This window comes from Myxocyprinus asiaticus, chromosome 6 (assembly GCF_019703515.2).
Source record: "Myxocyprinus asiaticus isolate MX2 ecotype Aquarium Trade chromosome 6, UBuf_Myxa_2, whole genome shotgun sequence".
Classification (NCBI taxonomy): Eukaryota; Metazoa; Chordata; class Actinopteri; order Cypriniformes; family Catostomidae; genus Myxocyprinus; species Myxocyprinus asiaticus.
Genome location: NC_059349.1, coordinates 26,565,398 through 26,637,486, shown reverse-complemented (window position 1 = coordinate 26,637,486; position 72,089 = coordinate 26,565,398). Strand labels below are relative to the sequence as shown.

At 38.1% G+C, this 72,089-nt stretch overlaps 2 protein-coding genes across 5 annotated transcripts; both read right to left on the bottom strand.

Moving 5' to 3' along the window:
- Positions 1 to 15,160: 15,160 nt before the first annotated feature.
- Positions 15,161 to 17,934, bottom strand: LOC127442601 (gamma-interferon-inducible lysosomal thiol reductase-like). Its single transcript, XM_051700755.1, has 7 exons — positions 17,694 to 17,934; positions 17,232 to 17,414; positions 17,077 to 17,151; positions 16,870 to 16,959; positions 16,595 to 16,747; positions 16,447 to 16,515; positions 15,161 to 15,591 (listed from the first exon to the last, which is right to left on the bottom strand). Exons 1-7 carry the CDS (start codon positions 17,829 to 17,831, stop codon positions 15,526 to 15,528), a joined length of 774 nt encoding a protein of 257 aa, XP_051556715.1. The 5' UTR covers positions 17,832 to 17,934; the 3' UTR covers positions 15,161 to 15,525.
- A 1,872-nt stretch (positions 17,935 to 19,806) lies between these two features.
- LOC127442587 (phosphatidylinositol 3-kinase regulatory subunit beta-like) lies at positions 19,807 to 66,086 on the bottom strand. 4 transcript variants are annotated; one of them, XM_051700734.1, is made up of 18 exons: positions 62,037 to 62,092; positions 60,914 to 60,993; positions 60,477 to 60,524; positions 57,335 to 58,056; positions 44,635 to 44,727; positions 43,996 to 44,067; positions 42,856 to 42,996; positions 41,458 to 41,653; positions 41,250 to 41,335; positions 37,005 to 37,110; positions 36,824 to 36,922; positions 35,975 to 36,155; positions 35,708 to 35,833; positions 34,998 to 35,140; positions 28,304 to 28,480; positions 28,148 to 28,219; positions 27,803 to 27,976; positions 19,807 to 24,555 (listed from the first exon to the last, which is right to left on the bottom strand). In XM_051700734.1, the coding sequence occupies exons 4-18, from the start codon at positions 57,657 to 57,659 to the stop codon at positions 24,366 to 24,368; spliced, it is 2,181 nt and encodes a 726-aa protein (XP_051556694.1). In that variant the 5' UTR covers positions 57,660 to 58,056; positions 60,477 to 60,524; positions 60,914 to 60,993; positions 62,037 to 62,092; the 3' UTR covers positions 19,807 to 24,365. The 4 variants fall into 4 exon arrangements, with proteins under 4 accessions (XP_051556694.1, XP_051556693.1, XP_051556695.1 ...); XM_051700733.1 differs by lacking the exons at positions 60,477 to 60,524; positions 60,914 to 60,993; positions 62,037 to 62,092 and adding an exon at positions 65,897 to 66,086; XM_051700735.1 differs by lacking the exons at positions 60,477 to 60,524; positions 60,914 to 60,993 and having other exon boundaries at positions 62,037 to 62,173.
- Between the last annotated feature and the right edge of the window lie 6,003 nt (positions 66,087 to 72,089).

The window sequence follows — 72,089 nt, the reverse complement described above, 5'->3', positions numbered from 1 at the left end:
ACCATTTCCTCAGAATTTCTTCCTTCAAGACAGAGATCATCTCTTGTCTAGAAACCCTCTAACTTCGCCATCGATATACACGAGTCAGCAGGCGGAATCTTCGCGGAAAGACTTTCTGCTCCCCTGCAGTGCTCCGGCGAACATCACAATGCCTCACCGATTGACGCTTCGCTGGTGAACAGGCCTCAGCATCTTGATTCCCTGCAGCGCTTCGGCAGGGTTTGTGTATCCTTACAAAGCAATTGTATATTATGTATTGTATATTGTATGATATAAATATAAATATATATTAATTTATATATTTATATATCTAAAAGAGTCACTTACGTGTTTGTGTCTTTTTAAAGATGTCGTTCCGTAATTGTTCCTTGTGAGAGAGGCACATCCCGCCGTCAGATCAGCATGAGAGCTGCGTTTACTGTCTGGGCCACGCCCACGCAGAGTCAGCTCTCATGGAGACAGTCTGCCCTCACTGCCAGGGCATGAGTCTCAAGACGCTTTGCTCATGAATCACCCTCGTTCTGAAGGATGATTCAGCCTCACGCACCCTCCCACCCGCCTCTTCTGTGATACCCAAGGATTCACACGAGGAGGCACGGCGGGGCCACGAGGTCGAGCAGGATGACTTTGAGGTAGACCTCATGGCGGCACATGCCCCGCGAGCCCCTCAATCTCTCCGAAGCACATGTTTTCTGATACCCTGTGTGAGAGGAGCTCCGACCTTCTGAAAGAGCGGGCGGCCTCTTCTTGTGCAGCGGTTCTGACGCTGGGGATGATAATGATGATGTCATGTCTCTCTGCATCAGGCGAGTGGTCAGTGGTTGATGCTGCCGCCCCTCCCCCCAGCGAGAGAGAGGAATTTGCATGTGCCACTGATGGGGAGATGCTCCGCTTCCTTACAAGGGCGGTTGAAGAGCTTCACCTTGAGTGGTCTCCCCCAGAGGAACCTGAACAGTCTCACCTCGATGAATGGTTCCTGCAGTCCGGACACCGTCAAACGGCAGCATCCCGCAAATCTGCCCCATTCTCCTCCGAAGTTCATAACGAACTATCTAAGTCCTGGCGCGCGTCCTTCTCGGTGCGCTCGTGCAGTGATGCCATCCTCTTTAATGTGGATCATGGAGAAGAAAACAGTTATGCCTAATTACCCCCTGTGGAGGAGGCGGTAGCAGCACACCTCTGCCCAGCGAGTAACAGGCCATGGAAATCACGGCCCTTACATCTTTCCAAACCATGTCGACAAATGTCCGCACTGGTGGGAAAAGCTTACTCGGCGGCAGGATAAGCTAGATCAGCACTCCACGCAATGGTGGTGCTCCAGGTATTCCAAGCCAAGCTCCTCAGGCAAATGGACGAGCACGGCTTCGATCCAGAGACATTCAAAGAGCTCCGCACTGCTACAGACTTAGCGCTGCATGCCACGAAAGTCACTGCACAGGCCGTCGGCAAGTCCATGGGCAACCTGGCAGTTCTGGATCGACATATATGGCTGACCCTCACAGAAATTAGTGTTAAGGAAAAAGCCACTCTGTTGGATGCTCCAGTGTCTACAGCCGGCACAAAGGGTCACTCCTCTGTGAATAAGTTTGCCAAGCGTTACGTCGCAACTCAGCAGCAGTCACAGGCTATGAGACACTTTATGCCCAAACGGAGTATATCACAGCCAGTTCACCCTCGCTCTGTTTTGAGCCAAAGCCCGACTAAAAACCCCATACCTGCTGCCTCACTGGCACCTGTGTATCAGAACGTGCAGCAAAAGCACTCCTGACGGGCACAACCCTTTGAAGCGGAAAGCAGAGCCTGCGGTTTCCTCCGTGTCTGCTCTAAAAAAGGCTCGATTGGAGACAAAAAACACTGTTTCCCATCTTCCCACTACTGTTTGCCTGAAAAGGAATATTGTTGTTCACAATATTGTTCAAAATGTTGTTTCTGTGACTTGCACTCAAATAAATGTAATGAAAAATGCAATACGTGCATAAAAGAATACAGCATTCGTTGCAAATGCACGAGATGCTCACACATTCTCAAAAAAGAGCCCTTTTCCTCTTCAAAGCACACACATTATGCGCAACCACTTCCCTATAGTGAGCGTTGCATCATATCATACAGTGAGCAAACCAAATTGCCCCCTTATTTCAGAAAGGGTGCAAAAAACGATCGAACATGGTTATACGATCCAATTTTCATGCCGGCCACCCCGTTTCAAGGGCGTTCTGTCTTCCACGGTTTCACCCGAGGATGCGCCAATTTTACAAGCCAAAAATACACAATCTCATCATGAAAATCGCAATAGAGATTGTGCCAAATTGTCAAGCACAAAAAGGGTTTTACAGCCGTATATATTATATGCTATGGAGGACACACAAAAGGAATGTCCGTCTCCAAGTAAAGTCTGTCTCACTGGATTGTCGATGCAGTTGCCCTGGCTTATGAGTTGCAGGGTAAGATTTGCCCAATTGGTGTTAAAGCACACTCAACTAGAGGCATGGCCTCCTCATGGGCATGGACGAATGGTGTGTCCTTACAAGACATATGTTTTGCAGCAGGATGGTCCTCTCAAAAACAAATTTGAGATGTAACGTCCATTTCTTCACAAGTCCTCTCTGTTTAGAGCACTTGCTATTCATTGGCCAAATATATATACTTATGCCCTTCCCTCTAAGTACGGGCTCCCCATCATTTACACAACCACCTGCATTCAGGCCGTTATAATTGACCATAAAGTCACAAGCACTTTCATTATAAATAACTCCCTTCCCGACTGGGTTCATAAGGAGTTAATTCATACTATATGACTATAGTTCATATATTTGTTATGAGTGCACCCCTCCTGACCAACGAGGATCACTCACTGCAGCATTCTCATGTTGGTCGCCGTCCCACAAGACTGCAGCACCATGTTTCCTCTCTGGGATGTTATGTCGTGTAGTGCGGCATGATGGGATTCTGTTCCCCATATGCGTTACTTCGCAATGTCGAGTGAACTTACTCGTAAGGGAATGTCTCATTTACGTACGGTTCCCTGAGACGAAGGGAACGAGACATTGCGAATGCTAGCCGCACTACAAGACTCTGAGTTCTTGAGGCACGAGTGATTTGCTCCTTGTTCTCAGTCAGAAATTCTGAGGAAATGGTGTTTGTGCACCTGTTTTTATAGTGGACAGATTCGTGCCAAAACAGGCAAAACACCATAGCCAATATTAGAATACTGGCATTATTGTAGAGAGGTTTCAACTAGGTTGTGTAAGAAGGCACTCCCCATATGCGTTACTACACAATATCTCGTTCCCTTCATCTCAGGGAACCGAGGTTACGTATGTAACCGAGATTATATTCGAACTCAACTGCCAAAACAAACACACCCCTCTTTTCAGTGCTCCTTTGGAAGCTCAACCCCCCCAATTCATGCATGCGAGACGGTTTTACACACACCAGCTTCAGACACTCACAATTCTCCTGCTACTAAATCTTAACATCACAACAACAGCATAAATGGGTTCTGTGAAACATAGCAAAATTTATGTTACCCACCTATTGCGAAGAAATACAGCAATTTATGCATCCGTCTTCAAGCCCTTTACCTCTCGGAGGTCTCTCCACTGCTGAAAAGCCTTGCCGATGTTGACACGGCTCCTAGCTCTCGACTTATAATCCTTTTTTTTTTTTTTTTTATATTCGTCTGACCTTTTTCTCTTGGTCTGTTTCTCAGCCATATGTCCTCCTTGAGTTTAGAAAGTTCACATCAGCCAGATTTGCCTTTGCTCTTCTAATGAATTTCCCTCTCGCTCTGCCCTCACCCCCATCCTGTGCACGCGCAAGAACCACCACATGTTGCTGATTGGCTGGAGTAGTGTTGTGTGGATTGTTCTGTTCCACTTTGTTTTTGTCCCAGGGCTGTGTACAAATACTAGATTTTTTTCAGCCCACACACAGAACGGCAGCTAGCAGACTGTGAGGAGATATTTGCAGAATTGTACAAAAAATTTGTTGGATTAGAATTACTGAGTGCACCTTTTGTGATTTAATTTTTTTTTATTGATTCATACATTAAACAAAGAACAGCAAAACATATATACACAGAATCAAAATTTAACCCCCACTATTACCCCTCACAATCCCTAACCCCACCCTGACCCTCAACAAACATTACTGTGGTCACATATGAGTATATACACACACACAAAATGTATATATATATATATATATATATATATATAATCACACACATTAACAACTATACCTCTCTCTCCACTGCCCCTCCCTGAGAGCCCTCCAAGAACGCCAAATATTTTCCCCATTTCCCCACAAACGAGTCCAAAATCCCCAGTCTTCTAGATGACCCTTCTTCGAAAGCCGCCACCCTCCCCATCTCCGAGCACCACTCCTGAAATGGGGGTGCTCCAGCCGACTTCCATTCCCTTAAAACAATTTGTCTGGCGATCATGACACTGGTTAGGACCCAATTTTTTATGTGTTTATTCCCTATATTGATGACCGCCCTATTGCCCAAAATACAGAGTCTGGGGCAAAATGAAACCTGAGTGCCCAATACGTCGCACATAAAACTCTGAACCTTCAACCAAAATTCCTGGATCTTAACACATCATCAAAAAACATGGGTTGTGTCTCCATCTTCTGATTGGCATTGCCAGCAGGTGGGTGTGTCTTTAAGACCAAGATTATACAAACTAGAGTGGGTCCAGTAGAATCTATGTAAAGTCTTGAATTGCATAAGGTGCACCCTTGCATCTCTAGATGCAGACTTGACGTTTTTTAGAATCCTAGCCCACACTCCCTCCTCCAATATCAAGTTTAAATCTTTCTCCCATAATCTCTTGATAGAAGTTAAAGCTCTGTCCCCCAGACTCTGAATTAGCAGGGAGTAATATACTGATGCCTCATGACCTTTTCCAAAAGCAATAATCACCACCCCGAGTATCTGCCACTTTAGGGTGGTGTATGCTACACCCAAAAATAGTACAGAGCAGGTGGCGCATCTGTAAATACCTAAAGAAATGAGATCTGGCAATCCCAAAATGTTGAACAAAATTTTCAAAGGATCTCAACACTCCACTCTCATATAGGTCACCAAGTGTAGTAACCTCCCTCACAATCCACTCTGACCAGCAGAAAGGGGACTTATTAATACATAATTTTGGGTTCAGCCATATGCTTGAGGCAACATTTAAATAAATGTCCGAATTAAACACTCTGGACACTTTTGTCCATACCGAATGCAAATGTGAGATAACGGGGTGTAACTTAACTTCTCCGATTATTTTGATAGAGAGGCTTTGCAATGGCGAAATAGGGGCAAGAACTTCCTGTTCAATACAAAACCAGGGAGGGGCTCTTTAGGTGGAAGTGACCAATGAGCCAAATGTCTGAGACCAAATGCATAATAATAAAACAAAATCTTGGGTAGGCCTAGCCCACCTTTGTCAATCGGCCTATGCAGCTTACTGAAATGCTATCAAATTGCTTGAAATAAGAGAGGGGGACGTCTATAGGGAGAGATTGTAGCAGGTAGATTAATTTTGGCATACAATTCATTTTAATAACATTAACCTTCCCAATCATAGATAAATGTAATGAAGCCCACCTGCCCACATTGCTCAAAAACTTTTTTATTAAAGGGTCAAAATTAACACTAACTAAATCACACAAATTTGCTGGGAATTAAATACCCAAATATTTAATGTCCTGATTGGGCCACTGGAAGGCGCCTGGCTGAAAATCCGTTACCGGACAGTACGCTGTCAGAGCCAAAGCTTTGGATTTAGACCAGTTAACTCTGTATCCCGAGAACTTAGAAAAGGAATGAATAATTCTATGGAGGCAAGGCATAGATCTAGTGGGGTCAGATACGAATAATAAAATATGATCTGCGAAAGCAAAAGCTTATGCGCCACCCCTCCCGGAACTACCCCTGGAAAATCCTCCTCCTTTCTTATCACGGCTGCTAATGGTTCCAGGGCAAGACAGAACAATAATGGGGAAAGAGGGCAACCCTGCCGGGTGCCCCTATCCAGAGTAAAATAATCTGAAATGTATCCATTCGTTTGTACCGCCGCTACCAGGCGTCTATAAAGTAACTTAATTCAACCAATAAAAGTATTCCCGAACCCGTACATTTTCAAAATCTTTAAAAGATAATCCCATTCTACCATATCAAACGCTTTTTCAGCGTCAAGTGAGATGGAAGTGACCGGAGTCTGATCATTTGCCACTGACCACATGATATTGATGAAACGCCTAATGTTATCAGAAGAGCTATGGCCCTGAATAAACCCCACCTGATCTATATGTATAAGAGATGTCATAACTTAATCGGTTAGCCAATATTTTTGACAATATTTTAACGTCTAGCTGGCTCAGGGAAATTGGATGGTAACTCATACACTTGCTTGGATCTTTGTCCTTTTTAAGAATCAGACTGATCCGGGCTTGCGTAATGGTTGGCGGAAGCTTTCCATTCTTTAATGATTCCGTATAAACTTCTAGCAAAAGTGGAGCCAGTACTGTAGCATAAGATCTAAAAAACTCAGCGGCAAAGCCATCTGGACACAGAGCCTTGCCTGTTACCTCGCCAAGCTCCTCCAAGGTTATCTCAGAATCAAGAGAATTTTTTTGCTCAGCCGTCAGTTTAGGAAGTTCTAATGGTTCCACAAAGTTTCTAATATCCTCATCAGTAGATGAAAACATGGAACTATAGAGATCAATATATAATTCTTTAAAAGCATTATTAATATCAATGGCTGAGGTAAATGTTTCACCACCAACAGATTTCACTGCGGGAGTGGTAGAAAAAGACTCTCTCTGTTTTATATATCTAGCCAGAAGTTTTCCTGCCTTGTCCCCTGACTCAAAGTATGACTGTCTTGCCCTGAATAGCCAAAACTCCACCTTCCGTGACAAAATAGTATTATATCTGTATTTCAGTCGGGTCAATTCTCTGAGGCCATCAGACGACATTCGGCGCTTCAGCTCTGCCTTGGCACTTTTAATATTCCCTTCCAACTCCACGAGTTCACATGCTTCTGATTTTTTGGTAAATGAGGCATACTGTATGATCCGGCCCCTAAGAACAGCCATAAGTGCCTCCCAAGCCACGCCACAGAGGATAATGAGGACCAGTTGGTCACCATATGAACATTGATTTCAGCCTTTAACATTTGTTGGAACTCAGGATTTTGCAAAAGGTATACAAACGCCAACTATATGATTTCCTTTTTTCCATATGTGGCAACAACTCTAAACTCACCAGGGTGTGATCTGAGACTAAAATGTTTCCAATTGAGCAATCAACAACAGATGAAATGAGGGACTTAGATATATATATATATATAAAAAATCTATTCTAGAATAAATCTTATGGACTGATGAAAAAAATTTATAGTCCTTACCAGATGGGTTCAAAAGTCTCCAAATATCTGTAAGACCAAGATTTTACACATCCTGTGAAGCGTCAATCAAAAGATTAAAGTCTCCTCCCGATATTATATCAGGAGGAGTGCCAGCAGCTTGCAACATCCCTTCAATATCTATAAAAAAGCCCTGATCATCAACGTTAGGTGTGTAAATATTAGCCAAAAAAGACTTTGCCCCTGAATTTCAGCTAAAACTTCCTAATTTATCTTTAATCTATTTGAGACATTTGAATTGTAGATGCTTATTTATCAGTGTAATGACTCCCTTGCTCTTACTTGAGCCAGCACTAAAGATACGTCCACCCCATATCTTCTCAAATTTTTCAGCTTCCTGCGGGGAAAGATGCGTTTCTTGAAGAAACACTATATCATATTTCTTACACTTAAGAAGAGAAATAACCTTCCTTATTTTTATGGGGTGCCCCAACCCATTCACATTCCACGTGGAGAGAGACAATCCACTCATATTAACATTTGACATTTTGACATATGAGAAAAATAGATTGTGTGTCAACATTTTGTTGGGTGTGGTCCAACAAAATGTTGGACCACATTCCAACATTAGTGCAACAATCAAACCCCGAACTTCCCCCAGAACTAAACAAAAAAGAAAAGAAAAACGCATTAACACCCATGACAGCGCCAACTGGCATCCATCCCTGTAAACACATAGGGTCCTGGGTAGCTCAGCGAGTAAAAACTCTGACTACCACCCCTGGAGTCGCAAGTTCAAATCCAGGGCGTGCTGAGTGACTCCAGCCAGGTCTCCTAAGCAACCAAATTGGCTCAGTTGCTAGGGAGGGTAGAGTCGCATGGGGTAACCTCCTCGTGGTCGCTATAATGTCTTTGCGGCAACGCGCTCAACAAGCCACGTGATAAGATGCACGGATTGACAGTCTCAGACGCAGAGGCAACTGAGATTTGTCCTCCGCTACCCGGATTGAGGCGAGTCACTATGCCACCACAAGGACTTAGAGCGCATTGGGAATTGGTCATTCCAAATTGGGGAGAAAAAGAGGAGAAAAAAAACAGTCCATGCATGCCTACAAGAGGTGTTTACATGTCGCTTGCTGGGGACATGTAAATGTTTTACTGCCATCCTTAGCATCTATTCTCAATTTGGCTGGAAACATCAGTGCAAAAGCGACCTTCCATTGATGTAAGAGTTTCTTGCATTCCTTGAATCAATCACGTTTCACTCTTGTTGACTTCGCAAAGTCTGGGAACAAGAAAATGCTGTGGTTCTTCTAAAAAAACCTTCTTTTAGTCCTCGCCTCAAGCAACACAAGAGCTTTATCAGATGATCTCAGAAATTTGGCCAAGATTGATCGGGCCTGTCTCCCTCAGCGGATCGCCGAGCCAGAATCCTGTGAGCTTGCTCGATTTCAGTTTATGGCCTGTTATGTCAAGCAGATTCAGAAAGAACCCATCCAGGAATTTCACCATATCCTGACCCTCTTCAGCTTTAGGAATTCCAACGATTCAGATGTTATTCAGCTGACTACGGTTCTCCATCTCCAATTTCTCCCAGATGCGCTCCAAATCCACCTTGGTCACTAGCAGATTAGCAGCTAATTCCCTCTCCGATGACTCCAGATAATCGATCCGTTTCTTGACATCCCCCACTCTTGTAACCACCTCAGAAAACTTCATCTCCATGGCAGTGATCAATCAACGTATTACAGCAAGATCTTCAAAGTCAGCAACGACCTTTGTCAGCATTGCCGACATGTTCAACATTTCGCGCCGAATTTCCCGCCTTCTCAGGGGTATCAGCTTGAGCACATAAGTGTCTTTTAATGTCTCCAGAGCCAGAGGATTTTGAAATCTTTGACATATTGTCCTCCTAGAACAGTTATGGAACAGAGTGTATCGAATCTCACTGGTTTATACTGTATCATTAATAGTGTTAAAACTAGCAAAGTGTCAGAGCTCGCCGTTCACATGTCCAAACTTCGTATGGTGTCACGTGACTCCCTGAGTGCACTTTTAAGTATTTTTGTTATATTCTTCTGTTTTCCCTTGTGAAGCTTTAAAACGGTGTCATAGGATAATTTGTCATAAATGTATCTGTGGTGGCATAATAAAGTTTATTTTGTGATTATTTTGTGCCTTTCCTTAATCTCTTGCTCATTTGGTAAGTAACTTAAACAGGCTTTGATGCATTTATTCTTATTTTTATTATTCTTATTTATTTATTATTCTTATTTTTTTTTTTTTTTTTTTTTTGGCATTGCTTTGGTACTACTTTCAGAAGTAAGTGGTAAATTTTCTAAACTTTTAATACAAAACTACAAATTGATCACACTTCTTGATCACACAGCTAGTCATTCTTTTAAAACCTGTGTAGCACGGAGGAGGGAGAGGCCGGGCCGGAATGACGCACACCCGGACCAATCAGCCTGATGAGGCGAGCGAGGAATAAAAGCAACCGGAGACAGTAGTTCGAGAGCGAGAGAGAGAGAGAACTATGGGCAGCTGCCCTGTATGTGTTTGTTTGTGTGTTTTTGTTTATCATTAAACTATTTATATTGTCAAGCCGGTTCTCGCCTCCTCCTTTGACTTATAACCCCTTTACAACCTGATCTCATGCTTTCATCACAGTTATGTTTTCTTTCTACATAATCATTGTTTCAAAACACAAGACACTGTAACGTAATGAGCACATTTGTTGTAATCACGAAAACACAACAGTATGATCTTTTTTCAATTTAGTACTTTAAACAATCAGTTAATTAAACAGCAAACAATGCAAGATACATGTTTCAAATATGGGAACTATGGGAATTATGTTGTGACTAAACAAAATCCAAAATAAATCAAAACTGTGTTATATTTTAGCATCTTCAAAGTAGTCACCCTTTGCCTAGAATTTGCAGACATGTACTCTTGACATTTCTCAACCAACTTCTTGAGGTATCACCCTGGGATGCTTTTAAACAGTATTGAAGGAGTTCCCATCTATGTTGGGCACTTATTGGCCTTTTCTTTATTATTTGGTCATCAATTTAAAAAAAAAAATTTTTTTTAAATACATTTTAGTTTTGTAATGAAATAAATTAATATGGTGGCACAATTATATTTTTGTCTACAAAACTAATTTCAAACATTTAAGCATACGCCTTTAGATCAAAAGATTTTTAAGATCATGAGAAACATTTCAGTCAAGTGTTTCAAAACTTTTGACTGGTAGTGTATATATATACAGTATATACAGTTGAAGTCAGAAGTTTACATACACTTACACTGGCGGCAAAAAGTTTGGAATAATGTACAGATTTTGCTGTTTTGGAAGGAAATTGGTACTTTAATTCACCAAAGTGGAATTCAACTGATCACAGAGTATAGTCAGGACATTACTGATGTAAAAAACTGCACCATCACAATTTGAAAAAAGTAATTTTTGATCAAAATCTAGACAGGCCCCATTTCCACTAGCCATCACTCCAACACCTTATCCTTGAGTAATCATGCTAAATTGCTAATTTGGTACTAGAAAATCATTTGCCATTATATCAAACACAGTTGAAAGCTATTTGGTTCGTTAAATTAAGCTTAACATTGTCTTTGTGTTTGTTTTTGAGTTGCCACAGTATGCAATAGACTGGCATGTCTTAAGGTCAATATTAGGTCAAAAATGGCAAAAAAGAAACAAAAAAAAAAGAAACAGCTTTCTCTAGAGACTCGTCAGTCAATCATTGTTTTGAGGAATGAACGCTATACAATGCTTGAAACTGACAATAAATGGAAGATTTCATACAAAGATGTACACTACAGTCTTCAAAGTCAAAGGACAACTGGCTCTTACAAGGACAGAAAGAGATGTGGAAGGCCAGATGTACAACTAAACAAGAGGATAAGTACATAAGAGTCTCTAATTTAAGAAATAGATGCCTCACTTGTCCTCAGCTGACAGCTTCATTGAATTCTACCTGCTCAACACCAGTTTAATGTACAACAGTAAAGAGAAGACTCAGGGGTGCAGGTCTTATGGGAAGAATTGCAAAGAAAAAGCCACTTTTGAAACAGAAAAACAAAAAGAAAAGGTTAGAGTGGGCAAAGAAACACAGACATTGGACAACAGATAATTGGAAAAGAGTGTTATGGATCTTAACCCCATTGAGTTTTGTGGGATCAGCTAGACTGTAAGGTGCATGAGAAGTGCCCAACAAGACAGCCACATCTATGGCAAGTGCTACAGGAAGTGTGGGGTGAAATGTCACCTGAGTATCTGGACAAACTGACAGCAAAGCTGTCATCGCTGCACGTGGAGGATTTTTTGATGAGAATTCTTTGAAGTAGTTTAAGAAGTTCTGAACATTTTTTTCAAATTGTAATAGTAATTTTTCACATTATTAATGTCCTGACTATACATTGTGATCAGGTGATTGCCACTTTGGTGAATAAAAGTACCAATTTCTTTCCATAAGATGTACAAAATCTGTACATTGTTCCAAACTTCTGGCTGCCAGTATATATATATATATATATATATATATATATATATATATATATATATATATATATATATATATATATATTTTTTTTACAGCAATACTGTGGTTGCATTGTGAAACAATAGAAATAAATGTAAACTTATAAAATTTGAAATAAGGTCAGATAGTAAGGCCTCTGTTACTGTAACCACATGGTCAACAATGATGGCCCAGACCTCATTCGAACTGCCAGTATGCTGCCTCCATCCCTCTGATGTTCACCTCCTTGAGGAGGCCCTCTTTGGCGGGGTCTATGTCTGCCTCTTTGACCCCTCTGCAGGTTTCCTCTCTCCTGCAGTCTATCTTGCTCCCTGTTTGCACATTGCAAATGCTCTCACACAGTTTTACATACTGTATATGGTAACCAATTGTGATTTGCAGGTGAAAGAAATGAGTAAACATTGTGATTTATTATGTTTGGTTTATTCTAAATGAAAGCTCTTACAGAAATTACAGTACCTTACCAACATACAATAATCAGACCAGTTGAAAATCTATAGAAATACTAAATGATTAATTGATTAACCATTAAGATCCATTGGATTAAATGATAGACACATGTATTAAGCTGAAAGAGAACAGATGCAAATGAAGTGTAAGTAGTGAAAAATTACTTTGTGATTTTATGTATTGTACTAAAACAATTGAAAATATGCTGAAATGTTTGGGGTGAAAAGTACATTTTTGATGATCAGTTGTGAGATTAATACTTAGTTTTGAAAATTTACCACTTTCTTTTGAAAATTGTACCAAAGCTTTTTTTTTTAAAGAAAAAAAAAAAAGAAAAAACTGTAAATCACAACTGGACATCTTAATGTTTTGTTTTTTTTCATGTCTTTCTACGGTGGCTCTGAACCGCACGGTTTTTTTTTTTTTTGAAGAGAGAGAAAAAAAAATGTTTTTGAAGAGAGAATTTTATTATTATTTATTTATATATTTATTTATTGAAGAGAGAAAAAAACATTTTTTGAAGAGAGAAAAAAATTTAAGACTTAGGCTCAGGAAGGAACTGAGACACCTTTTTTTTTTTTTTTTCACCGTGCGGTTCAGAGCCTCCATATCTTTCAATATAAACATTTGTGAATAACATTTTACCACCGAATCAGTTGCTCTCTTTATTCTCATCAGCAAAAGGCAACTACTCCCATGAGTAACTTTATTTTTCACATTTACAGTAAATGTGAATATGAATATATGGTCTTTTAATATTATCTTAGCCACTTGTCATTTAAAATGTAATATAATTTTTATGTTATGGTAAACGTGTAGAATAGAACTATTACATTTCATTGTCAAAGTACTGCAGAGCTGCACATTTCACAAGTTGACCAACATGCGTTTAATAGTTCTATCACCATTTTGTCAAACTGATTTTCATCCTGATTGACAGTGTGTGTGTGTGTGTGTGTGTGTGTGTTGTTGGGGACCATACACTTTATTATGCCACCACAGATACATTTGTGACAAATTATCTAACGACACAGTTTTAAAGCTTCACAAAGTATAACAGAAGAATAACAAAAGCATATTTAATGGCTGTTAGTTCATTTATTTACTTGGAGCGGTATCCTTACGACCCCTTAGCAAATCAATGGTTGTAATCATTAAATCAAACATAACATACGACAAAATCTATAAATTGCTGTGCACAGATTAACATTAATAGTATAAACTTTACTTCGTTCGATGATGAAACGTTATTTCCTTTCCTGTGATCGCGGAAGCAGGCACTAATATTTGCATTGTCGCTTAAACACGCAACAGGAAACTAGAAATTAATATTCATGTATACTCCTCCCAGTGCAAGAACACCCATAGAGGTGTATCTATATATTTTTTTGAGAACGCCGGTCACGAATCACATGAGTAATGGAGTTGCGTTCACAAGCATCAAGATTGCGTCAACTTGCGCAGGGCGCAGCTGCATCAGCGTGACCCTTATTAGTCTCCTCGCCCCGTTTTGCATAGTAGCCATCGGCTGATGTCTTCATCTTGGGTTTATTATTTTTATTTTTTTTTATTTTAGCAATACATGTTTTGTTTGAAACCCAAAGTATTGTCAATTTCTAAGCACAACATGGCTATTGTGGACATTTCCCAGACAGCACACGTACATCTGAGAGATGTCTGTTTTAGATCTTTTCATCTGGAAAGCATCACATTATAATTAACACTGTTAATTAGACTAACATTGGATATCTCGACACGCGGACACCACAAAACTAATGCACTTAATATGAATTCAACAGAGAATCATCTCATTTAAATCTCTGAGAAAGAAGTAAAACCTCTCAAACTGATAGACAGCCCCAACATTATATCCAGCACTGATAAAGTAAAGAGACAACACCATGCATCAACATAAATTATAAGGCTTTTTAAAATGCACGTCATCCCCGTTACTAAAATCATGATGAGGAATCATCCATTGTGGTTATGGCCCTATTATTAGGCTATCAGTGCCAATTAAACAGTGGACGAACTATGACAGGCTAAACATTCATAAGGGCAAGGACAAATTGTAGAATGAAGGGGTTTAAAATCTCCATGAATTTTCGGCAAATTATACAAAAAGTTTTCCTCCTGTTCTAACAAACTGGCCCTGTTTACCTTTAGATATTTCAAGATATGATTTACTATAAATTATTAAGAGCCTGATGAAAGGAAAAACCCTGGTTGTGCCATAGTGTATGGGTGTTTTTAAATTGTGAATGGTAGGTAAATTGGCGTGAGTGAGCCCAAAATTATTATTATTATTATTATTTTTAAATGGCCTTATAGGGTTGGATGAGGTCTTGTTTTGGTGTTAGGATTTAAAGATAGAAGGCCTACTAGTATCAAGTACGCACACTATATGTCCAGGGACACATAAAGGTGCCACGGGCACAGGACCCCTGGGCTTCAACAATGATTTGCCTGTTCATTAATGTGGCGCTGGCATCAAAATCTCACTCCAGCCTGGTATTAACATCTGCTAAAAATCTTAAAAAGATCAGATTTACGAATATTCTAAATCATAAACGTCTCAAAGACATCTTCTGGATGTCTTATTGATATCCGAGACATACTTATTGACACATCTTTGATGAGCAAACAACCTAAAAACTACAACTTCCAGATGTAAACACATCAAATAGATGTCTGGGTGATGTACGTGTGCTGTCAGGGTTTAGACCCTATTAGTTAATGATAGGTAAAAATGTAGACAAGCAAGAATTTCAAAACACTGAGGAATGGTTTCTCTTGACTAAAGTCTACTTTATCAAAATACCTTTTCCAAAGATCATTAACATACAAGCAACTGTAATTAAGTACAAATTTTCTTACATTTATTACATTTTGTCCATAATAGAAAAGGTATAAAATGACATATCATAATTTAAAAAGTTCACACACAAAAAGTCGTGTTATCAAGTCTATCTGACTGTATTCTACCAAAATGGTTCCAAATTGGGTATTCATATAGCCTACACACAGACCAAAAAAAAAAAAAACACACAACAACAACAGTACATTTCAGATTGTTTCACATCAAAAGTGTTTCATACATTCACTCAATTCCTGACATGAGTAGTGCTTAAATCAGATTTAAGGACTGATTAGTTCAGACAGTAACTGCTGGTTTTCCTTTTCAGCCCAAGATTACAAGCTGCTGTTTTTTCACCCTGCAATATAAACACAAAGAACACATCATGTGATAGTCAAATCCTCAATGATATGATAAAACATTGAAAATAAATGATATCAGTCATTGGAAGTAGCTTTACAGGGATAGTTCACCCAAAACTGAAAATTCTTTAATTATCTACTCACCCTCATGTCATCTAAGATATGTATGACTTTCTTCTGCTGAACACAAATGAAGATTTGAAGAATATCTCAGCTCTGTAGGTCCATACACTACAAGTGAATGATGGTCAGGCCTTTGAAGCTTCAAAAAAGTGATAAAGTCAGCATAAACATAATCCATACGACTATAGTAGTTGACTCCATGTCTGATGAAGTGATCCAGTGGGTTTTGGGTGAGAACAGACCAAAATATAACTCCTTTTTCACTGTACACCATTGCATTGCAGTCTCTAGGCATGATTTCAAGCTCGATTACACTTCCTAGTGCTTGAGGCATGCGCAGAGCACTAGATGGTGCTGTAGGAAGTGTAATCGAGCTTGAAATCATGATCGCCAAGGAGACTACTGTCAAGATGTACAGTGAAAAAGGAGTTATATTTTGGATTGTTCTCACTTAAAACTAACTGGATCGCTGTAGATGAAATGGATTAAAACACTGGCGTCATATGGATTACTTTTATGCTGACTTTATCTGCTTTTTGGAGCTTCAAAAGGCCTGATCACCATTCACTTGCATTATATGGGCAAAAGGAGCTGATATATTCTTTTAAAACATTTGTTTGTGTTCTGCAGAAGAAAGTAAGTCATCTGGGATGGCATGAGGTTGAGTAAATAATGAGAGAATTTGGCGAACTATTCCTTTAAACTTCCCAAGTTTTATTGTAACAAACCTTATACAAGCTGCACACAAGACTGAAGAGAGAATTCATCGCTTTATCCTGAAGATCGTCAGTGTGTTCCTGCAAGAACAATATTGAGCCATACTAGAAAACACTAATAAAAGCATTTTACTTGTAAAGAGTAAATAAGCTTCCTTACCCCGTTAATGGTTATCCAAGGCACATACTGATGAGGGGGTTTCAGTGCATCTGTTTTCATTGCATTTTCGTGCATTAACTTATTGCCCAGATCTCCCTTCACACACTCCATGATTGAGTCCCATGTTATATCAGGGTTATAGATTCCAAGACACTGAGATTCACGGGAAAAGATTAGCATTGCACTAGGATTCACATTTGTCAATTTGGCATTTATGATAAGAGAAATAGTAAAAGCGTAAAAAAGAAGGAGGGTAAATGGAGATGACCACTCACAGGCTGGGCTGCTTTCAGCACATCTGCTCCTGACTCCATGCAGAAAATTACTGGAATAGCATCAATGCCTAATTTATTCAGCAGACAGGTCTGTTTGGAAAGATAACAAATATTAGCACAAACTTTAGCCTTTATCGCCTCTATTCAAGATCCTTCCACTTCTGCTTTTTAAATGGTCGAGTAGTGAAATAAATGGCAAAATCTTACCTCAATCATGTTACCCAGACATTCACCTTCTCCATGCTGACATATAAAGGTGTACTTGCCCTTTTCTGATTTCTCCTACAACAGAAACACACACATGAAGAGCAAAAACGTTTTGACATTAATTTAACGTACATGAATGTGAGCCATTATTTTACCTGTGCATTTCCATATGGAACCAGCTCAATGTTCATGATGTCTTGCAACATAATGAAAGTTGGGACGAGCTGTTTTACTACAAATTGTCTGCATCCAGGGCACAGTGATTCATAGTACAGGCTCACATTCAGCAGGTCAGCATTGGGCTTTGTCACATTGAACTTCACGCATTGTTCTAGCACCTGAGAAAGAGAATAAAGAGCAACTTCATTATAGTATCCACTTCTGCATTCTGATGCCCAAGTTGCCAACTGGGGTTTTGAATAAAGGGATTTTTCCAAATCAGTGATGCGATGCAAGGGAATTTGCATACATGTATCCGGTTTACTTTCAAATGCAGTTTCCCTGTCTCGCGACAGTAAAAGTACTGACAAAATTATGAAAAACAAAACCTTTCCATCACGAGAACTGATTTATTTCTGTGTCAAAGAGCAAGTTTTGACTTGATAATAACTACTTACCCCACACTCAGCCGCAATCTCCTCAGTGTCGCACCACTTTTTAGGTGGATATTTACAGGAGAATACAAATCTGCCGTGCGCTTGATGCAGCAAAGTAACGAAGGCGAAGAACATTGCAAAAACCTTGTAACCGAACATGACTTCTGGTGAACTGCTTGCCCTTCGCTACGAATGGAAATGAGTCAGTCCTACATCTTAAACTTTCTTCCGCCTACGGATTTTGAAGTTGCGACATTGTGATTGGTGTAGGTCACAGGACGTCATTAAAATCTGGCAAAACTCGGAAAGCTAGTCAGCACTAGAGCTGTTCGATTCCAGGAATTTGGGAATCGACTCGGATTCGATTCGTGATTTCGGACTTGATTCCAAGAGTCGATTCCAGACTCATTGTCTAGATTATTTTTCGATTCCCTAAAAAAACGTGAGGTGAATTTAAATCTCATAAAAAACGCAATATAAAGCGTTCTCTATTTATGATACTATGAATGACAATTTCTATTAATAGGTCTATTCTAAAAATAAAGATGTGCCTAGCCTATATGCACATCCCAATGCGCGATCCTTCAATCCCATAGGATAAATTAAAGAGAAGGTTGGCTGAGCAGATGCGCCTGTATTTTAAAGAACTATCACAAAAAAAAAAAATAAATAAATAAATAAATAATAATAATAATAATAATAATAATAATACACTATATCGGTCTGGCCCAGCAAACACAGAACATTGCCCTAACGTTGGCATTTGGTTTGGTTATATTTTTGTGAACCAATTCCTAACGTTCTAAAAACGTTCTCTTTGGGTTCTATTTTCTTGCAACCAAAAACTCCGTAACGTTCAGGGAACCGAAAATTGTTAGCTGGGTGGACAGCAGCTGTTTGATGTGCTGTGCGATTGCTTCATACAGATGAAGAAACGGAGCAGATTTATTGATGTAGCCTGACGTACTCAAAAGAGTCGAGAAATGTTGATCGTTTTGCTGCAGTTATTTAATAATCTGTAATTTGAATTAGTGCTGCTAAGGCTTCAGTAGTAGTAGTTAGTACAGTTAGTGTAGTAGTTTAGTGGTCGAGGACGTAAACACAGTCCGAACATATCACCCCCTGAGAGGAGTCGGTTCCCCGAGTGGAGTCGATTCCGAGATTTGGAGTCGATTCTCAAAGCGTCTAGGCAATACTAGCAGTCCACTGTAAATGCAGAGGGGATTGATCTATTACGGGTTTGGACAATTATTCCCTAATTACGAGGACAGCACTGAAAACAAAGACTATTGACCGTAAAACTGCAAAATAACCGATTAAACGCATCAAATAGCTCTCTGCCTATTTCATTTTTTCATTAAAGGATATGCGAGTGAGAGCTATACTTCAGTACAACCCCTTCATAAAAGTTTCTTACATATTATTATTATTATTTATAATTTTTGGCATGACCCATTTAGGATTGATTTTACAAAATAAATAAGGACATACTGTAGACTTCTATTTCTTTCATATAAAGGTAATTATAATTACTATAGACTAACCCTAAAATAAAACTTTTTGCATTTCTTAAAAACATTAATTTATGGATCGTTTTTTAAACCGAGGACACCCACAAATGTCCCTAACGTGCGATTGTGTCAAATTTAGCTCACTTTTGTCCCCAAACTTCACACACACACACACACACACACACACTTAAATTCAAAGATACAGGTTTACACCACCTTACCAGAATTGCAAGATTTCTGTTCTTTCATGTTCTGACATAATATGGAACTGTCACATGACATTTGCACACCTTTATCATAAGTCATCTGACACTTAAGTCAGAAAACATCTAAACAGTTTTCTTATGTAAATCAATACAAAAGTGTTCTGTAGGTCATCCAGATGTTGACCTCGAAATGCTCTCCAGATTGTCACTACAGTATATTTGCACCCGTTTTCCCGCTCTGAGGTAAATGGCACATGCCAAAGCAGACTTGTCTTTATCAAGAGACAACACAACATACTTAAACTGGGCTGCAGTCTTTCTGTTGTTTCAGCATGACTCTCCCTACTGCAATAGCAATAGTTGTTCATAGACAGATCATGCATCACAAGACCAAACTGATGACAACAGACAAGAAGGTGCAATAGACTCAATATCTTTTTATTGTCTTAAAAATAATTTCATCTACCTATTAAAGAGCCGTACATCCATAATGATTGTGTACCTGTTGGAGAGACAAACAACACTGATGCAAACTGTACACTGAAAAATCTGTACTCAAAAACAGATTGGTGAGAAAAGAAAGTAGTAAAGGAAATAGAAGTATGTACATAAAGATTGTGTGCACACACACGTCCAGTAAAATAGTACTGGGCAAAAAAAATAAAAAATAAAAAATAAAAACAGCGCTCCCTCTCCTCTGTGTCCAATGGCACTTTGGTGGGGATTAGCTTCAACAGGCTACTTCATGCACAAGGGAAACAAGATATTGAGGTATCATTTTGAATGACCATGTGAAAACAGAGCAAGGGTAAAATGATACTCAATAGAATATCAAAGAAATTATATTGAATGTCTTACAAAAATTACTAGAGGCATATAGATCAGGCTGTTGCTGTAGTTATGCATAAAAATAAAATCAGAAAGCATGTTCAACATTCTTATGCAATCTATTTTTAACACTGAAGAAATAAGATATTGTGTCACAACCACTATAGATGGAAATGATACTCTGCAGTTTAAAACAAAGCAAAACTTCGCAGCTATTAATATCTGGCCATCAGTTTAAGGAAGGAGAAAAAAAGGAGTCAAATTTAACCAAATGCTTATTCTAACCATTTCTGCAAGTACAGAGGGACGTTAGATAGAAACCAGTCAGTCTATCATTTTTATTTCCTTCTGTATTCTTGTTACTCGACATAACGTGTAACTTAGCCAAAAGCAGAGTATGTCTACTATAAGTATAAATTAACTGTCTGCAAAACTTGCTCTGGGTCACATTTAACAAATGCATTTTAAAGTCAATGTAAAAGACTGTTTGAAACTTCCTTTTTCCTTTCGGAAGGAAAGACATTCTGAGGTGAGGGAGCACAGTTTGAATAAGACAGAAAACAAAATCTTCAAGTTTAAAACAACAGAGGCACACAAAAAAGGACAATAAGCCCAGTCTGTTCAGATTCAGACAAGAATAGGTCTGAAAATACATCTTCTATTTGGTTAATTATATACTGTAAACATTTGTAACTGTACTGAATGGAAGAGAGATATTCAAGCTAGCTTATCTTTGAATCTGTAAGGTCATTACTTACAATGAGAAACATAAAACATTGACATACAATTATAGTTATAGAAAAAAAGAACAGACCAACTTAGCACTACCATAACACATTATGAAACTAACATTGTTTCATTTCAGGCCTGTAACTAAAATGTTTACCTAAACTAATCTGTTGCTCATAAAGGCTGTCAAGCTTCATTAATTGTCACCAACAACACATCATAACATGCTCGTATAGTGCATTAGAGGATTCCACTCCATTGCTTTATCTCACACACACAAACTCTTCATATCCAGCACTCTGGCTCATTCTCTGTGCTTGTAATGACCCGCATCAGTCAGTCAGAACATTCAAGGAATCATAACCAGTGTCTCTGTGCACCATACCATCTCTGCAAAACAACATGATCTCATAGATAGGACAAAATCAAACCAAAGATTATAGCGACAGACACACTTGTGAAACGTTAAAAGATTGGCCCATTTTTGAAAGTGGCAGATTCATAAAAAAGTGTCAATCTCAGAGGAGGATGCCAAGAGCTAACAATCAATATACTAAATTCAGACCAGTTTTTCAGAGTCATTTTCACAAGGTTGTAATGAAGTCTTAATTTCAACTTGCCTTAAATCAAATGGACTATTACACTGCATCAGCCTTTGCAAGCTAGACAGCCTATTTTTATTGGTTAAAATACAATCAGAATAACACTAACCTTGTAAAGTGATTTAAAATGGGTAAAATGACTCTTTTAATGAACTGACACCCTCAAAAGTGCATATCAGTTGTTGAAAACCAAATCTCATTAAAACGCTTATATGCCAATGTTTAACTTTACAAATAAGGGGTCCTTACATCTATCATACAGTCTGTTAAATTTCACGGTGTTCTTCTCGAACTCGATACTCCCAATTTCAAAAGGTTTACTGAGAGGTTCCTCTTTTTTATATATATATATATATATATATATATATATATATATATATATATATATATATATATATATATATATATATATAAACAACAACATATAATTGTGCTTTGAGATCATTCCATACAATTTTGAACTTGCTTGGAATACCAATTCAAACCTATGTGATTATCTGATTAATAAAATCTATAGAAGTGAAGCATTCTGTGCTGCCCCAATCACAAGAAAGCTCCTCCTGGACACATGGGCAGAAGGCACTTTTAAACCAAAGTCAATTAAATCACTAAACTTTCATGCATTTCCATGCATTGCAGTTTTCAGGCAACTCCTGACCAAGAGCTGTGCAAAACTCATTCTTATTATGCCAACGTAATATTTGCTTCTGCTTAATACAAAGGATACGATCACTCTCTAAAAATCTGCTTAATTATTTGTATGATGTACAGACCAGTGTATCGCTTAGCTCTTAACATGTCTAACCACAACGTGGAGCGCAGTTACAAAATCGCAAACAATCCATAGGCCTTCTTTAACAAATATTTGTCCAATTCCCCCTTGATTGAAAGTTTTTTTTTTGAGCGGTCTGTTCTGCATTTTTTGCTTGTGCCTTTTGAATAACCGGCATTTTCCAACAAAATCTTTCAATGCGAGGGGAGCTTAAGAGTAAGTTACTGTGCGTGTCTTTGCTTTGGGATCACTATTGCCGGTATCACACTGTCTCTGTTCTGAAGATTAAAGGTTTTGTATATAGCTATGCATCATTCTCACATCACAAAAGTAAACAAAACAAACAACAAAAAAAAAAAGCACCAGGAAGCACCAACATCTGCTACAATACCAGTTCACAGAAACCATTTAAGGCCCCATGAAATCAATATTGAAGTTTTGATCTCTAGAATGAGTATGTCCCTCCCTCAATGCCACATGCAACTGATTAGCAAGTATCAAATCATGGTTGAAGGCTGTGATGAAGACTTAAAGTGATAGTTCACCCAAAAATGAAAAATCTCTCATCATTTACTCTCACTCATGCCATCCCAGATGTGTGTCTTTCTTTCTTCTGCTGAACACACATTAATTTTTTTAGAAGAATTTCTCAGCTCAAGTGAAGGGATACCAAAACCTTTAAGGTCAAAAAGCATATAAAGGCAGCATAAAACTAAACCATAAAACTTAAGTGGTTAAATCTATATCTTCAGAAGAAATAAATGTGGGTGAGAAACAGATCAATATTAAATTCCTTTTTTTACTCTGAACCTCCACTTTCATTTTCTTTTTTGTTTTGTTTTTGGTGATTCAAATTCTTTGTGCATATCACCACCTACTGGGCAGGAAGGAGAATTTAAAGTTAAAAAAAGACTATTTTATTAACATATTATAACAATGGAGTCTTCTGGAATACTTTTATGCTGCGTTTGTGCTTTTTGGAGCTTCAAAGTTTTGGAACCCATTCACTTGCATTGTGAGGACCTATAAAGCTGAAATGTTCTTCTAAAGATCTGTGTTCAGCAGAAGAAAAAAATATCATACACATCTGGGATGTAATGAGGGTGAGTAAATGATGAGAGAATTTTCATCTTTGGCTGAACTATTATTTTAAGTCTATTGGTTAAAAAAAAAAAAAAAAAGAAGGGACAAGGCCTTCAATATGTACCGCCCAAACTTCCTGTTTCAAAATATAGGAAATATCAACACAGGAAAGAAAACTGTCAAGGGATGTCATGGGGTCTTTATGATCTCAGACTCCAGGTCTGTGGTATTTAAAATAAAAGAATAAAACAGTTAACAGCTATTTGCTGTGACAATGATAACTAGCTTTAAAGAAAGAGGCAGATTTGAAGCTAACAGGACTGAAGTGTCCATCCACCACTTTTGATTTAAAAAAAAAAAAAAAAAAGAAAAAGAAAAAAAAAGTTTCACTTATTTGTTTCACATCTTCTATAGGACAACTCACATAAAAAAGGAATCTATTCATACAATTGGCAGAAGCAAACTACCAAACATAATACACATAGGATGATAACCCACAGCAGTGACATAATGGCTAAAAGATTTATTTTTAACAGCTGCAACTTTCAGTTCATTCCTCATTTCATCCCTGGCCTGTGTCCTAATCTAAAATAGGTGAGAAGTTCCCTCGGTCATATCAGAACTACGGCTCTAGTTCAAGCTTTCTTGGAATCATTGGACACTTTCCTCTCTAAGAGACAGGATCTGTGGGCCCTAATCACTGCAATGTATGCAATGTCTTTGAGACACATGTTTGTTTTTGGAACAACTTATACAGAGAGCTGAAGCTGTGATCTTACCATTTGACTGATACGGAAAACTATGGGCTTACAAAAAATCCATACATTTACTTGAGATAATATACTGTGCTATATCTGTTTTCTACAATAAACATAAACGTTCGGTGTTAGTATATTTTGCTCTGTATAATGTGCTTAGTCATGCTTTATATGCATCTTCTCAGCCTTCTTGTGTCATGGTGCTCATCTAGGCTGCTGTGCGAGGACCGGGTGGGCCAGAGTTACATTCAGTGAGTCGTTGTGCTGGACCAGGGAGGTGTGTTTGTAGTGCAGGACCAAGTCTGTCAAGGTACCGTAAAGGTTGTAAGGCTCAGCAAATCCAAAACCTGTGGCCGTTTTGTAAATGACACAATGCTTGATCTCTCCATCCACACTATTGAAAATAAAGACAAAATAAAAAGGCAAGGGCGTGTTATGTGAAGAGGAAGATGTAGACAGGGATACTACAATTTCCAGGACTTTTCTATGACCTTTGCGGTTGTTTATGATTACTGGATTAGGATTTCTTAGAAATGGTTTTAACCCTTTAAGCTCTGAAGGTGTTTTTAAAGATTTCCTGTTTCAGTGCCATGCCCCAAACTAGAGGCTTATAACTCACAAAAAAACCAAAGAGGGTCAATTGTTTGGTATAATTTTAAGAAAACTTTTCAAATTTTTAATGATATAGATTATGATAAATTATGAAACTCTCAACCTTCAAAACTGCAGGAACAGTTTTTTTTTTTTTTTTTTTTTTTCAGTTCTTATTTTTCTGATTTGACATTATATATCTCAGGGTGTAAATAAGGTAGCTCCGAAAAACGTTAGTTTTGTTCCAAATCAGGTCAACAGTAAAAACAGTTGTAACAGTAAAATTTTGTGTTGATACGACATAGCAATCAAAAGTTGAAGCATTACAAAAATAATTTATTATAGTGTCAAAAAATTTCTCCAAACAAATAAAACAATAATTGTTCACCATTCAGTTTAATCATTCAGTTCCATTCTCTGTCATTTGAGCCATCATTGAGTCCGTGTCATGTACTTGGGACATATATAATTAGAGTGAACGATCCTCTCTGCCCATATTTGGATGGCTTCCACCTCTGGTTGCAGCGATCTGAATCCTAATATGATTGGTTTAGTGTACATAATTTCCAATGAATTCATCTGATCCAGGAAAGCTAACATGTTTTTAGCCAGATAGCACATTGTCTGACTAATGTGTGTACATTGTGCTTTGTGTGGATTATCTAATGATCTATGCATCAGATTATGTTGTGTTTGGGGGAAATCTAATTTTAATGGGAATCACCTCCTCTAAGTAATGGTATGTATTTTTCATAAAGTTATAAGAGAAAATGCGGCTTATAAGCAACACCTGTTTACATGTTACATGTATGTCAAAAGACATGTACTAAGCTATTACTCGCTATATTTTATCTGTGGGTAAATAAATAGGCTGGTTGTATTTACTCTTTGAGAGCTTTCCAACCACGTATGACACATGGCTATTTGATCAGTTTAATGTTTTTACCGATTACAACTAAATTTACAGTGCTAAATTATTAATAAATTATCAATATGGAATATTTCTGATTTGTCTGCAAATTTCAAAGCACTTGATCAGTTGTGGTCATAATGTCTTGGCTTGTACTGTAAAGTGTTGTGTTGCTCAAGACTGTAGTTATTAATATTTTGATAATTCTCGGCAGGCCCGCCGGGCCAATGTGAGCTTAAAGGGTTAATAGATATGGCAGGGCAGACTTTCATTTGTATGTCAGTTACCAACTGATTTAATGCATTTCAAAAACTGTACTTAGTGTTCAAATCTCCAAAACGTCCCTTACCCAGGGTTGCTGCAGAGTTTTTAAGATCAAATGTAAGACTTTTTAAGACCTTTTTCAAGACCTGAATAAATAAAATTAACATCGTATCCCTATACCAAAACAAACCTACACAATTTGAAAGTAAATCAAGCATCACAGACTCTCACTTAAATAGGCAGGGGCATACATTCAACATGGCCTTAACACTGCTTATCAGTAAAACAGGGTAGGCTATATGCAAGTTTGAAATACTCAAGACATGCTTTCCACATATATCACATTAAAATTGGTTTATGTACCATTATATAAATAAGTACAAATTAGAGGTCGACCAATATTGGCTTTTGCTGATATGATTATGTGTTGAAAGAAAGAATAGTTTTTAAAATTGTTAGCCTATATTAAAGGTGCTATATGTAATATTTTTACTATACTAAATCATAAAATGACCATAATATGTCATTAGAGAATTAGGAAACATGCTAAGTTGAAATACTGGCTTCTCCGATAACAATGCTACAACCAGTATATTCTACTTTGAAGTTTCCATTCCGGGCTGGAATTTCTGTTTATGTTCTGGCCTGTGTGATCCCACCCACTGCCCACTCACCAATAGTATTCTGACACCGCTGGGTTGCCAATTTTGCAGGCAAACAACACTGCAAGCTGCATCCATGGAATCCAGCAAACGAACTGGATCAGAGATAAAAGATTCCACCCGACCTAAAAAGCCCCACCACCCGTCTAAAAACCACCATGACCAGAGGTGTAGTAAAACAAGGATAAATATATAGATGCCTTTGGAAGATGGAGATAGCTTAATGCCCAGAAATCCTTTAAAACGGATGCTGAGTTGGCTAATTTGCGTGTCAACATTCTGGCAACCCGCATGAGCTTCGAGTCTGGGGTGGGGCAGACAAATCTCCAATATTTTGACTGCAGTACCCATTTCAAATGCTTGTTGTCAATCTTACATATAGCACCTTTAAATGTTCTTAGTCCTTCCTTCCTGTGATGCTGAGGGCCAGACAGTGGGTACAAGAGTCCATATTGAATTAAATTCCAGATACAAGAAAAAAAGATTTGATTCATAGAGCGGAACTTCTAACTTTAAAAGCTAAAATACACCGATGACTCTTATTTTGAAATTTTGCACTTCACTTCACTTCCAGCTGCTCGACAATATAAACAATTAAAAGTAAACATTGTCATATTTCCTTAACACTATATCATCATCTTCAACAGTTGATCATTAGTGATCGCTTTTCATAAATTTCCGACATGGCCTAATGATTGCGAACTGCTCTGTAACAACTGAAAACACTCACAAGCCCCTGCGTGCTTGGAGAAAATACAAAAGTGCCGCGTTTTCACTTTGAAGGACGCAGCACATGCATTTCTTTAATTAGATCGTATTCTTTTGAAGTTTGATAATCACATTAGGTCATATCACAATTCCTGTCTTTCTGTCTTTAAATGATGATTAAGAATTTTTATGACCTTAAATTTTGGAAAACTGAATGTAAAACTTTTTAAGGATCCATGGGAGCCCTGTTACTGGACAGACTGATGTTACCATGCTGGCTTGAGGACAAGTTTTACTCTGTACAAAGAGCAATATGTACCCAATGAAAACATTTATAGCAAAGCAAAACTGTCTTTTACAGGCCTAGAAATCTCAGTTTTCAAATTCACACAATATTTCAAGGTTAACCATGACTGTGGAAACCTTGTGTAAAGGAAGTGTAGGCTGCAGACAAATATGATGTTGAATGTTGTGATTGTGAATGTGACAGTGTTTCAGTAACTCACACAACAGAGCATGCGAAGGAGCCCTTCTGGGTCTGACTCTCTCTGATGAGAAAGGTTCCGTCTCGTTTGCCTCTCAGGAGATCCTCTGCCTGTGTGCGCTTAATGTCACCAACATACCAAGAGCAATCGTCGTGATGCGCTTGATCATCATCATCATCCAACAGAGAGTAGAAGCTGAAAGGTCATAAGTGGAATAATAACAGTGTTGTTTCTACATCCGATTTATTTGACCATGATTAAAAACGATAGGGTTTCATTTAATTAATGTGAAATAAAACATTTAAGGTAATTTTCCAGCTTGTTGTCTACATTTGTAGATTTAAATACAGGGTGAATGGAACTTACTCCTCTGATTCATTCCTTATACCAAGCCATTCGTTGATCCTCCTTTGCCTGGTGCCTTTCTGAGTCAGCCATCTGCAAAAATGGAATGCCATTTTTATCAGCAGTGATAGTCTGTGAATAAATGTTTTCTATACACCACATTTATCTTGGCCTTACACAAGGTATTGGTCCCTGATCTTCCTCAGTTGTATGAGGTCTGGTTTCAAGCTGTTCATCCTCTTGTCTATCTCTCGATTGTCTGTGGCTTGCCGCTTCAAGTCTAGTTCCAACTTCCTCTTGCTGTCATGAATCTCTGTCACTCTGGATTTCAGCTTCTCAGAGTTGCTCTGAATTCTGAATAGACAGATAAATGTTTTCCACATACATACATATATATATATATATATATATATACACACACACACACACACACACACACACACATACATATACACACACACACACATATATACACACACAGTTGAAGTCAAAAGTTTACGTGCACTTAGGTTGAAGTCATTAAAACTAATTTTTTAGCCACTCCGCAGATTTCATATTAGCAAACTATAATTTTGGCATGTCATTTAGGACATCTACTTTGTGCATGACACAACAATTGTTTACTGACAGGTTGTTTCACTTTTAATTGACTATATCACAATTCCAGTGGGTCAGAAGACTACATACACTAAGTTAACTGTGCCTTTAGGCAGCTTTGAAAATTCCAGAAGCCTTTCGACAATTAGCTTCTGATAGGAGGTGTACTGAATTGGAGGTGTACCTGTGGATGTATTTAAGGCCTACCTTCAAACTCAGTGCCTCTTTGCTTGACATCATAGGAAAATCAAAAGAAATCAGCCAAAACCTCAGGGAAAAAAAACAAAAAAAAACAATTGTGGACCTCCACTAGTCTGGTTCATCATTGGGAGCAATTTCCAAACACCTGAAGGTACCACATTCATCTGTACAAACAATAGTACACAAGAATAAACACCATGGGACCACGCAGCCATCATACCGCTCAGGAAGGAGACGCATTCTGTCTCTAGAGACGAACGTAGTTTGGTGCAAAAAGTGCAAATCAATCCCAGAACAACAGCAAAGGACCATGTGAAGATGCTGGAGGACACAAGTATACAAGTATCTACAGGTGCATCTCAATAAATTAGAATGTCATGGAAAAGTTCATTTATTTCAGTAATTCAACTCAAATTCTGAAACTCGTGCATTAAATAAATTCAGTACACACAGACTGAAGTAGTTTAAGTCTTTGGTTCTTTTAATTGTGATGATTTCGGCTCACATTTAACAAAAACCCACCAATTCACTATCTCAACAAATTAGAATACATCATAAGACCAATAAAAAAACATTTTTAGTGAATTGTTGGCCTTCTGGAAAGTATGTTCATTTACTGTATATGTACTCAGTACTTGGTAGGGGCTCCTTTTCTTTAATTACTGCCTCAATTCGGCGTGGCATGGAGGTGATCAGTTTGTGGCACTGCTGAGGTGGTATGGAAGCCCAGGTTTCTTTGACAGTGGCCTTCAGCTCATCTGCATTTTTTGGTCTCTTGTTTCTCATTTTCCTCTTGACAATACCCCATAGATTCTCTATGGGGTTCAGGTCTGGTGAGTTTGCTGGCCAGTCAAGCACACCAACACCATGGTCATTTAACCAACTTTTGGTGCTTTTGGCAGTGTGGGCAGGTGCCAAATCCTGCTGGAAAATGAAATCAGCATCTTTAAAAAGCTGGTCAGCAGAAGGAAGCATGAAGTGCTCCAAATGTTCTTGGTAAACGGGTGCAGTGACTTTGGTTTTCAAAAAACACAACGGACCAACACCAGCAGATGACATTGCACCCCAAATCATCACAGACTGTGGAAACTTAACACTGGACTTCTAGCAACTAGGGCTATGAGCTTCTCCACCCTTCCTCCAGACTCTAGGACCTTGGTTTCCAAATGAAATACAAAACTTGCTCTCATCTGAAAAGAGGACTTTGGAACACTGGGCAACAGTCCAGTTCTTCTTCTCCTTAGCCCAGGTAAGACACCTCTGACATTGTCTGTGGTTCAGGAGTGGCTTAACAAGAGGAATATGACAACTGTAGCCAAATTCCTTGACACGTCTGTGTGTGGTGGCTCTTGATGCCTTGACCCCAGCCTCAGTCCATTCCTTGTGAAGTTCACCCAAATTCTTGAATCGATTTTGCTTGACAATCCTCATAAGGCTGCGGTTCTCTCGGTTGGTTGTGCATCTTTTTCTTCCACACTTTTTCCTTCCACTCAACTTCCTGTTAACATGCTTGGATACAGCACTCTGTGAACAGCCAGCTTCTTTGGCAATGAATGTTTGTGGCTTACCCTCATTGTGAAGGGTGTCAAAGATTGTCTTCTGGACAACTGTCAGATCAGCAGTCTTCCCCATGATTGTGTAGCCTAGTGAACCAAACTGAGAGACCATTTTGAAGGCTCAGGAAACCTTTGCAGGTGTTTTGAGTTGATTAGCTGATTGGCATGTCACCATATTCTAATTTGTTGAGATAGTGAATTGGTGGGTTTTTGTTAAATGTGAGCCAAAATCATCACAATTAAAAGAACCAATGACTTAAACTACTTCAGTCTGTGTGCATTGAATTTATTTAATACATGAGTTTCACAATTTGAGTTGAATTACTGAAATAAATGAACTTTTCCATGACATTCTAATTTATTGAGATGCACCTGTATATCCACAGTAAAACTAGTCCTAAACTCAGCAAAAAAAGAAAAGTCCCTTTTTCAGGACACTGTATTTTAAAGATAATTTTGTAAAAATCCAAATAACAGATCTTTATTTTAAAGGGTTTAAACAATGTTTTTCATGCTTGTTCAATGAACCATAAAGAATTAATGAACATGCACCTGTGGAATGGTCGTTAAGACACTAACAGCTTACAGACAGTAGGCAATTAAGGTCACAGTTATAAAAACTTAGGACACTAATGAGACCTTTCTACTGACTCTGAAAAACACCAAAAGAACAGGGTCCCTGCTCATCTGCGTGAACATGCCTTAGGCATGCTGCATGGAGGCATAAGGACTGCAGATGTGGCCAGGGCAATAAATTGCAATGTCCGTACTGAGAGACGCCTAAGACAGTGCTACAGGGAGATAGGAAGGACAGCTGACCGTCCTTGCAGTGGCAGACCACGTGTAACAACACCTGCACAGGATCGGTACATCCGAATATCACACCTGCGGGACAGGTACAGGATGGCAACGCCTGCCCGAGTTACACCAGGGACGCACAATCCCTCCATCAGTGCTCAGACTGTCTGCAATAGGCTGAGAGAGGCTGGACTGAGGGCTTGTAGGCCTGTTGTAAACAGGTCCTTACCAGACATCACCGGCAACAACGTTGCCTATGGGCACAATCCCACCTTCGCTAGACCAGACAGGACTGGCAAATGTGCTCTTCACTGATGAGTCGCGGTTTTGTCTCACCAGGGGTGATGGTCGGACTCGCGTTTATCGTCGAAGGAATGAGCGTTACACTGAGGCCTGTACTCTGGAGCGGGATCGATTTGGAGGTGGAGGGTCCATCATGGTCTGGGGCGGTATGTCACAGCATCATCGGACTGAGCTTTTGTCATTGCAGGCAATCTCAATGCTGTGCGTTACAGGGAAGACATCCTCCTCCCTCATGTGGTACCCTTCCTACAGGCTCATCCTGACATAACCCTTCAGCATAACAATGCCACCAGCCTCTGCCATACTGCTCGTTCTGTGCGTGATTTCCTGCAAGACAGGAATGTCAGTGTTCTGCCATGGCCAGTGAAGAGCCCGGATCTCAATCCCATTGAGCACGTCTGGGACCTGTTGGATCAGAGGGTGAGGGCTAGGGCCATTCCCCCCAGAAATGTCCCTAGTGCCTTGGTGGAAGAGTGGGGTAACATCTCACAGCAAGAACTGTCAAATCTGGTGCAGTCCATGAGGAGGAGATGCACTGCAGTAATTAATGGAGCTGGTGGCCACACCAAATACTGACTGTTACTTTTGATTTTGACCTCCCCCCCTTTGTTCAGGAACACATTATTCCATTTCTGTTAGTCACATGTCTGTGAAACTTGTTCAGTTTAAGTCTTAGCTGTTGAATCTTTTTATGTTCATACAAATATTTACACATTAATTTTGCTGAAAATAAAAGCAGTTGAAAGTGAGAGGACAGTTCTTTTTTTTGTTGAGTTTATATTGACATAACCTGAAAGGCTGCTCAGCCACTGCTCCAAAACTGCCATAAAAAAGCCAGACTACAGTTTGCAAGTACACATGGGGACAAAGATCTTACTTTTTGGGGAAATGTCCTCTGGTCTGATGAAACAAAATGGCCATAATGACCACTGTTATGTTTGAAGGAAAAAGGGTGAGGCTTGTAAGCTGAAAAACATCATCCCAACTGTGAAGCATGGGGGTGGCAGCATCATATTGTGGGGGTACTTTGCTGCAGGAGGGACTGGTGCACTTCACAAAATAAATGGCATCATGAGGAAGGAAAATTATGTGGATATATTGAAGCAACATCTCAAGACATCAGCCAGGAAGTTAAAGCTCGGTCGCAAATGGGTCTTCCGAATGGACAATGACCCCAAGCATACCTCCAAAGCTGTGGCAAAATGGCTTAAGGACAACAAAGTCAAGGTATTGGAGTGGCCATCACAAAGCCCTGACCTCAATCCTATAGAACATTTGTGGGCAGAACTGAAAAAGCATGTGTGAGTAATGAGGCCTACAAACCTGACTCCATTACACCAGTTCTGTCTGGAGGAATGGGCCAAAATTCCAGGAACTTATTGTGAGAAGCTTGTGGAAGGCTGCCCAAAACATTTGACCCAAGTTAAACAATTTAAAGGCAATGCTACCAAATACTAACAAAGTGTATGTAAACTTCTGACCCACTGGGAATGTGATGAAAGAAATAAAAGCTGAAATAAATAATTCTCTCTTCTATTATTCTGACATTTCACATTCTTAAAATTAAGTAGTGATCCTAACTGACCTAAAACAGGGAATGTTTTCTAAGATTAAATGTCAGGAATTGTGAAAAACTGGGTTTAAATGTATTTGGCTATGGTGTATGTAAACTTCTGACATCAGCTGTAACATACACACACACTCACACACTCACCATTAAAACCACCTGCCTAATATTGTGTAGGTCCCTTTCGTGCCATCAAAAGAGTGCCAACCCGCATCTCAGTATAGCATGATATTTTTCTCACCACAATTGTACAGAGCGGTTATCTGAGTTAACGTAGACTTTGTCAGTTCGAACCAATCTGGCCATTCTCTGTTGACCTCTCTCATCAACAAGGCATTTCCGTCCACAGAACTGCCACTCACTGGATGTTCTGAGTAAATTCTAGAGACTGATGTGTGTGAAAATCCCAGGAGATCAGCAGTAACAGAAATACTCAAACCAGCCCGTCTGGAACCAACAATCATTCCACAGTCCAAATCACTGAAATTAAATTTTTTCCCCATTCTGCTCCTGACCCGCATCTGCTTGATTTTATGCACTGCAGCCACACGATTGGCTGATTAGATAATCGTATGGATGTTTGTTGGTGCCAGATGGGCTGGTTTGAGTATTTCTGTAACTGCTGATGTCCTGGGATTTTCACACACAACAGTCCCTAGAATTTACTCCGAATGGTGCCAAAAACAAAAAATATCCAATGAGCGGCAGTTCTGTGGATGGAAACGCCTTGCTAATGACAGAAGTCTACAGAGAATGGCCAGACTGGTTTGAACTGACAAAGTCTATGGTAACTCAGATAACCGCTCTGTCCAATTGTGGTGAGAAGAATAGCATCTCAGAATGCTATTCTGAGATGTGGGTTGGTGCTGTTTTGGCAGCACGAGGGGGACCTACACAATATTAGGCAGGTGATATTAATGTTGTGCCAGTGTGTGTGTAATATATATATCTCACACACACACACACCTACACACACACGCATTAAAATAAACATTAATAAAATTGAGAATCATTGGACACATACAGTATGATAAAGTGGATGTGTATATAATCCTCGGAGACCTACTATGGCAAAATTGCAACACGTTTAAAGCAATTAAATCACACATATTTTCACTAAAAATGGGATAAAACCAGAGGTTATACAACAGTTAATTTAATATATATTTAATTTAATAATAATTTTAGCAGGTGTATATTATTCATTTGTATCTCCCAGCATTCCAGTCACTCAACATATTCACAGACTGTTTTAGGTCCAAGCAAGTATTTGACGTCAGGGCTCAACAATAAGGATGGCACACTGGAACGGGGCAAGTGTGAGAGTTTTGAGCCAGTTGACGGACCTACCACTTGCCCCATCGGGCCAGTGCTGCGTTTGTCAGGGGTTTGTTTACACTTGGTCACTGCACGCGTTTTTACGGATAGATATCCGATCATGAAAAGACCAAATGTAAATGCACCCCAAGAAGGAATCGAGACAGATATAAAGAAGCATTCCATTCAAAACTCGGTCAAGTGTAAATGCATTTGGCTGTTCAAGTCCCGAGGGGAAAACACACAATGTGCACACACAGATACCCACGCGCGGGGCAAAGTCATTTGGAATCAAATAATACATCACATATTTTAAATTCGCTGCCCAACATTAGCATAATCACGGAACTGAACTGTGGTGGAGACACACTGATGTGGCCAAATGTAAATGGAATGTGCTTATTCAATCGGATAACAATCCGATCAGTAAAAACGCATGAAGTGACCAAGTGTAAATATTTTAAAGGGGGAAAAAAGATAACACATCATCAATATCAACGTCTGGGTCACTGAGGATTCAAAACCAGACTACCTCTCAATCTCCTTGTCATTGCCTTCTTTGCGAAACTTCTCAATGCTCTCTCTACTGAGGCGCTCCTGGGTCTCACACTGCTCCTCAAAGATCTTTATGGTCTCATTAAAGGCCTCTATGGCTGTTCGTTTCATCTGCAGCTCCTGAGAGAGATTGTACACACCATCTCCATTAGTGACTCTGTTAATTAAATCCCAATGCATTTTGTGACAAGGAGGGCGTGGCCTGTCCAAGAAGATGCACGCCCGGTGCAGAGTTGCCCAATCAGTGGGAGAGGGATAAAGGAGGAGCCGGGGATGCCAAAGAGAGAGAGAGAAAAAAAGGCTCTTCTTCGGCTCCTGCGGGCACGCCGCCCACCCGGTCCTCAGCTGCTCCTCTGCCCCCCGGCAGATGGCAGCGGCGAGTTCTCCCGGACAGCGTGCTAGGCACCAACGTACCAAGGTTCGGGAAAGGAGAGAGCGGGAGCTGAATCCACATTCAACAAACTTTAATAAGACACCAACATAAAACTGAAACATAACGACACACACACACACACACACACACACACACACACACCGCATAGATCTCTCTCTCTGGCATCCCCGGCTCCTCATTTATCCCACTCCTGCTGACTGGGCAACTCAGTGCCGGGCGTGCATCCTCTTGGCCCGGCCACACCCTCCTCCTCATCACACATTTGAAAAAGCTAGAGATAAAATGTGACTTACTTGTGATGTGCGTGTGTATTCTTCGTACAGTACATCATATTCGCGATTCTTCTCCTGATACTGCTCATGATAGACCTTCAGCTGTTCACCTACTGCCTCAATACTGTCCTCTTTCACCACCTGATCCTGCATAGCACAGGGAGATGCGTTCAAAAGCCTTGCATAATAGGTGGAGATACTGATACATAGAATTCCATTAACATGAAGACTGTGTGGAAAAGTAAACATCAGTTTTGTCATTTTCTGTAAAGTGTGGAGGCGTCACACCTGCTGATATTTAGACACGGGAAAGAGCAGGCGAGAGTCCAGTTTGGCATTGTACTGGGCCAGAGATTCATGCCGGTAGTGGTTGATGAGCTCCACCACAGAAAGGAAAGTTAGAGGTTCTGAGAAGCCATACTTTCCCCCGCGGTGAAAAATCTTGATCAGTTTGTTATTTCCTCCTTTCCTGGAATAAACAATGCAAGGCTTTGATGGTGTTGTGTCCCCTGTTTTAATTTCCTCTTGGTAAATATGCAAATAAAAACAAATAATGCACTAACACACCTACGCAACATATTTATCTCTTATAGACACACTACATGGCCAAATGTACGTGGAAACACCCTTCTAACTAATGGGTTTGATTAAACCCTTTAATTCAAGTGAAGACAAATTGTATGCTATGCCATTCAATGATATTCTAGATAATTGTGTGCTTCAAATATTGTTGCAATAGTTTAGGAAGGGTCCTTTTCTGTTCCATCATGACAATGCCCCGGAACACAAAATGAGATCCATAAAGAAATGGTTTACTGAGCTGCACTAAGTCCAGACCTAAACCCCATTGAAAACTTTTGGGATGAATCGGAAAGCTGACTGTAAGCCAGACCCCATCACCAACATCACTGCCTTACTTTACTGATGCTCTTGTGTCTGAATGGAAGAAATTCTCTGCATCAATGTTCCAGACTTCCCAGAAGAGTGGAAGCTGTTAGGGAGGACCATCTCCCCAATTATGCAAATGGGTTTGAAATGAAATACTCAAGCACATATGGGTGTGGTGTTTGGGTATCCACATGCTTTCGGACACATAGTCCTATCACACAAAACAATTTTACCTAAGGGGTTACTCACCTGAGGGTCAAGGTGTACTCTCCCTGCACTTTGCTTGACGCATCCCGCACCAAGAACGTACCATCAGGAGTGTCTCTCATTTTCTCATTCACCTCCTCTCTAAAACATAAAATCAAGCCAATGACATAAGATGGAGATCTGCCTCTTTTAAAAATGTATGATATTCATGGCAATGATTTACCTGGAAATGTCTCCCCAGTACCATTCCGCTTCACTCAGTAAGCTGTTGTTTCCATTGGTTACAGATGAGGCCATGGCTTTGGTTTTGGGTGGTTTAGGAGGGAGAGCTGAACAAATGATTAAAATAAACAGAATTGTTATTCATCACAACATGAACGGAGCCGATGGAATTTGTTGCCATGACATTCATATGATATCCCCATAGAACCGCACCATAAAAAATAAAAAAAAGCAGTAGCAATCTCCTTGGAGAAACCTGCTTTGCTCAAGGGCACAAGTGATAGCTCAGGGATTGCCCCTTGAGAGGTTGCGACCTTTCAATTACCACTTCTCTTCTCTAATTAGGACTGGGTAAAAATAATGATTTTCCGATACATCGCGATCTTTGATTGAAAGACATCATATCGATTCTTAAATCCCAAGATCGATCCGTTACTCTATGAGCAAATCTCTACAATGAGAGGAAATCACTCACATATGCGACCAAATTTTGCTCTATGTGACAAACTATCTGTGATTAGCCTCTGGCTGATAAATGTTCAGATTTCACTCATCAGTGATTGAGTAGTACAGTGGTGAAGAAGTTCAGCAGCGAGATCTTTTCACTGAGTGTTGAGAGTAAAAGTTTGGTTTAACTCGTTCTGTGTCCAAAGCCTAAATCCATGTCACTAAATAACTTCTCTTTTAATACCATTTTTGTTCTTTACAGCCAGTTGTTGATTAAAAAAAAATAAAATAAAAATAAACATTTAATTCTAATCACACATAGCACATATGCGCTAAAGAAACGCATGCTCTCAAGTTGCGTTCACTGGCTTATGCCGGTAGTCTTAAAGAGGCCATACCGATTTAGCACGTATTCTACATATCAACTTAAATACTTGTAAAAAGTACGAATTATGCATGTAAACAATAAACATGTAACAAAATAATAAGCAATATAATATATGAAATTTTAAGACATTTATTGATGAAATGCACAATTAGAAAAATGTTCAAAAGCTAAAATGTGTCCAATAATGATGAAAAACATTCTTTGTAAAATAATATATTCTAATTATGCCTAGAAGGTTAGAAGATCTCCTGTATTAACAGTATCAGCTGAGAGAAAATTTATTTCATATTAATGGGGTCATGTCATGAGGAATCAAATTTTCCTTCATCTTTTGACAAATAAAAGGCCAGTGCACTATTTTATTTTTTGTGTTTAACATTTTTATAAATTTTCAAAATAAAGAAAAACAAAACATACACTATATTGCCAAAAGTATTCGCTCATCTGCCTTTAGACGCATATGAACTTAAGTGACATCCCATTCTTAATCCATAGGGTTTAATATGACGTCGGCCCACCCTTTGCAGCTATAACAGCTTCAACTCTTCTGGGAAGGCTTTCCACAAGGTTTAGGAGTGTGTTTATGGGAAATTTTGACCATTCTTCCAGAAGCGCATTTGTGAGGTCAGACACTGATGTTGGACCAGAAGGCCTGGCTCGCAGTCTTCACTCTAATTCATCCCAAAGTGCTCTATCGGGTTGAGGTCAGGACTCTGTGCAGGCCAGTCAAGTTCTTCCACACCAAACTCGCTCATCCATGTCTTTATGGACCTTGCTTTGTGCACTGGTGCGCAGTCATGTTGGAACAGGAAGGGGCCATCCCCAAACTGTTCCCACAAAGTTGGGAGCATGGAATTGTCCAAAATCTCTTGGTATGCTGAAGCATTCAGAGTTCCTTTCACTGGAACTAAGGGGCCAAGCCCAGCTCCTGAAAAACAACCCCACACCATAATCCCCCCTCCACCAAACTTCACAGTTGGCACAATGCAGTCAGACAAGTACCGTTCTCCTGGCAACCACCAAACCCAGACTCGTCCATCAGATTGCCAGATGGAAAAGCGTGATTCGTCACTCCAGAGAACGCGTCTCCACTGCTCTAGAGTCCAGTGGCGGCGTGCTTTACACCACTGCATCCGACGCTTTGCATTGCACTTGGTGATGTATGGCTTGGATGCAGCTGCTCGGCCATGGAAACCCATTCCATGAAGCTCTCTACGCACTGTTCTTGAGCTAATCTGAAGGCCACATGAACTTTGGAGGTCTGTAGCGATCGACTCTGCAGAAAGTTGGCGACCTCTGCGCACTATGCGCCTCAGCATCCGCTGACCCCGCTCTGTCATTTTATGTGGCCTACCACTTCGTGGCTGAGTTGCTGTCATTCCCAATTGCTTCCACTTTGTTATAATACCACTGACAGTTGACTGTGGAATATTTAGTAGCGAGGAAATTTCACGACTGGACTTGTTGCACAGGTGGCATCCTATCACAGTACCACGCTGGAATTCACTGAGCTCCTGAGAGTGGCCCATTCTTTCACAAATGTTTGTAGAAGCAGTCTGCATGCCTAGGTGCTTCATTTTATACACCTGTGGCCATGGAAGTGATTGGAACACCTGAATTCAATTATTTGGATGGGTGAGCAAATACTTTTGGCAATATAGTGTATATATAATGATTCAACATTAACTCCCACTACTTCCCCTCCCCAATCAAGAACCCCACCCGACCCCAAACGAACATCCCAGTGGTCTTACATAAGTAGGCCAGTTCACTATTAAAACATACTGTAAGTTTCAAAACTCCTCTCTAATCTAAAAAGAGCATTTGTTTCTACTCTGCAATAATGACTTTTGAAATTGGCTACATTGTGACATCACAGTGCAGTGTCAGTTGAATAGCCCCGCCTCCACAACATACGTCATCGTCACAGTGAACTGATAGAGCGGCTGAGGTACTTCAACTCTGAAGGTGGTACTATTGTTACTGTATATTGCTTGTAAAAAGTGAAAAAAAAAAAAATGAAGATGTCCCAGGCTTTGTTGTATTCCTAGCTGTGGAAAAACTGCATCTCTGCACAGCCTTCTGAAGATCCCACCATTAGAAATGAGTGGCTTCCTGAACGCATCATTGTGAGATTATGTTTTGTTTGGCACATTTCTCGAAGGTTTCTTTTGAGAACTATTATGATTCAGACTTCGCAAAGAAACATATATTGAAAGATGGAGCAGTGTCAACTATACTGGACATGACAGTAATGCGACTGAGTAACAAATTTAATACTAATGTTTCTGTCTGTGTTTGTTTGATATGTTAGGAATTGTATAGTCAGCCATTTTTAAAAATCACAAAATAAACCATGATCAGGACTCCAATGTGAAGTGGATTGTGCTTATTACATGGTTACTTACCAAAAAAATACACAAGTCTGAACTATTTTCACTGTTCTCAGCTTTATATAGCATTATTGCTCACCTTATCTTGTATGCGTAATAATATAAGTAATTGGGTGCAACAGTATGATTGTTATTCCAGTCGGAACAACTGCAGTAGTTTGATTGCATGCTTGACATAAATTGGGACGTATAAATGCTACAAATGATTGCCTGGACTGAGTGCTTTTAAGGGATTTTGTAAATCACTTGCAAGTTTTCAATCTTTTATTCTTGGTAAAAATAGTTTGCGCTTCAAAGATGTTAGCCAATCATATCACAGTGTATGGCACAGAAAACTGACCACTTCAGACAGAGGGCCAGAGACAAGGTGGAAAATGTAATACTATATGACCTTTACTAACATTATAAGCAAACCTAAAGGAAATTAATAAAGTAAAAAAAGAAAATGCGTGACATGGACATTGTAACAGAAAATGGACATTGTAACTGAAATATATGTATATCTATATGAATCAATATCGAATCAAATCAGGAAATCTGTATCAATACCCAACCCTATCTCTAATAGTATTTATTTCTACACTACATAGTGGGTTAAGCTCATACCATTTCATTTTGCCCTGCAAATGCAGAGATACAAAGAATAAAAGCAAACTTACTCAAAAGTTTAGTAAACTAACACTGAACTGGCTGTACAATTTCCAGATCATAATTTTTTTTTTCCACAGCTCATTTTTATTTTAGTTTACATTAAAACATCCAGCAAGAGCACTAACTCTAACTCTAACTAAGCCGTTACGATAAATTCAATTAACTTAAAAAGAATATCCCAGGTTTTTCAACAACAATTTTGACATTCCTCAGTGTGTATAAACAAATGGGACATGCATTTATAGCAAATATATTTATAAAGGAAGCACAGCAGGCAAGCCAGAAGCTTTGCAAATAAACATTTAAAATATGCACCTAGGTTTACAAAACAATTTGAAATAAAATGTTGTCTATTGAGGTGACTCACCGGGAGGAGTTGGCTCTTGTTCCCAAATTCTTTCCAAAAGAAGTTTCTCAACTGTAACTGCACAAAAACCCTCATCTTCCTTTGACCTGTAAATTTAAACACATAGAAATAAAGATGGTTTATGGGTGTGCTAATATTCAGCAATATATTCCTACAAAATTTTAATCAAGCCAGTAGGAGAATACAAGAATCAAAACACCACACTCACCCGCTCACAGGGCCACTGATCAGCAGAGGGCCAAAGATTTGGCCCAGGGTGTGAATGTCCAGACCGTTCTGTTCAGCGCACTGGCAGACCTTCTCCAGGTGTCTGAGCAAATACTGCAGCGTCAAAAGGTTTTGTAGTGGAACTGCAGGGTTCTCCAGTGCCTGCAACAGCTGCTCTCGTCTCCTCAAAGGAACATCTGTTTATCAATAGAGAAATATTTTTTATATTTTTACCTCACAAAACTGTATCAATATTCGGAGCACTATTGTCACATTCATATTGTTGGGAAAGAGGACATTGACGAAAACATACTGCAGTATTAGGTTAACAACCACTCTATATCTATTCGACCAAAATGCAAACTCAGAACAAGCAAAGAATATAGAGCCATCTTTACACTGCAAAAGTGGCATATTTACCAAGAAAAGGTTTACACAGTCTAATGTTGCACAGAGGTGGGATAAATGCATTTACACAGCAAATACAAATGAATAAATAATGTTTTGAGATTCATGTTTTAAATATAAAATAATGAGGCATTGCGTCTAATACAGAATTTTAAGTAGGCTCAGAGCGACCTTAAAGGGTTAGTTCACCCAAAATTAAAATTCAATTAATTAAAAGCGATTGTATCGCTTTAGAAGACATTAATTTAACCACTGGAGTCGTATGGATTACTTTTATTATGACTGTCTGTCCTTTTTGCATCCACTTGCATTTTATGGACCTACAGAGCTGAGATATTCTCCTAAAAATCTTCGTTTTGTTCTGCTGAAGAAAGAAAGTCATACACATCTGGGATGGCATGAGGGTTAGTAAATTATGAGAATTTTTATTTTAGGGTGAACTATCCCTTTAACTTGGCTGTGTAAAGACGTCTTAAGTCTTGTTTCATTTGTAAGGATGTCTGTACAGATTCTCTGTATAGCAAGACTACAAGAGTTTCCATAAAATGATGAATGTACTGGATCTAAAGTATACTAGTCTTTTTTTTTTTTTTTTTCTGACACTGACATGACTTTACACCACACTAAGTAGGAAGTTTAGCATGATGATGACCAGTGATCATGAGTGACAAACAAGAGAGTAAAAGATCACAAAATATCACAGTTTTGAATCACAATACTCTAAACATAAAGAATAACAATATGGTATCAGTATAATATCGTATCCCCTTGACCCTGTTGATTCCAACCGTTATTTATGAAAGATATCACAACGGGTGCATATCTCGTCAGATGCTCAGCCAAAGACAAGGGGGGAACTTTTAACGTTTTCTTGGCCAACAACACATCTGAGGTATTTGCTTATATAGTTCATGCAATTCTGTTACTTTCTATAGAAGGTGCTCTTTCGTTATTGGCAGGCCTGCACGGATGAGTGAAAAGTGGCACATACCCGATTCTAGCTGCACTGCTGCCTGTAGGTCTGTATAAACAGAAGGAGGGATGATTGGGGAAGGAAGTTCCTGCAGGTACTGAATGAGAGCCTCCGAGAGTGCATGAATGTCCCACTGTCCTACGTCCAGCTCCTGCAGCTCTGCACAGGGACAAATCACCAGTCACTTCATGACCAAGTCATACAGGGATTGTCTCTCCCTCTCAATGTGATAACAAGCACAAGATTTGATCTGTTTCAATACATCCCTGAAAATGATTTGGTTGCAGTGGGATAAACTTTAGATAGATGCTGTAAATCAAATGGTACAATCAAAGAGTTACATAAATACGTTAGTATATGTTGTAACCAAACAGTTCATCTCAGGGTAACTTTATATAAACCTTATTAGCATTTCACTTTGTCATACCCTTCCTGGTTGTCACACTTTGTTATGGTTTAAGTGGGGTTCAAATGTCCATTGAAAATACAGGAAATAGACAGTTTAGGATTTTGAAAAAAGTATAACAAAAAAGCATTATGATGTAAAATTATTCTGCACTATTTCTAGGTAACTAACTTCATTGTACAAAAGGTCAAATGTCATTGCTTCTAATGAAGCTTACAATAAACTCATTGGCACATTCTCAGATCATGCAGGAATAACATAGATCATCAGGTTTTACACAAACATGTGGAGTTCATGCCAGCTCAAGTGCATGCTGTCATTAAACAAAAAGGGGACATATAAAATACTAAGAAATTCATGCTATTGTTTCAATTAAACTTTTCACTCAAATTACTTTGTAGATAATATAATTTATAAAGGAAAAAATTATTAAATTAGAAAAATGTAAAATGGCTGCATTTTCACAAGTTAACTATTTAACCCATTGAACCGCATGTGTTGTACAGTTAGCCATTCATAACTACATTTTAGATTTACTTATTTGCATTCCATTGGTCATGCTCCCATTGTAAAATATATGCTAGTAATGAGAAACCTGGTTAAATAGAGATAATAAATAATTAAACAATTTACACATTACTAATGTCTAAACTAACAGGAGAGGAACAAAAAAGCTTGCAGCTGCCAAGACTAAAATGCAAAAAAATAAAATAATAATTGCTAAAGCAATCAAAATATTGCAATTAACTTACCACCAAGGCTCTGTCTTTGACTGTCAGAGCCTGAAGCAGTGGATGTCCTGTACAGTGTCCTACAGTCCAGACCTAGCAAAAAGTCGAGAAGTTACTGTAGCTCATCTCTCAAAAACAGACCTTTCATGCTGGCTTGTGACTGCTCCGTTAATCCATCTAAACATTAAATGTAAAAGTCCAGAGATATAAATATATCCAGTCAGGTTATCGAAGTGAGAAAACAGCTCTAGCGGTGTATGCTAGCGGAGTCCATGCACTTTGTTTAAGTGTGTGAAGTGAGAAGACAGCTTGAGTCAAGCCAGACAGTCTGAGCGTCACTACGTCTCTCGCTCAGAGGTAAAAGAGAGGGGCGGCACACAGCGAAAGAGGAAATCTGGATGTTAATAACTGCCATATGGTGTAATAAGAAAATTTCACACCTCCTTGGCTTTCAATATTATTTTTAATGTGGAAATAGTCTATTAAATAAAGATGTCCAACGTTTAACTGATTTTATTCTTTTTTACCAGAGGGGCTCTGCCGGGATTCTTGCTGCTCACACTGGATTTGTGTGTTCCGTATCGTGTGTCAGGGTATTAAATTAACAACCCACAAACAATAAAGCCCTTAACATGACAATCAATGAAAGAAAGGTATTACCTTTCCGCTCAATTGCTTCAACCAACTTAACAAGATTAGGGGGAGCAGTTTCCGGGTGTGTGAACTGTTTGGTCAAGTCCAGGACTGGAACAACTGAAACGGTAGAGAAAAAAGGCAGAGAATTTCCATCAAACTTACTGTATATGTAACCGGCTTATATGCTTGAATGGCTGAAAAGTATATTTTAACAAATGATTATTTTATAAACGTCAAAAATTAACAATCATTGAACATTTTATAGGACAATATATTAACACACTTGACATGTTATTTTTTTTTATTGTACATTGACATTTATTCTTTTCTATATAAAGAGAGTCCGGGCCATTTCGGAGCATATGAGGGCCCTAAGTGAATTCCTATTTGGAGCACCCCCCACCCCCCTTCCTGGATCCAGGCCCATCCAAAAATGTCACCACAATACAGTCTTCAACAAATTTGAATATTTTAACTTAAAATTAGGATATATTAAATGAAACAAAACACACAAAAAATGACAATAAATTAACAACAAATTACTATGAATAACAATACATTAAAAATATAATATATTTTATAAATACATAAAAATAAAAAATAAATAAAAATAAAAAAGTCCTCCTGGTGGTTCGGGGCCCTAAGTGGCCGCTTATAGCTAGAAACGGCCCTGGTGAGAGCTATAAATGGCACATTCCATGAATATGGAACATGTTTGTATACTATGGCAACTTTAAGGCATTAGAGGCACAAATCCCATGTTTTTGTTGTGATAACTATTAGATATGTTAGATATTTTAGCATCCAAAGTAGCTAGTTTAAAGACGTCAAATATCAGGCCAAAAAAGGGGAAGAATTGGGCCTCTCTGACCTTTGAGGCCTTGACATAATCTATCAAATAGATATTCAATTAATTGTATAAAAACACATATTACCTAATTTCAATGACCAAAATGTCCTACATTTTGCACACAATCCTGTTACTGCATGATTTCCCCCATTACAATTTTTTTTTTCGAATCATTCCTCAAAGTGACACCTAAGAAGTAACCTTATTTGGAACTTTTCCACACCATGGAGGGAAGACAGAAAAATAAATGTTTACAAATATTTTTTTTGTTGACCGCATTTGTAAAGCTTTGCATGCAACCCTGTTATTTTGCTAGCAGGTTTACTAGATGAAAATAAAAACAACTCGTATAAAAATGTTGGTCGATCTCCTGTGCTTAATGATCAACAGCACCTCCTTTCACTGACCATTTGTTGAAAAAGAAAAAAAAAAAAAGAAAAAACATGGTCCTTTTTTTACATCCCATTTTTGGATGCCACATAATAAAAATCAAAATGTATATGTTAAAGCAAAAAGTTTGAACACACAGAAACTTTTACTTGTCACTCATATTTTGCATTTTGACTTTGGAAGTGTGGTTTGCAAGATTGCTGCCTTCCCTACCTACTGTTGTGACACTGTCCCAAGGCCAATATTTTAAATTTGACTTGCCAGTTACCTTTTTTAAATATAGAGCTAAATGTGCCGTCCTTCGTGGAATACTAAAGCAGCCAAAAGCAGCAACTGTCTAGTGGAGGAGGCTGCTGACATGATTTAATGACTTTAGAGCCAGTGCTGAACTCTATGCAGGCCACGTCTCACATTTCTCTTGTGTCTTAGGAGAGTGATGGCTTTGGGATGCATAATTGCAAATGAGTTTTATGACAGCTGTTTTATTCTGCTTCCTTGCTTGTTCTTTGTTTGAAAAAAACAAAAACAACAGCTCTCTTGCATTCAAAATTTCTGATTTTGTCTCTGGAATCCTAAAACTGTTTAAGAACACAGATTAATGACTAGCACAATTAACATCAAGACATTACAAAACATTAAATAATAAAATAGTAAAAAAGTGCGTAATGTAAAAGTAATTAAAAATACTAAATAGACAGAGCTAAATTGAGGAAAACAAGGGAAAAATATCTTTATCATATAAAAGCTTTTAAGTGGAGGGGAAAAAACCCTCCATTTCCTTGTGTCTTATTCCAGCCTTGCTGGAGTGAGAGCTGCCTTGGCCCTTTGCGTGAGCAGAGCACAATAAACGATTTAATCAAAAATCCTGAACAAGCAAAACCCCACTGGCCGTGTGCCAGACCCTCCTTTTCAGGCCCACCACAAAGAGGCCAAAGCTTGGCTGCCTTCGCCTCCTGGCAGTGCAAGGCTAAACCACGTCTAATTATTAATTTTGGAGTTCAGACGAAGTGCCATGTCAGCAAATTCCACTTTTCCACTGCACGTTAAACATGGAACTTTGCTTGCTTTACCCTCATACGGACAGAAAGCCTGCCTCTTCCGCCCCCAACTTTTCCTCGTTGCACACATTCACCACTGCCCCTGACATAAATCCATGTTGTATCCGAAATCCATGTTATATCTTTGCTGGAAAAAAAAAAAAGGAGAAAAAAAAAAAAGAAGACTAAGTCTTTTCTCACTTCCACTTAAGATTTCTTTTTTGTGCAGATTCTGGATAATCTATGGATCTTGCCATTGCCAATGCATTTAAAACTGTCTTTTAGATGTGCACTGTCAAGGGAGGGAATTTTTATTTATTTTTTTTTACCCACAGTAGCTGGTGTATGCCCAATTTATTTGTAAATTAAAAATTTTGCCAGCTGCTTTTATTTTCCATTTCAAATATATAAAATAACTCATATATATATATATATATATGAAAATAAATACAAATGTGCAAAGACCACTTTGAGGACCAAAAAAAGAACAGTTTCCTTTGCATTCACACTGTTCCTGAACTTGATAGTGGAGTATCTTTTTTTTTTTTGCCATCTTTAGAATCACGTTAGTATCTAAAACATCGTACACACTGCCGTAACAGTGACTGGCAGCTAATAAAAATCACCCATCACTGAACAAAAACTATCCATATTGTATCCGACTGGTGGTGGGTGGTAAAAACTTACATTAAAATACTTACAAAATGGCTGCTTGCATTACAGGGAGCACTGCTGTGGTTATTGATTAAAAAAAAATAAAAATAAAATAAAACTGAGGGTGTTCCTTTTCTAACAAACATACTAAATTGCTGTTGATGTGCAGAAGACAGTATTCAAACACACTGGCACAAACACTCATGAAAACGCAGCAGGGGATTTTGCGCAAAATACTGCTTTTAGGAAAAACAGCTGTGGCCCTGAAGTCATTGTTGGTTTTTGGAGAAAGAACCAACTAATCATTACCCAATTATAGTTGTCTTGGTAGTCTGCATTTTGGCTGGCCTGCAACTGAATATGCCCTGGGAAAAACAACTGCAACAGCTAATCATATGATTATAGCAACAGCTTGCTTTATTCTGCAGTAGTCGGGCTGTCACTTCTTCAAGAGTACACTGTCAAGGCACATTTTATCATATCCACATAGCGTATTTTCTGGAAATAAAGTCACACCTAATCAAAATTGCATTGAGAGGAAAAACACAGATAAATCACATATTCATTCATTAATTTTAGCGACTGTCAATATGTGGATATTTCTGATATTTGCAACCCTCTTTACTATGCACTAATTCTCCGGTTGTTACTATGAGTAAGTTACTTATTGCATGTAAGGAGTTGCGTTTGACCGTGGTCTAGACCGAGTTTGTTAGAAAAATAATGTTATGATGGACAGAATATTGAAACTGGTTGCATAAAATACTCTGTACAGGCTACTTTAAAATGTTACTACCATCTCTATGACTGATGTTTTCATCTGTTTGTAAGCATTTGTGTTTTGGTGCGCAGTGTTTGATCACCCAACATCAATTATGTATATCCTAAATTATGTAAACAAGTAGCTTCGGACTATAAGTCACAGGAGCTTTCAGATGATGAATTTTTTTTAAATTTTAGATACGGTTGGTAAATGAGAGCAAACAACTATTGTTTTGTTGGTTAAAATTTTAATGCTTGCTGAAATTATGTTGGAGGCGAAGTGTGTGATTTCTGTGCCGCCAAATGGAATAGAGTGCAATAGTGCCAACCCAATTTTTCAGCCCCTCTTGGTTTCTGAAGTATTTTTCCCATTCTTTTCTCCATAGGGATTTTATAAAGTCCTTCATAAAAGAGTTCTAAAGCCATGAACCAAACCAACCAGCTTCATGGTGAATCACAACAACACAAACTTTGATAAGTATAAGCTGATAAGTATTTAAAATTGACCAGAAAGTCCAAAGTACAGGGACAGGTACTATGTACTTGACGTCTTTCAAGAAGACATGAACTACAATCTCATGAAGCATTGTGAATGATGTAATCAAATAAAAAACAATGGAAAATATAAAATTATTGTTTTAAAGTAGCTGATTATAAGTATAGAAACAATATATTTAAATTTTCTTGCAAAATATTCATATGTATGAATATTTTATTTATATACATATTTGTATATCCGAACATTTAATTTATATATTATTTATATATATTTTTTTTCTTGCAAAATATTCCAATATATTCAAATATGTAAATGTTTATACTTGTAATCAACAAATTTCTATAGTTACATATTTTTTCATTGTTTTTTATTTGAATACGCAAGTAGTTTAAGAGTGTAGGGAGACACTCAAGTGATGCCATGGGTTGAGCCAATGTTGCAGTGTCAGGCCGGTCAGGATGCTAAAAAGAGTAACATTTTAAAATAAAGTTTTTGCTGCATAGAGCTGCAGTGTGTAGTTGTCTCTCCATAATAAGCTGGGATAGGAAAAGGTATTTAAACATCGAAATTTTAAAATTCAACAAAAATCCAAATACGTCACTTTTAAACAACTCCACTGCCTCACTTGCACTCTGATGTGTTCATTAACATAGATTCGGCCATGCACTACTAATGGAAAATGGTGCCTTTGTACTCACTGAATATGATTATGTAAGACAACTTTCACCCACATTGCCTTGTATTATTCAGTAATCTGAGCACCTCATTCATGGCTATCCCTGTTTCCTTTAAATGGAGATCTAAACCTCTCTACATGTTTTAATCTTAATGCAGTGCTAATGGTATTAAGAAACACCACAACACAAAAGCTGCAACTATAAAAGACTGTCTTATATAGCTCAAATTTCTTTTGTCTTATTGGTGTGCATAATCAGCTTCAGGCCTGACAGGATTTCTACAGACTACAGTCTGACAGACTGCAACAGAAAACTGCATTCTGATAGATTAAGAGATTAAACACATATTGCATATACAGTATGCATAGATGAAGCATTTTGAAGTGTACCACTAAAGATGGACATTAAATTATCATTTGAGTTACTGTACCTTAACTAGAAGAGCATGGCCCAAAAAACCAAGACAATGGGTTCGATTCCCAGGAAACACGCATACTGATGAAACGTATACCCTGAATGCACTCAAAGTCGCATAAATGTAAATAATAATAATTTAAAAAAAACGACCAAAAGATGATCAAGGATGTTCAAAAGAAAAAAACAAGTCTCCTGCCTTGGGAATCTTTTTTTCTGCCATAATCAAATGTAAAATGTACAGATAAAGCCTGCTGTGCAGTTTAAGTAACAACATGTCCAGTTTTTGAACACAGGCCAAAGCACCATGAGAAAGATTGCGACACTAATACAGGCTCAGATTGAAGGCCTTAACTAGCCCTTTACTAATTCTGTGAAAGAAAGTTCAGGGTAAGGAACCGGGGGAAAATTCAAGGGGCCTTCTCTTTCTGCGAATTGTTGCGAGTGGATAGTTTATAGCTGCCTGGAGACAGTATCAGAAGAGTCTGTGAAACAGGGGAGGAGGAATAGGAGGAGACTGTAGAAATGCCAAGCCATGGTTAACTTCAACATGCAGTAAAACTGAGGCCAGAAAAAGAAAGAGGGAAAAAAAGAGAGGGAGAACTTTTGCCACAGGCTGTGAAACAACCAAATTCTATTTTGTATGCTACAGTATTTCTGTGAGGATAGCGTTGGTGGATTTAGATTAAATCACACTAAATGTATCTCTAACTTTGTGAATAAGATGCACTTGGAAAATGGAAAACACCATACAGCCATTTTAAAATAGAAAAAAAAACAATGGCTATGTTAGTAATGATAAATATTAGGAGTGGGAATAAGCAGGGACCTGCCGATACAATATTATATTGTCGCAGTACAGAAATATTGTGATTCTTTATGTTTAGTGTATTGTAGGGTTGCTCCGATACCAACATTTTGGCTTCAGTACGATATCAGCCCTGGTACTTCAGTATCGATACTAAATCGATACTTAGGCAACAAATAAACAGCCTCAGATTACTGATGAAATTACACAGAAAATGGCTTGATTAAAAGAACTGCACTATATCTTGCAGTTACAAATTTTGTTTTATTTTTTTGGATTCCATGTTTTGTGTTTTGTTGACATTTTATCATCGTCTGCTGCACAACAGAGCTTCACAGTATAAATGAAACACATTTAGGAAAAAAATTACCTGTGGCACAAGATTGCTATGGTTGATTCACAGCATGCTGATATTCAGTACAGTCTTGCTTTTGTGATATTGCTTACATACATAATAATAATAATAATAATAATAATAATAATACACAATCATTTGTTACATTAGTGTTATTAGAAGAATTATTGCTACTACTTTGAATGCTACATTTTTCTATACAGTAGTCATATTTTTCTATCTTAATATCTTCAATTTCATGCATCCAGTTGAAAAGAGCTTTTATTTTGTCAGAGCACTTTTATTTTGGCAGAGCACTTTTATTTTGGCAGACCTTGAGTTCTTCCTGTGTGTTTTTGACAGTAGTTTTTAATAAGCTACCTATTCCAAATGAAATGCTGAAATACTTGTGAGCTGAAATCTCAGAGCTGCACCGGAGTAATTTGTGTGTGTTCACTGCAGCTCATACACTGACCACACTGCATCATCAGCATCACATGCGCTCTGTGTGTGTGAGAGCAGCACCCCTCGTTTATTTTGAAGTGCGCAACACATACAGACTATATAAAGAGTATGTTTAATTAAATCCCATCCTTTCATGGTTTAATGATCACATTTGGCCATATTGAAATTTGAATTTAATTTAGTGTCAAATTGTCATTAATTTCATCCCAATTATGTTAATAGCACCATACTGTAGTACAGTACCAAAATTTAATCAAGATGATATCGTACCCTTTTTTAAATTTTGGTATCGCGATATATGGTGTGCACAGGTATACAGCACATCCCTATGTACTGTATTACGATTCAACTCTGTGATATAATGTGTCTTTTTCTCGCTTCTTTCTCATTCATCTTATTTTGACCATGGCGCTCTACGTAGCACTTGCCAAACTTCCTGCGTTACTTCATCGTAGAGCTTAGGGCTGGGCAGTATGGCAAAACACATCGTTGTGACATCGTGTCAAGGATCGTCTCGGTGTGCAAATATCCACGTGTGCGGCACTCCACATGCACGTGTGACTGAGTCATTCTGCTTACATGGACACCAGAAAGCCGTTTATTATGAGAAAGCTGCTTAAGACAAGAAAGCCTCATTCACGTTTATATGCACTGTGTAAGCAGCATACTCTTTACCCCCGTATACATGCGGCTTGGTCATGCAACTTTCTCCACAGAAATTTAATTTCCCTGCAATGCTGGTTTAAATAAAAAAACATGGCATCCGAGGAAGTCCTCGCTATTTTTTGTTCTTTGTTGCTTTGCTTTATTTTCAGATGTCCCACAATTGCTGCAGTGTTTGTTTCTTTAAAGGGATAGTTCACCCAAAAATGAACATTCTCTCATCATTTACTCACCCTCATGCCATCCCAGATGTGTATGACTTACTTTCTTTTGCTGAACACAAAAAGATTTTTGGAAGAATATCTCAGCTCTGAGGGTCCATACAATGCAGTGAATGATGATCAGCACTTTAAAGCTGCAAAATGCACAGACAATTGTAGTAAAAGTAATCCATACGACTCCAGTGGATAAATTAATGTCTTCTATAGCTTAAACAATTGCTTTCGGTGAAAAAAAAAAAAAGATCCATATTTAAGTCCTTTTCACTATAATTGTTTACTTCCGGTTGCTGTCCAATGCGCATCCACGAGGGGACTCAGTTCACGCAGCCTCTCACGTGACGCAAGAGCCTTGGCATGTTCACGCGAGCAGTGACGCGATACAACCGGAAGTGCAGCTCAATTTGTTTACAAGTTTATAGTGAAAAGAACTTAAATATTAATCCGTTTCTCACCCAAAGAAATCATATCTTTCTCGAAGACATTTAACCACAGGATTACTTTTATAACGATTGTCTGTCCTGTCCTTTTTGGAGCTTTAAAGTGCTGATCACAATTCACTTGCGTTGTATGGTCCTACACAGCTGAGATATTCTTCCAAAAAAAAATCTCCATTTGTGTTCTGCTGAAGAATGGCATGAGGGTGAGTAAATGATGAGAGAATGTTTATTTTTGGGTGAACTAGCCATTTAACTTTCCATCGCAGCCTGCCGCGGCATTGCGTTGCAATAGTGGGGTTTCCCTCTTTCATCATCCCCAGCCACACTAGAGTGCATACACACACATACACTATTCAAAAGCCTATAAGAATGCCACTTATGCGCTTACATGACCACACTGCGGCTTACGTTTTCTTGTTGCATTACTTTAAAAAGATGTTACTTGAGGAAAGTTTATAACAATCATTATATTTGTCTGTCCACATTAGACTGTGAAATGTGTTGAGTTGTGTTTTTCATTTACTTTGACTATGTTTATCAAGTTCAAATTAAAGAGAAAGTAATTAAATGGAACGGCTTACCTTGGTTCCAGTATGTTTATGATTATGCAAAAACACTTACATTTTGGCTCGAGTTTAAAATTTGGTTGAATAGAAATAGATTTTACTGCAGTATGTTTTATCTTCTCACACACTTGCCCTGAGTACTGGACAATCTCTTTTCCCCCCAAGAATACTAATGTGAAAAAGTAACTAAAATACGGCTTCTGGTGATTTAAATATCAATAAAGTATTACAAAATGTTCTTATCAACCAACTGATATTTTACTAATTAAATTTCTAAACCTATGCACAATTACTATGAATTTTTTCTGCACATGTTTTTTGCCCAAGTAACCTATACGAGAGCACAAAAAGTGCTTTGTCAATCATTCCTGCTGGGAGAAAAGTGATACAAATCAAGTACTTGATAAGAATGGAAGCACTACTTTTAGAACAGGTGTTTAGTTAGTAGACATCTGACAAATTTGAGGTTGACTACCTTCTTCTTCCTCTACCAGTTTAATCAAGGTACATTTTAAAGGGTGTGTCTCAAGCATGCAGTGTGTCTTAGGTTAGAAGTTTGGGAGGTCGGTCAACCACAGGAGGGAAAAATGTCTGGATCTAGATATGCGAGTGTCTTTCATGTGGAGCAGGTTGAGAGCTAGTGGTCATACCTATAAAGCGGTTTTAAAAGGATTAGTGTGTTATTAAGGCTATTTTTAAGTAGTCTTTAAAGAAAAGAAAGTTGTACTACTGTCTTTTATCTTTAAAACATTAAAAGATTCATACCTTTCATCTACATATCATACTCTTCAATTGCTGCCTTTTAAAGACCTTTCACAGAGAAAAAGGGCTGTTTTCATTTAAATTAGGGAAACTTTAGCAATTCTAAGTTTGCATGACCTTCACAGGTATAAAATATACAAATTATTATGCAGATCAGGCATTATATGCAGTCTTGAAGCTTTCTTAATCAGCCTGTGGTGTTGCAAATGTTGTTAATTTAAAGAATTAATTTTAAGAATTCATACACACAGTACTGTACAAGGTTTCAAAAAAGCATGTCATAAAATGGTTATTTATATCTTCAGCTTTAGTGTGTCAATAGAAAATATAAATGTTTGACTCCCAAACATCTACTTAGAAAAGATTACAATAGAAGAACAGGGATCCCTGCAACAGATGTCATGGCCCCCACAAAGCCCCCCACTGAACATCATGTCAGTCTGAGATTTCATGAAGAGACAGAAGCAATTGAGACAGCCTAATAGATAGAAGAACTGTGGCGAATTCTCCAAGAAGCTTGGAACATCAAATCTGCCAACAACCAAGAAAAACTGTGTCCAGGTGACCTAGGAGAATTGGTGCTGTTTTAAAGGTGGTCACATCGAATATTGATTTAGCTTTTTTATGTTTACTGGACTTTGTATGACATTAAGTGAAAACTGAAAACTATTTATTTCCTTATTTTTGAAGACATCCTCACTATGCAAATTTTTCACAAGTGCCTAAAACTTTTGCACAGTACTGTATATAAGTTGATTAGAAGCCATTTAAATAAATAGTGTTTGTGTTAATTTAATCCAAAACCCAACATGGATAAAATAAGTTAACCATTAAAGTCATGAGTTTAGAATGTCTCATACAGCTGAAGCCATATAACAACATCATTCTGGGAGTGATTTCAAAATTCATTCGCAGGCACGGAATAGTTTCTCTCACAATCTATGAAACTCTCTAGGCATTTCAATACCTACATGATTGCAATTTCTTAACCTCATTGAATGGGTGTCATTGGGTATACTTCACACTATCAATCACTGTCTACCCCAGGCAATTGGTAAGACATGTTATTTAAATGTCATAAAATTATGGAAGAAAGAACATTTATCAAAACAAACTAAAAACAGAATACAAGTAAAAATCAATAGTTCAATAGCAATTCTGTAGAGCATAAATTGTTTGTAAACAGTTGGGCTCTTTACTTATCGAAGCGATAATTGAGGAGAATTAACAAATAATATCAATGAAGCTTACAAGCCAAAGAATAAATGTTTAAGATTCTTCAAAGTATTACAATAATCAATTCTGAACAATATTTTTTTTCATACTCATTAATTATTATTAGTATAATCACCAAAACGATAGACTTCCTTTTTTAAAGGACTATTCCGCGTTGAATACAAGTTAAGCTCAGTCGTGGCATAACCCCAAAAAATTTCAACTCAATACACTTACAATGGATGTGAAAGGGGCCAATTTTTGGAGGGTTTAAAAGGCAGAAATGTGAAGCCTATAATTTTATTAAAGCACTTACCTTAATTCTTCTGTTAAAACTTGTGCTAAACTTTGAGCTGTAAAGTTGTTTAAATTATCGTTTTTATGGTTACTGGAGGTTTTACGGCATTACGTCGTCATGGCAACAAAGCTGTAAAATTGGATATAAAAAAAAAATGTAATAGCGATTTTATCACACTAAAATCATAGTAACACACATTTTCTTGTTGAAAAAAACAATTTTTTTTTTAGTTTGTGGATTGGCCCCATTCACTTCCACTGTAAGTGCTGCACTGTAACCCAGAAAATATCTTAAGAAAAGGGGCATGTTGAAATGAATTTTCGTGGTAATAAAAATTATGACTGATAGAGCTTAACTTGTATTAAAGTCATACTATTTCTCTAACAAATAAATGATTAATAAGAACCCTTAATACCTTTTCTTATTAACTGATTAATAAAAATGAAGAATGTCAAAGTATAGGACTTGTATGGATATACAGTATGGTGCAATTAGCTTGCTTAATCTGACTTGACATTTCAAGATGCGTAATAATTGAGCATAAATTCTATGCTCGCCTTATTTCAAAGTTCCATTCTCATGCAAATCCATTTTAAGCAGAAGGCAAATGTGCATGTAGGTCAATTCCCTACCACTACACAAAAAGACAAACAGAGATGTGTAAGTTAGTCGACTTTAAAAACTATGCTAGAAGCAACATACTGCTCTCATCAAGACTGCAATACAGCAGCACTACGTATTATTAAGTCGAAGCAACTAGAATTGCATGTATCTGTTCCCGTTATTCAGCATGCCAAGTCACTGAAATGTATTCTCTTGCGGTCTTATTTTGTCAGTGATCATCACAGATTAACTATGACAACTTCTATTTAGTGTGCACTGCAGCGGTGGAGAGTTTGAACTGTCCTAAAAAAGGACACAATGGAGACATTGAAGCAAAAAAAAAAATCACCTGATGAAGTGGGAATGTGCAGTTGAAGCTGAAAGCCCTACCTGATACATAATTCCATTCTCCAGATTGGCCTGGTGAACTGCCAAGCCTCCAAACATACTATAATTTACTGCTTCCTGAGGGCATAAAGAGTGGAGAAGGAGAAGAGAGAGTTTTGGGAGAATGCCAGAGGAATACAGGAGCAGAAGCGGTTTGGGGAAAGAGGCACAAGATATCTAAGGGTATAATGTACGATCTGCATAGGGTGTGCTAAACGACCTTGGAGACAAAAAGGGAGCAGTGAAAAATGCAGCTTATGTTTGGAAATGTCAACATATGGTTGATTTACACATAAAAAAAAAAAAAATCGAATTCAAGTGAAATCTTTGACGATTCAATGCCGGACAAGCAGGGGCTCTGCTATAGAAGAAGCCTGCTGCTGATGCAAAATTCTCTCTTTCCTATTAACGCAGGATAAAAAAAAAAAATTATTGTGAGAGATCTGATTTAACATGCACAACCAGATTTGTTCCAAAAATGAAATGGGTTTATCACAGCTTGTTAACATAGGTTAAGAAGATCAGTGAGTGGTCAACAGAGTAAAGCTTATGAAAAACCCAGTGAATGCATATTTTTTTTTGGTTACTATCTGTAAAAAAAAAAAAAAGTCTACATTACACAGAAAAAAATTATAATACAAGTGAGAGCTCTGCAACAGTTTAGAGTGTTTTGGAATCTTACCCTGTGCTGAGGCTGCTGGCTCAGGTGTTGGAACAGCAGGAAGTGGTCTCTGAGAACGAGGCTGGCAGGACAGCACTGACATTTTCACAGGTCCAACATACTGCACGTACGTCCCTGGAAAGTCTCCCCTCTGTTTGGTTCGCTCGTTAAAACCCAAGATCCAGCCAATGCACTCTGGGTGCTGCTCATCTCCCTCTTTGAGACCCAGTGACAGTAGAGACGCTTTGTTGACAGTCAGAATATCACCAGGTTCAAGGTCAATATCGTCCTCCCAGTCTTTACGATAGGCGTACAGAGATCTGTACTGGAAGCCATCGGCAGCCATTTTCAGCGTATGAAATGAAAATCACCCCAGGCAGATGAGTGTAGGACTGGGGATGAAACTTTGGCAGGACGTACTGTGGGACGTTTTGTTAAAAGCTAAGGACTATTGACTGGAGCATATAAGCATGTCCAACTGAGTGGGCCTGCACAGTGAGAAGCAGCGTTGCAGCTTAGACCTGGCCAGTGTTGGCAGAACAGGGCACTTTTCTCAACTTGAACCCGCGGTTCAACCAAATGATGGAACAGAGGGAATGAGACGACAACATGCTCATGCAGGCACAGACAAAAAGTCTCAAGTTTAAATAATAATTTCTTCAGACAAATTAGCTGTTGTCGTCTGTTAGCAGGTTGCTCAAAATTCCCTCTCAGGATGTGATCCTCCCAGTGTGACGTGATGACTGAAGGAAAAAAAAAAGACAGCAAAATATACTCACATATACTGTACCACCACACAACCACAAAAGCTACAACACAACCTAGTAGGGTTGCACTGTATATCGGTGCTACGGTAGTATCACGATACTAAAGCTTCAAAATACTGGCAGTGCCACAGTATTTTTTTAAACGGTAGTACCGCAAGTTATGTTGTATGTACGGTAGTAAATATTATTTTCGCTAAAACCATCATTTGAATCTTCAATTTGACGTGATGGCAATAACATTAAAAATACAGTATTTTCGAGCGGTGCCCCCTTCAGGCATTGCCCTTTAAGGGTGCAAAATTCTGTTTAGAATTTGCCCTTTATATGGTATTGTTTATTTTTCAATGTGTGGTTTTCCCATGCTTCAAACACACTAACACGTCTGAATCCCAGCATGTTAATTTGGCGGTCATGTCTCCTAATGGATAATCTAAAACTTTAGAGTGTAAGAAGCTTTTTAAAAAACACAATTCACATAATGAGATTTGTAATTAATTTGGGGTTTGCCTGATGAGAACGGGAAAACCCATCTGCCATGAATGCCTACAAAGATTTCAAGCCAAAGGGGGAACACCAGCAACCTTATTAAACACCTTCGGACACATCCCACTGCTTCTGCAGAATACTCCCCGGTTAGTGCCACTTCATTTAACCTAAATTCTTTATCTTAGCATTTACAGATTTACCGTTTCTCTGAAAAATAGAACGTTGCACTCGTTAATTTTTTTCCAATTACAAATGCTTTTGGGAAAGGCAGCCCAGATCGATTTGGTCACGATTTGATCATATCCCTGAGCCATGCGATCAAACTGGTGGGTGTGGGTGGGTGGGTGTGTGTGTGTGTGTGTGTGTGTGTGTGTAATCTGCATTCGCGCTGCTCTTTACCAGGAGAGAGGTGCTGAAGTGGGGGTAATAATGAAACAGCTACTCAAAATAAGTCTTTTCAATTTTACAATATCTTTATTTTTATGTTACTAACATTCAAATAATCACAGATTAATGGAATAAAAGTATAAAGTTTGCTGTTTGAACTGGCGGCAAAGTTATTTTTATTTTTTTTCAAACTAATCAAACTAAGAATGTATTAGGTAACAAGTTAGTCGATTTGAGCCTTCTCCCGGTTCATCCATCAGTTATTTTCACCACTTCTGGAGCAATAAGTGGAATGGCTAGTTTCTAAGAATCACTATGACAAACGGTGTTAAGCACTAACACACTCTCATGTGGTATTGTGATACTTTAGTTGGTATAATATCGTAAGATATGATTATGATATTGTGAAAACCCTACAACCTAGTGTCCCAAATTATAACACACGTTGCTCATACACGCACGGAGCACTTTATTAGGAACACTATGGTCCTAATAAAGTTACCGACATGGTCTTCTGCTCTTGTAGTCCATCCACCTTAAAGTTCAACATGTTGTGCATTCTGAGATGCTATTCTGCTCACTACAATTGTCCAGTGTGTTTATCTGATTTACCGTAGCCTTTCTGTCCGCAGAACTGCCACTCAATGGATATTTTTTGTTTTGGCACCATTCTGAGTAAACTTTAGAGACTGTTGTGCATGAAAAGCCCAGGAGATCAGCAGTTACAGAAATACTCAAACCAGCCCGTCTGGCACTAACAATCATGCCATGGTCCAAATCACTGAGAACACATCCCCATTCTGATGGTTGATGTGAACATTAACTGAAGCTTCTGTGCCGTATCTACTTGATCTTATGCACTGCACTGATGCCACAGGATTGGCTGATTAAATAATTGCATGAATAAGTAGGTGTACAGGTGTTCCTAATAGTGCTCAGAGAGTATACATCATACAATGGGCACAGCCAGTCTTATATAAGAGCAGATATGACCAAATGAATCTATGATCACCATCATTTTAAAGAAAACTAAACCAACAAACAAGCTACTGTGCTAACCTTAAAAAATCTGAACGCTAGAAATGTGAATATCCTATATAATCGCAGTAACTAACAAAACAACAAAAAAAGTTAACTGTCAACCTAATAGTTGCTAAAGATCTTCTTTGTTGAAGGGTGGTGTTTGGAGAAATAGGATTGCCGAATAAGTGCAGGTCACGAGTTGCAAAATCTTGCAACAAGAAATCTATACTTTTCCAAGAATCCATGCGCCAGACAAAGAGCATAGTTGATTTTGTTTAGGCATATTTGAAATGGATGCACATGTACCATCTTATTTTACAGAACAGCCAAACGTATAATTTTGTTCTATGCGCATGCGCACCTTCGAACCAGGGGTTTAAGCTCATGTACCACTAACCAAGAACATGCCATATTTGCGAGGTTGTGGAAAGCTTATGATCAAATAAACAACGTCAAAGAGTTTGACAACACTGAGGCAGGCATCACCAGGCAACACTTACCCCACTTTTCAACTGGCCAGGCGCACTAGGGTCTCAGTCCGACATCCTCTGTGTGGAGAAGAGAGGTGCTAGCATAGACACGTGGCACAGACATGCCCAACCACAGCCCGCAATCCTCACACCACTAAAACGCCCCCTCAAAAACTAAAACACGTCATCCCCTTTCCGTCTTTTCATCATTATAACTAAAGTACATCAGTTTATGATGTAGTTCATTCAGAAAAAAGAAAAGGTCCAGAAGTCTGAGTGCTAAAATTAAAACTTCTGGGCTGAAACATCTTAATCATTACAGTCATGCACATGGCTTAAGCTGCAGGACAACGGCTGATGAATTAAAATGCTCTCTACACACCCTTTTCTCCCCTTTACTCAGTTTGCTAAACACACTGACCAAGGCAGCCCACAAAATAATTAATGAATCAAGCCAGGAAACTCACTGTTGCTACAGAAGGGAAAAGGTAATCCTGGATTCCTATTGGGCAGCATATGGCCATGTGCTCAGGAATCACCAGAGAAGCTGGGGCAAATCAAGAAAACGTTCTAATATTAGAAAATGTATCTAGGCAGGGATCAAAATTCAAACCCTTATACTAAACTATTTTACTTGAATGGATATCTTTTCTACTAAAATTTTGCATAGGAGGAAAATGACAGAAACATTCTATATAATACTAAATATTTGTATGAGGCACAAGATCGAAGAATACACATCAATGCACTGGAATGACAGGCAAGTTGTATACAAAAATAAAAAAGCCTTGTCTAACCAGGACTATATGAAACATTATTAAGAAAAAACTTTTCTGAAAGCACATTTAAAAAGCAAGGAAGATCAGAGGACTCGATTTCAAAGTTCAACAAAGGAAACAGGATCAGGATTCTCAGTCGTGCTGTGCATGTCTTCTGCCTGAGGCTACCGAGGTAGGAGCTTAATCTATCCACAGGAGCAGTCTAAGATTTAAGAAATTAGGACAGTATTTTGCAGTTTGTGTGTTGAGAAGGAATACGATGAGCCTGCCTGAGTACAGAAAGCTTATGCATTTATTTTTTTCTATCATTTAATTGGGCAAAGTCCCTTGACTAATGCCAATGAGTTTGGTGACAAACAATATTTAAACAATATGTCCTTTTAAAGCTTTGACCCTGCCAGGCTGAAGAAACTGCATACAGAACATGCCCTCTGGGTGCATAAAATGCTTTTAAAGCAAAAAAGCTAAAAACTAAAATTTTAACACACAAAATAGAAAGCTAGTAAAGCACTTTAATTCCATGTTTTATGGCGTTGTCAATGCAAGATATAACTGAAAAATTGAGACCACAAAACTGACTGACTATTTCTCTGAGCTATCTGATTGCTATAGATCAATCACATTGTTTAAAATAATTTTAGCACATGCACGGTAAGTGGCAGAAAGCCAGCAAACTGTTGTGTTGGATTTGATAGATTAAACGATTAAAATAAAGTACGACACAAAACCATAAAAAAAATAAAAAAAAAAAAAAAATAGCGAAATATTCTTAGCTATACAATTATTATAATGATATGAGTTAATAACATACATGTTATAATGTTCGCTGTAAATGATTGCTGCAAAGCTGTGCATTGAAATGATCTCCTCAGTCCAGTCAATTCTGTTGATGGCTTGAAACCACAGCCGTCTACGAGAGCCCTCGAAATCATTTTTCAACAAAGGAATCCAGTAAAATAAACTGTTTGCACATGGTTTTTGCCGCCACTTCTGTGTGAGATGTAATCTGTGATGTTACCAAAGGGTCAGTCTATACTAGAGCAATTAGCCACTCTAGTCTGTGCATTAAAGTGATTTTACCACGGGTAATGGACGTTCTATAAACCCATATTAAAAATCACAGTAATGTACGAACTAGAGTGGCTTACTATGCGGTAACAGCAATATGATGAAAGACAAAACTGTAATAATCATTTCCATGTATTATTAATAACAATCTGAATAAACAATTTGTCCGCCAAGTAATATAGTTACATTTCAAAACAGCAGGCCGTTTCCGTTTCCTAGACAACATATGAACAGGCCGCATTTAAGGTGCTGTAAGCTGTTTTAGCCATTCTGGAACTTCCACAAGACTAAGCCATTATATTAGACAGGCGCCATATTTCCAAAACACCGCCCTCCAAAGATAGCGTTGAGAGCAACACTGAACTGTAGAGCAGTACGTCTTCTTACTATTGTCAAACACAACAGTAGCAAAATAGAGCGCAACAGTTCCCGCCCACTTTTTCAGCAGTCTTGGTTCCGGAAGTATTTTTCCCATTTATTTCATCCATAGACATAAAAAATCCTTCATAAAAGAGTTGTAAGCTTTGAACCACACCAGCCAGCTCTGAGGTGAATCACAACTAGGGCTGAAACGATTAGTCAACGTTATCGACAACGTCGACAATAAAAAATTGTCGACAAAAAATGTCTTTGTCGAATAGCCGTTTGATCTCATTTAACGTAACATGAGATCATATTAAACTCTAATAATGGCGCGCGAGAGGAGCACCGCAGCTCGCGCCTGACTGAAGAGAGGAAGAAAACACATGTCCAGATGCACCCTAAACTTTTCAAACAGCTTCAGGTGATGTAAATCGCACAGTATGAGGGAATTATAATGCAAAAATACAAAATAAGTAAATACAGAAGCACTGTCATCGTGAAATAAAGCAGAGTTGGATCTGGCATTCCACTTGAGCAAAACCTGCATGTCAGCATGTAAAAAGCAAACAACCTGGCGTTATATCTTTAATGCATCTTTTATTTAAGTTAAAATAATAAGGTAAAGGGTCATATACAACTTAAGAAAATTGCATTTCTCTGTGCGGTCAGCGCCGCGTCTACGAGTCGCGTGAAGGGGGAGAGATTGAAACTGCACCCGGCTGGGGCACACTCTGGCGCGGGGACGCTCGTCCCTCGTGCGCGTTTGCTGCAGCTAGATAATAACTTAGTGGTTTACGACGTAGTGAATCATAATATACTGTAGCCCGTGTCATTGTGTATATCTTATTGTGAAGAGAATTAAAAAGAGAGAGTTTATTTTGTGAGTTAAAGATACATCGAGGTGAACGTAAAGGTGAAAGAGTGTATAGTCTGCCCATTATACACTGCAACAAAATATGTTTTTGATCAGTCTTTTTTGGCTTGTTTTCCAAAAATAATATCTAAAACGCCTTTAAACAACATACATTTACATTAGGAACTATACTGCAGAAGAAAAAAAATTGTTATTGGAGAATGTTGACAATATTTAATAATAGCTAAAAAAAAAAAAAAAAAATAGGCTAGTTAAAACAAGATACATTTACATGAGAAGCATCATATAAGATATTTAGACTTGCCTTTACGAGTATATTTTTTCTTTACTGCACTGGCAGAAATATGAACAAGTGGAAAAAATACACTTATTCACAAAATACACTACAAGACATTCTCTGAAAGTAAGTATAAATATCTAATATGTTGCTTCTCAAGTAAATGTATATCTTGTTTTAGGGAGTTTTAGATATTTTAAATGGAAAACAAGACAAAAACTCTTGATTACAATAGGATTTTTTTTGCAGTGAATTTTTTACTGAATTAAACTTAATAAAAATAAATGTTTTCCTTGTAATTCAGTGAATGTCATTTAGAGATATTTTTAAAAGATGATTTTGTCCTCTTTATTGTTAGTAACTAAGCATGTTTAATACAACCTACTAAGTTTGGGCACAAGCTAAATAGTCGGTTAAGAGCTAATGATTAATCATTGCAATAATCGACCGAATAGTTGAATAATCGTTCTATTAATCGTTAGATTATTCGATTATCCAAATAATCATTAGTTGCAGCCCTAATCACATCACAAACTTTGTTTTGAGGCAAAAAATTATTTGAAAATCGGACATAAAGACAAAGGTACAAGGTTGTGTACATTATATCTTTCACAAGGGCACAAACTACAATACTATGAAGCATTGCAAATGATGTCACTGAATAAAAAACATTGGGAATATATAAAACTGTTGATTTTTGGTTGTTGATTATAAGTACAGAAACAATATATTTTAAGTTTATTGCAAAATATTCTGATATGTACAAAGTGGGTGAAGGGAGACCGACTCGGTTACGTAATTCACAGTGCGTCATGGGAGCGTGCGGTCGCTCCGAGGCATGTTTTGCGGGTTTCGTTAGCCCCAGTTCTCTTATTGGTGGATCTTTCTCTGTTGAACCATGGGTAATGTAGTTGTTCACCATGAATTACGCAAACATGATTTTTAAACTATGCGAGTTGAAATAACGCTTCAACGGAAGCACATACCATATATGAACAATCTCGTAGCTCACAGTGGGTTTGTCTTTAAAGTTTTATAAATGATAATTGAAAATCAATTTGTCTATGGTATAAATGAATGGGATTTTTACTTCCGGAACCAGACTGTTGCGCTCTGTAGCGCCCTAGCCTGCAACTGTTATGAATCTGAATATAACATTAACCTGAATGTTATACTTCAAGTACAACACTTTGAGAACGCGCAAAATGACTGACAAGCAGAATGCAAATCAAAGTCTTCTGATTGGCTGATCAACGACTGTTTGGGGTTTACACAGTCTAGTGCTGTCACAGAGACCATTGAGATATCTCAGGACACTTATTTCAGTGATATCTTTAAGAGAGAAGGAACTTTTCTGCATACCATTCCATAAAAAAAATCGCATACATCACCATTAATATCTGCTATGCCAAGCGTGCTTATAGTCATTTTACAACGGCTTCGAAAGCGGCTCGTCCAATCAGAATTCAGGGTCAGGAAAAAAAAAATTATATATATATATATATATATATATTTATTTATTTATTTTTTATTTTTTTTACTGTCGCCGTGACATTAACTAAGTGGTTAAAACTAATTAGTAGAATTACTTATTACTTCAAATTATCTAGGAGTGGCGTATATTGTAAACGTTTTGAAAGTTAAACTGACTGTAGGTACTTTAACACAGAAGCGCAAATTTAAACAGTCGCTGGCGGACGGACGCTTCCAATTCAAAACCTTAAACTGGATTTAAAGAGTTCGCTCAGTGGAACGGAATACTTAATCCTGGCCGAACGCAAAAGCTGCGCAGGTCTCAGGCATTGTCACGCGCGGAGTTCTGTGTATCTGCTGCATTGATCAGAAGAGGCGAAAAGGCTCGTGCATCATGCAAACCAACGCATATCAGTTTGCACATTTCTGTCGCCCAGTAAATCCGGAGAGACGTATTTTGCATAGAAATAAAACCTTGACTTATGGTTAAAAGCAAACATGTCCACAAATTCTACGTTGCAATTGTCTTTTCCGCCATTTTCGTACGTTTGGATACTGCTAGCTAGTCATCCAGTTTAGTACAGTAACATAATGTTCACAACTTGGGAAAACTTACCCGTGGCAAGTCGACTCAAAGGCAAAGACTGTTTTCTTTCGAGCTTTCGAATGAAATGTGGACTTTTTAACTCCCAACTACAACTCCCTCTTTAGAGTACTGTTTTCTTTTTCCTTTTCATACCGCACTAATTTTTTAAGCTTGCTGAACTGCCATTTTCCTGCATAGACAGCACGAATCGGGTTGTTGAACTGCGTGAGAACTGAGATATATCTATCTGCAGCGCCATACGTCACAGCAGTATCAGGACAGCAGTCTCAGGCCGGAGCTAATGGAGCCACAGCAGTTTCCGGACCGGTGCTTGCGCCACCTACAGTTTTGAAGCGTAATTTCAACGTGCTGTTTTCACATCGATTTCCATTTGATGACTATCTTAAACATTTAATGGTAACACTTTTCTATAAGGTTCCATTTGTTAACATTGGTTAATTCAGTAGGTATCATGAACGAATAATTAACTATATTTTTAACCATTATTTATTGATCTTGGGAATGTTAATGGATAAACACAATTGTTCTTTGTTATTTCATAGTGCATGAACTAATGTTAACATATACAACTTTTAATTTTAAAAATATATTAGTAAATATTAAAATTAATATCATACAAGATTAAGAAATGCTAAAAATGTATTGCTTATTATGTTAACAAATATAGTATACTAATGTTAACAAATGGAACCTTATTTTAAAAGTGTTACCCATTTGACTATTTTATATGTGATAATATGATTTCCTTCATGTTCATGATGTTACAAATAGTACGTAATGGAACAAAGCATGGGCATTTAATGCCATATATATTTAATCATATCAAATTAAAAATAAATATTCAGTTTCAAAGCCTGGCAAACATGTACATAGAACAATTAGACAACTAATAAGAAATGTTAATATTGATAAAATATAACAAAATAATTTAAACAACTTGTAAACAACAGCAACATTTTAACAGAAATACTCAAACTTTATACAACAAATCATTATAATGTTATCATGTAATTCCAGGACACAAATCTCCATGTCATCCCTAAAAAAGAAAATGAAATGTGAAGATCTCTCTTGAAAGTTCTGGTTCTTCAAAAAGATTGCAGATGGCCCTTTCCTTGTCCTCTTCTTCCAACTGTAGAAATAAGGCTCTTCACCTGTGCCCCTGAACTGCTTTTTATTCCCATGCAGCAATTTCACAACTGTTTTGAGGTCTTTAATTATTGGTAGCTCCTTCATTAGAGAAGAGTTAAGAATAATAAAATTTTTGGTTTTAATATTTGCAACAACTCCTACATACAGGGCCATTTCTAGGCATAGGTGAACTAGGCGGCCTCCTAGGGCACCACTAGCTGGGGGGTGGTGCCAGTGAGAAGGCCGCTGCTATGCCAACTTTGATGGCTGGCGTGGGCACTGTTGCACTGGTGGTTCAAATGCTATAGGTGGTTTACTGCAAAAGTAAATATAAATATTTTTGCTACATATATTTACAAACATCCAAGGTGTTTTTTATCTCCATGGACAGCTGCCTTGTTGGAGTGGCTTTGAAGATGCAATTTATTTGTCCAGTCTTGTCAGCTTAAACACACTTGCCATGCAAAAAGGGCAGTGAAAATCGTTGCAGCAAGTTTTTCATTGCTGCAACTGAGGTAATTTTTGACCTCTCACAATCGTCAAGTTTCAGTGACTTTATTGGAATGCCTATTTACAAAACACAATATGAAGGGTATCGAAGTGTTCCCAGAAAAATCTTTTATTAAAGCATGTCAAAAAATTCAATCTTTAATATGAATAACAAGAAACACACCTATAGATTTAGTAAGCAGATAAAAACTAAGCATTAATATATAATTTGTTCACCAAATAATGATAGATTTATTAAGATATTACAAAGACAACAACTCACCGTGTTCTCCTCCATGATTGTCGTGTTGTCATTAGCTCTGTCCTAACCTCTGGCTGCTGGCCTGAAACTGATGGATACTATTGGAGATACAGGTGCATCTCAATAAATTAGAATGTCGTGGAAAAGTTCATTTATTTCAGTAATTCAACTCAAATTGTGAAACTCGTGTATTAAATAAATTCAATGCACACAGACTGAAGCAGTTTAAGTCTTTGGTTCTTTTAATTGTGATGATTTTGGCTCACATTTAACAAAAACCCACCAATTCACCATCTCAAAAAATTAGAATACATCATAAGACCAGTAAAAAAAAAAAACATTTTTAGTGAATTGTTGGCCTTCTGGAAAGTATGTTCATTTACTGTATATGTACTCAATACTTGGTAGGGGCTCCTTTTGCTTTAATTACTGCCTCAATTCAGCGTGGCATGGAGGTGATCAGTTTGTGGCACTGCTGAGATGGAAGCCCAGGTTTCTTTGACAGTGGCCTTCAGCTCATCTGCATTTTTTGGTCTCTTGTTTCTCATTTTCCTCTTGACAATACCCCATAGATTCTCTATGGGGTTCAGGTCTGGTGAGTTTGCTGGCCAGTCAAGCACACCAACACCATGGTCATTTAACCAGCTTCTGGTGCTTTTGGCAGTGTGGGCAGGTGCCAAATCCTGCTGGAAAATGAAATCAGCATCTATAAAAAGCTGGTCAGCAGAAGGAAGCATGAAGTGCTCCAAAATTTCTTGGTAAACGGGTGCAGTGGCTTTGGTTTTCAAAAAACACAATGGACCAACACCAACAGATGACATTGCACCCCAAATCATCACAGACTGTGGAAACTTAACACTGGACTTCAAGCAACTTGGGCTATGAGCTTCTCCACCCTTCCTCCAGACTCTAGGACCTTGGTTTCCAAATGAAATACAAAACTTGCTCTCATCTGAAAAGAGGACTTTGGAACACTGGGCAACAGTCCAGTTCTTCTTCTCCTTAGCCCAGGTAAGACGCCTCTGACGTTGTCTGTGGTTCAGGAGTGGCTTAACAAGAGGAATACGACAACTGTAGCCAAATTCCTTGACACGTCTGTGTGTGGTGGCTCTTGATGCCTTGACCCCAGCCTCAGTCCATTCCTTGTGAAGTTCACCCAAATTCTTGATTCGATTTTGCTTGACAATCCTCATAAGGCTGCGGTTCTCTCGGTTGGTTGTGCATCTTTTTCTTCCACACTTTTTCCTTCCACTCAACTTTCTGTTAATATGCTTGGATACAGCACTCTGTGAACAGCCAGCTTCTTTGGCAATGAATGTTTGTGGCTTACCCTCCTTGTGAAGGGTGTCAATGATTGTCTTCTGGACAACTGTCAGATCAGCAGTCTTCCCCATGATTGTGTAGCCTAGTGAACCAAACTGAGAGACCATTTTGAAGGCTCAGGAAACCTTTGCAGGTGTTTTGAGTTGATTAGCTCACTGGCATGTCACCATATTCTAATTTGTTGAGATAGTGAATTAGTGGGTTTTTGTTAAATGTGAGCCAAAATCATCACAATTAAAAGAACCAAAGACTTAAACTACTTCAGTCTGTGTGCATTGAATTTATTTAATACACGAGTTTCACAATTTGATTTGAACTACTGAAATAAATTAACTTTTCCACGACATTCTAATTTATTGAGATGCACCTGTATATAGAGAAAGCGGGGCGGAAAAAAGCTGAATGAGCCGAAAACATCCGAAAGAGTAAATTTCGGATAACACATGAAATATATTTCACTCACTTTTGCACCATCACGCTGCTTTAAGGAAGGTATATGACATAAATTAAAACAAAAATCTAGACCTACTAGTAATACAATTAGTAATCTCAAATGACATTACTCTTGGTTTGTTCATTCTGAGGAGATTACCAGGGACATTTTTTACATTTTAAGTTTAAAACTATTGTTTTATTATAGGTTGACCATACGTCCCCGTTTTCCAGGGACTGTCCCTGTTTTTGGTGGTCTGTCCCCGACTGGAGCGGTCCCGCAGCCTGCATAGTGAAATATTACATGGCAAGAAACTTACCCTGAGCAGCAAAGCCTTTCGTGTGATGTTTATTTTGACCAACAGAGGGGGCTGCTCGCTGTAGCAGCTTCAATTCATTCGTCCTTCTTTATTGATTACTTGGTCAGGCCAGTTTTGCCATTAAGAAATGGACCAGGCAATTGAAGAGAATTATAATCATTAACATCAAGGTAAGGCACATAATAGCTATTTATGTTATAAAGTTATGTATTTTATAACAGATTTTGAATTTGGCGCAGTATTGTATTGAAAGTTTGGCCTTAATAATGTGTGAATTCCCACACAAACTATAACATGCTGGTTAAAAGTATTCAAAATAATCCCTGCAGATGAGCAAATAAAATCAATAATTGTATCTTTAATCAGTGTGTGTTGTGTATATCAGCGCTATCGTCCCAACATCCCCTCTCCCTCCCTCTCGCACTAGTAATATCACACACTGACTAAAGGAAGCACCTTCTCACATATTTGCTCATTTGTTGTTTTAACATATACCCGAAACAAATTTCAAAGAAGACATGGAAAGAAGACATAACATGGAAAAATAAATATAATAAAATATCTCCATAGAAATGTAGTCAGTCATCACAGCATAGATTACATCACGCCTTGCAGGGAAACAAGTAACTGAAATGGAGCACCATAATGCATAAGACTTAATCAAAATAAAAGGTGGTAATTAAGAAAAACAGGTCCATATGAGATACACAAACAGTTAGGTAAAATATTATTATTATAATAATTATTATTAGACCACTAAAATGATCAACTTTACCTCTGTGTTTGAATTTCATTTTGACAAGGGCTACAGTATTCAATAGAGCATGATACACCACACTGTAAAAATTGTTTCCATGATTTGTTAACTTAATATTTTTTGCCAAATCAACTTAGATTCACTAATGTGTTCAGATAACAGAATAATTTGTGTTTGTATTGAGTAAACTGATGGCACAATGGCAATGCACTGATATAATGTAAAAAAAAATAAATAAATAAATAAATAAAAAATATATAATTTATAATATATAATAAGAATAATTTTTTATTCAAATTATTACTTATTTTAGTTTATCATCACATTTTAATTGAATTCATAATTTTAAGGCAACCCAGTTGGTTACTTTTTTAAGTAAATCCAAATAATTTCTTACAGTGCATAGTTCAGCACATCACCACATTCACCACGGTCAAACTACTGTAAAAAAGGAATTTTCTATCCGTTCCGGAGCGGAACTTCAATAAATTGCCCTTGAAGGTCTCTGCGTTGTTCTGTCTTTTCTGAGCGCTGAAGTAAATCAGTTATTGTTAATTCACACATTTCATTCCGTTATTCATTTTATCTGACTCCAATTTTATATTAATCTGTCTCCAATTTTAAGTTGACCTCTAATTTATATTTAAGCTCTAATTAATTTCTGATCATTCTTTTAATTCAACATTTTTAGGTTATTGATTACTCTAAATCCTCTTCTATTCATTGTCCTTTTGATCTTCGGAGACTTACGCCGGCCGTTATTAAATTACGTAAACCTCCCGAAAATGGATAGCCAGTTCCGTTCTTAGTCAGTGGTTGTAGGGTTAACTAATATCGTCTGGTTTGGCTTTTCTCATAACCAGACGATATTGCCACTTAGTCACGTACATACAACTTGCAAAGACGGGCGGTGAGCAGTGACAGAGTCTTTAAATGGCTTTCTCCTACCCGGTTGTCCTGAGTGGTTTAAATTCAAACTGAGAGTCTTTAAATGGCTTCCTCCTATATTAAAGCTCCAGTAATGATTTCAGAGGAATTCAGAATAAATCAAATAATAACAATTTATTTGTCAGGTAGGATATAAAACATTGTTGCAGAAATTCAAATCAAAGCCAATTTCACATGATCAGAATAAACAAGCATTACTAAAAATAAAAGACAAGTCAAAGAAACATACCTGACAAAACTACATGCAGCGGTACAGCATGGGAGATCTGCTTACAGATCCCCAGAACTTCATGCCAACTTTCTTTAAATATCTAGACAGAATAAACATTGTGTACCAAATGGTATTATCCTTTGATTTGGGGGTGAATGGGTTCTTGACTTCCTGGGGTTTAACCTTGTTAACATACAGGAGATAATTTCAATTGTTGGTCAAGGAGGGGGAGACACCTCCAGAAGTATGCAGTATTTGGCAAAGACCTTATAACTTTGTTACCATTAGTTTTATCAACATGGGAAAGAGACCACTATACCAGCCGCACA

Bases quoted from the DNA above. Each gene is read 5' to 3' on its own strand.
- LOC127442601 (XM_051700755.1), bottom strand. From the start codon at position 17,831: ATGTTCGGTTACAAGGTTTTTGCAATGTTCTTCGCCTTCGTTACTTTG. The intron at 17,415-17,693 runs GTAAGTAGTTAT...TCTCTTTCTCAG, and splicing joins AGATTGCGGCTGAGTGTGGG to GTGCTAGAACAATGCGTGAA. The intron at 16,748-16,869 runs GTGAGTGGTCAT...CGTGAATCTCAG, and splicing joins TGCTGAAAGCAGCCCAGCCT to TGTCTTGGAATCTATAACCC.
- LOC127442587 (XM_051700733.1), bottom strand. From the start codon at position 57,659: ATGGCTGCCGATGGCTTCCAGTACAGATCTCTGTACGCCTATCGTAAA. The intron at 41,336-41,457 runs GTGAGTGTGGTG...TTAAATTTACAG, and splicing joins ATCAGTGGCCCTGTGAGCGG to GTCAAAGGAAGATGAGGGTT. The intron at 27,977-28,147 runs GTAAGTTCCATT...ATGACCTTTCAG, and splicing joins ATAAGGAATGAATCAGAGGA to CTTCTACTCTCTGTTGGATG.